Here is a 61076-nt window from a genome sequence, read left to right on the forward strand (position 1 = left end):
TTGTACAAAATACTGTATCCCACAATGCAATGCACTTAACTTAAATTCTGATGAATGAGCCATAAGCAGCAGCCACTAATTTTAACATCTCTTTTTTGACTTGCTTTATCAGACTGACAGAGATGTTCTCACAAAATTGAAAAAGAACTGCTTTTATTTCCAGCTTAACTGTTCAATGCCACTCATATGATGAGGTCATGTGACAACCATGTAGCATAACAATTGTTCAAAATATTCATTATGGAATAATGCCTACTTTTTCATTTACAGTCCTGATTATGTCATCTACTTAAAATATAATTTTTGGCATGTGTCAAGACAGCCAGTTTCAAAATGTACAGATTATAAAGTGTAAACGTATGTCACACTCCATAGGTTTATGTTGTTTCTGATGCATTGACTTTCATGCAAGACATCACCCAGTCCCAGTCTTTCAAGCATGCATGAAAACATGTCATATGTAACCGGTTTTTCTCCTAGACAGTGCTCATGTTGCATGCTTAGAACACTGCTTTCCTTTAGCTCAGGGTGAGTGTGAAAAAAGTATGTGCATGTCTGTCACAATTATTATTTTTTTTTTTCAAAAAGCACAGGAGAGAGTTTTACATAGTCACATTAACAACATTGACAGAGAAAAACATTATTTTAAATGTTATAGATAAATTGCTATTCCATGATGTTTTAGTGCTTTTTTTAACCTAAAAGGTTGAAATATAACTTTCTAAAATGTGATAAATTCAGCTTTAAATTCAGATTATATTATTAATAACCGTACATTGTGTTTATTTTATTTATTAACATAAAAATGTCATCTTTAAAATACAGTATCACATTAATTACACAAATTCTTACCTAAATTATACTATCCAAATACACTATCCAAATTCTTCCAGAACGATTTTATGGTAAAACAATGGTAAAAAATTTTTTTAAATCTCCAATTCACAGAATTCAGAAATGTATAATATATTAAATTTCAATCTCTATGATATGTTTAAATATAATTTATTAAATTATTACATAATTATATATATATATATATATATATATATATATATATATATATATATATATATATATATATATATATATATATAATTTAAAATTTAAATAAATAAATAATTATGTGTTATTTCCATGCTTTGTCCAAGATACTCCACAAAAGATGGAGGATCAAAAAAAAAAAAAAAATCTAGATTGCAATCTATCTTGTGCAGGAAATTAAACAGCAGCAGAGTAATCCATATAACTTTATCACTACACAGACGTTTTGAAATAGCATTTCCTGTATACATGTGTTCAGGAGCATCAACAACTCTAATTTCGTTACAAGAAGAATGATGCTACACTTTTTAATACCACAAATCTGGTGTCAGGAAGGCGACGAGCTGTCCTCGAAACCACGCATGCCCAGCTGAGTCACACGTCCAGGCAGTTAGTGCACGGATATACTTCTCATTTACTTCCATCCATAGCACGGTGACGGGTCTCTAAGCAGCCTGACACAGGAGAGAGAGAGCGACTGGAGGCAGTTTAAGGGAGGGGGGCAGCAGCAGCAGCAGCAGCAGTCGATGCTGGTGACGCAGGAAAAACACCCAACAGCAGACAATAAACCAATGGTCTGATCTCAACACAGGCGTGTTATTTATAATCGGGACAGCCAGGCACATGCACGCGGCTGAGTAATTATTAAACAGCACTTAAATGATCCGATCTGGGGTCGTATGGAGGAAAGATCCCGTTTGATTCTCGGTAAGTGGGTTTGTGTGTGAAGCTAAAGGAAACTAGCCGCTAATAGCAGATGATTTGCAAGTCAGTGCTCACTTAGCTTAGCTCGAACAGCTCAATGAACGAATTAAATACGTCTGGATATTTGTCAACGCTTACATATTCACAATCTCCGCGCACTTGAGAAGTTCAGTCGCTTTGAAGATCAATTCAAGCTAAATAGCATTTGCATTTAACGGCAGCTCTGTTTGAGGAGGTTGATTTGTGGCTAAACAAGTGGTTTTGACGTGGGCAGGTCGGTTGTTTTTGGCACTAGTTGATCTTTTTTTAGCTTTCGGTAGGTTATGAAGTATAATATGGGCTTGTTGGATAATTAAAATGGGTGTTTTGATGTTTTAATAGCTTTAAATTCACTGTCACGAGCTGATTGTGTTTTGGAGTCCAGCTGTTAGCCGTTAGCACGTTAGCCTGTTTCTGCTGCTGTATTTACATTCACTTTCGCTCTTACTTTTGAGTTATAAATTAAGATTGTATATACAAAAATAGTATCATGTAAAGCCTCAGAGCTTTAGAAACATTTTAAGCATGGCTTGTTACACAAATAAACCTGTTGTAACTCTGATTGTGTTTGGAAGAGGAAACGGGCCTAAACTGCCACAGTTTCAAACTAGGCCCAATACATAATGGCTGTGTCTCAAAACCAAGTGTGCTGCCCACCCAGACAATATTTATATTTGGGCATCGTAGGCGCGTTTGCAGCGTTTAAACTGACCGAGGCTGAAAACCTTGTAAGCTCTCTTCCTTGACAGCATTTTTGGGCGTCAAAGGCTGTCTAGGTAACGTTAGCAGCTCAATGTGTTTTAAGAAACGGATAATATCACCTCTTTTATGTTTAATTCAGTATTCTGGAATATGGTGATGATTTCTCATAGGGACAATATTTATTTATATTGACGTTATGGGAAACGCCCATCTTTGGCCATTAGTGACAGTAAGGTTAATTTCCTCCCATTATCTGATCAGGTCAGTCTACGTTTTTATTCTGCTTACCAGTTCTTGGGCATCTGGTGGGTTTATGATGACATGTGAATGATTTTTGTTTTTAAATGTGTTGTTATATATATTTTTTTCTGTGTAGTGTGATGTCATTGATTCAGGGAAATGTTTCTGTATTCAGTATGCATACTAACCTGTCCACAATTACTGCCAAACCTGCAGCTTAGTTTAAAAGTTTAAAACAATCTTACTCGGACTGCTTCTGTGTATTGTCTAGTGATTTGTGTGAATTTCAGTTTTTCTCTTGTATTAGGGAATCTAGACATGTTACTTTTCATTGACAAGACCTTGTTGAACACATTTTCCAACATTGATCAAATTGTTACACTGACACTTTGTGAATTTTTGTATAGTTTCATTTGATATCGCATTTTATTTGTTAAACAGATGGTTAAAGCATTTTTAATACTTTTAAAATCGGTAATGCTGCAATATAGATTTTATTTTTATTTATTTTTTTACAAAATACTAGGATTGCTCTCATTGATCAACAGGTTTATTACGCAAGAGGTTTATTTTCCAAAAATCCACATAACTTTACAGAAATCGGTGCCTGAATGCCATGTCAGCATTTCTTTCTCATGTATGAAATTTGTGTTGGTTTAGCTAATTATTTTTTTTTGTAACCAACAAAATGTTTTGCTCATTACAAATCAAACATTCATTGAATCATTAAGCTAAACTTGCAGCTATTGTGCCTTGTTAGTTTGAGAGCCATTTGGCAATTCGGTGAGTAAAAAAAAAAAAAAAAGTGGTGTTTAGGGTTTATTACATTACACAGACATGCTTCATTTTAAATATTTTTTAAAATCAAAATATTCTTTTGAATTCAGTAGCATGTCCAAGTTAGTTTTATGTTGCCATGACACTTAAAACTTCTTAAACTTCTAAACTAGCCTTTAGATTAGACAGGTTTCAGATTGAAGCAGTGTCTTTTTTGTCACTTGCATGTGGTTGTTAGTGAAATTATGTTATCTCATCAGTGCTGATGTTCTCTACTTCTGCTGCCTTTTCTTTATAACCAGACCTGTTTTTTATGCTATGATTTAATACACTTTGCACCAGCCAGCAGCATCCTCCTGGGGAACATAACATGTACTATAAAATTATCTGGTACTTGTTTTGAACAACAAATCTTGTCATTATTCAGTGATTGTTACACAATATGATATGAGCAACTAGAAGAATCTTAATCAAAACTATCAGCTTTGTAATTTAACATTGTTTCTCACTAGCAGTTCTGTGCTACCATGTATGTGCCCTAAATATGAAATGTCAGATATTCAGTTTCATGATCAAACAAATTTGAAAAAGTATTTTGCATATAGATTTGTAACTATACGACATCTATACAAAAGAGCTTTTAAATTTAGTGTAAGCTTTTTTCCTGAATTTAAAATAGAAATACTATTACAAAAAACACCCTGTTTACTTTATTAGTGGACATACCTGATCTTGTACAAGATTCATCAGTGCATGTTGTTCCAAAGAAAAAGATATCTTTGCGATTTAAAATCATAGTTTAAAAACTTGCTTTTCCCTTTTGGCTGATGTCACATAGGCCTTACTGTGGTGTAACATGAGTAATGAAGACATTGTTTTAGTTCTCTCACCTTTGGTCTAGCTCCGTTCTGATATGCAACACAACTACAGTCCAGTTCAGGATAGATAAAATGAAGTCCCTCCCTTTTTTTTTTTTTAATGGCCACTCAGAAATATGTCAGAAAAGGAAGTTAATTCACTTTTTAGAATTGTTTAATTCACAATTCTTAGCCTGGACATAGAATAAAAATTAATAAAATCTATTTAAATAAATATATATGTATATGTATATGTGTGTGTGTGTGTGTTCAGCTCTAAAATATTTCATGAGCTCTTTGTAAGCACAATCTCCTATAAAATTATTGTAAATATTATGTATCCGGTAATCATGAATTTCTGGCAAGTCATGTGAATTTATTTGTCAAAAGGTGTGGGAACTTCTTTTAAAGATTGATTCATGTTAGTATCTTTGTTATTTTTCAGGTTATGCAATGGTCTCTGCAACATATCCAGTCCCCCAGGTGGTGCTTTCACTTTCAGAAGTGTGCCGGTTCTCCATCGCTCCTGAGGAGAAACTGATTTCTTCTGGTGTGCCAGCGACATAAGCAGACAAGATTGCAAAGATCTGCCCCGTGTCGAGTATGACGGCCACGACCCGTGGCTCCCCTGTGGGAGGGAATGACGGTCAGGGCCAGGCTCCGGATGGCCAGTCCCAGCCACCCTTGCCCCAGAACCAGGTCAGTGCTCCATTTGGAATTCCCCCTTTTCATTCCAATCCCTGTTCGAACACATCTGCCTTTTGCTGTTACCGAAGTAAAAGTGTCACTGAAGAGAATTTATATTTCATCGATAAGGTTTGCAGTCCCTGCGTTGTGCTGCATTATATTCTTCAAACCACATTTGATCCGGTTTGACAGTTGACCGAGTTCCAAAGAAAAAAACATTTGTCGACTCCCATGGATGCAAATGTGTTTCTGTAATTGTGCTCTGCCCTGGAAGGAACAGATGTCAACAGAGGAAAATGTCATTAGGTAACTGTAGGGCGATCCAAAAAAACAACAAAAAAACGCCTCTCCTGTATGAGATATCAGTGTTTTTTCTTTAATTTATTTGCATATGGCATTTACGTAAGAGATAAACATGAGCTTACCTCTGAATTGTTTGTAATAATTAATTGATTTTTTTTTTTTACATTTCCAATATTGTATAAATACCAATCTTGTACACTAGTGAAGAGTTTTAGTTTTAGGTATTAAATTATATCTGTGATATAACCAGTACTTTTTTGGGGTGGTCAGTCTTTTTGATCACAAAGTGTGTACATATTTTCCAGGTTTATATTTTTTTTTAGCATTGTTGATACAATCATTTATAGCTTTCTGCTGCATCATTAATTAGTAATTCAATTAATGATGCAGCAGAAAGCTGTAAATGATTGTATTTATTTATTGCTCATCAGCCTTTTATTATAATTGATTTTAGGTTTACTTGCCGCTAATTGTCACAAAGGGCCTGACCACAGTTTGCGTTTAGTTGTGCATGACTCTTAGGTTGTTCTTCTTTTCTAAGTGGGCAGTACAGAAAGCTGTAAAGTTGACCATACTTTATGCACATAGTCAAAAGTCTTTCTCAGCAAGACATTTAAAAGGTCATAGTTTACCCCAAAATTGGAGATATTTTTAATATTCTCTTATTTTTCATCATCAGATATGGTAAACAGAAACTTAACCTTACATGCTTGATGCAAGAACAAACCTTATCGGTTCTTGTACTTCAGGCAAGCATGTTTCAGTTTCTATTTACCATTTTTGATGTGTTTATATGTAAAATTTACAATAAAAGCCTAAATTAAATATGTTTAACAAATGTAATGATAGTTACATAGAAGACTTGGATTAAACTGCTCAATTCATAACATATTCATATTTGTGATGTCTATATTAACCTTTTGAAGCGTGAAAATTTTGTTTGAGTGGACATTCAATGGATTGAACAAAATTATGAGAGAATATTTTAATTTAGTTTCAGAAGATGAAAAAATTGTTTCTTCTGAGATGTTTATAGCTTTGTCTTACTGAGCTTTTGGATGTCCCAGAAGCAACTGCATCACTTTCTTTATTGTGTTTACAATTGAATAACACTTTAACAATGGTTTAATGCATTTGTGGTCAAAAAACTGAAACCCCAGCATTATGACCAAAGAAAAGGCGAGAGGCTCCCTTTGATTATGTTGCAGAGGGCAATTGTTACATTCTCCAGGGATAGACTGCAGCAGTGTTATCTATTACACCTGCGCTCAACGAGCGCATGTTAAAAGGCAGGAATCAATGAGGATGAGACGCCAGGCAGAGAAAAGCACACCAGTTGGTTAGAAATGTGTAGTGCCTAGACATGAGAAGCAAACTGGCTATGTAGGTCAGCCAAGCAGAAGGAGCCTTTTCCAGCACACCCCCACATTTCCCAAGTTCCGCAGGCTCCATTCAGCTCTACATGCAGAGCTCCAGCCCACATGCATCCAGTGACATGGCACAGGAAACTGACACTGAGCATCTTAAAGCTGCTTTATCTCCCTTATGCTCTCTCTTTCATTTTTTTTTTAATCCATCACATGGAAACATACTTTATGCTTGTTTATTTGAAGGATAGTCCAGTCACTAAGACACCTGAATCATTAAGGTGGTTTACATATTTTGAGTGTGGCTTTCTTGTTTTTTTACTGTTTTTATCATTAAACCACATAGTGTTAACAGGAAAACTTCTATATTTTTTAAAATCTCAAGTATACCAAAAAATAATTTTATTTATGATGTTTGTCTTTCACTTATGTTTAATTTATTTACCTATTTTTTTAAAACCTGATTTTACCCTGTTCTTGCCATTAATAGTTTTTATGCCAACTAGAGCTGCACGATTAATTTCTTGTTGAATCATGCTTCATGCAGTAATGCAACAAGTGAAGTCTTTGGCTATGTTCTGACTGTCAGTCCAGATCTGATTTTTGTGCATATCCATTTGAAATTTGATCAGATTTACCAAATGTGAACGGCCAAAAATCACATGAAATGCGTCGTTTGTTGTTGTTGTTTTTGTGATTTCACGTGGTTTATGTGACTTTCTCACACCACGTAAAACATAAACATTATACAATATAGGAAACATGCTGAAAGTCACTGTAGAAACAAGGTTGTGTTGTTTCAAAGGGCCAGACGAGCAGAATGACAATATAACAGAGACATGTGTTTTGAAACTGGCGAAGACGACAGCACGGAATAAAGGGGGTCATACCAGGCTCCTACGGTTCTGCCGCTGCCTCAGAAGAGACAGTAGTCCAGTGCACGGCAGCTTCACAGTGTCATGTTGTAAATAAGACCACATCTGTGTTGTTGTTTCTGGCGTATGCCTACCAACGCAACATCATTGCCATAGAAACCAATGCAGATATTCTTGAAAACAAAAGAGCGGCATGGACACAGAAATTGGATATAAACAGTTGCGATACATAATGTGGACATCGATAATTTTAGATCGGATTCCAATCGGATATACAGATAATCGGATTTGAAAAGTGTAAATGTAGCCTTTGAGTGAGTCATTGAATCATTCATTCAAACCAATTTAAATAAAACTCTTAATTAGTTAAATATTTTTTAAAGGGGTCATGAACTGCGTTGTTTTATAATGTTTCCTGGGGTGCACTTATAATGTTAGTATGCTTTTTACATCCAAAATTGTCATAATTTATAAATAAAAGGCACTTTTCCTACCCTGATTTTAGCCCTCTGGTTTGAACGCTCTGTTTTAAGGGGCGTGTCTGCTGTGAGACTTCAGTGTAAACGCCCACTGCTGTGATTGGCTAACATCTTTTCATTTAAAATAGCCAAGTATTACTCTCTCTTTTAGTGTGTTTTTTACTATAACAGCCCTCAAGGTTAACTAATCGTGAAAAGTGTTGCATTACATTTAGATCTATGGCATTATATTTAGATTGTGGCATGAAAGGTTGCAGAGATGAACATTGTGTAGCCGATCACAGACATGTTGAGCGCATGAAAGCAGTGATCTCGTCATTGCAACTCAATTTCTGTACACTAACAAATGCTTTCATCTTCAGTAACAGTGCAAACGCGATATAGCTAAGAGATTCGTTGAATAAAACAGGAGTTTTGCACGTCAGAAACGATAAACTCACGCTGTTTGATTGACCGCTCCAGCTTGTGCTGCTCCAGCGATTGCAAAGGGAGCTTTCTTTGATCGCTTTCTTTATATAAATTAATCACCGTTAAATAAGATTATTTTCATCCTACTAAGAGAAACAACGCAAGTTGAGCGTTTAGTCACTGGTTTGATTTACTGATACACAGACAAAGAACATCTGACTGTACATGAATCATTACATATCAGATAAGGCATTAGAATTAACACAGTTACTTACGTGTTGCAGTACTGTCAAGTCCAGGCACTGCACAATATTTTGTAATCCTCAACAGCATGTTTATTGCTTGGTAGCTTGATCTGGTTTAGCACCACGTAGGCCTGTGTTACTTGGGTTACCTATTCTATTGCATGTCATGCGTGAATCGGTGGGCGGGGCTAAACAGGCAGTGATGAAGTAGGCGTTGATCTTCTGCAGAGGCGGTGCTTGCTGCCCTTTGATATCATGGATCCCCACTTTGAAAATCCTGTTGTTTGCTGGGTCTGGTGTCAATAAAAGCCTTTATTGGACTAACAAGGAAGTTTTCAGCTCTAAAACTTACAGGATATTCTTATAGGATGATGACCTCTTATGTCAAAAGCTCAAGGAAAATTTGATTTCTCAGTTCATCACCCCTTTAAATAGACTGCAATGATTAAGATTTTGTCAGAACCTCTAGTAAATTATATGTAATTTTGTTTAGTTGTCTATTCAGATTCATGACCTCTATTTTAAACAAAAAAAAAAATGTGTCCAGAAACAATTTATCCAGAAACGTGCAGCTCTGATGCTAACCATTCCAAAGTTGAGTCGTTTTTTTTTTTTTTTTTTTTTTTTTGAAAATAGAAAATAGTGAAAATAGAAATTTTGTGAAATATTATTTCAATTTTAAAAACATTTATTTTAAGTGTTATGGCAAAGCTGATTTTAAGTAAGCATTGCTTTAGTCTTCAGTGTCACATGATCCTTTAGAAATCATTCTAATATGCTGATTTGGGGCTCTATAAACATTTCTTATTAGTTCAGTATTGAAACAGTTGCTTAATTTTTTGTGGAACCTTTGATACTTTTTTCAGGATACTTTGAATATTAAATTTTGAAACATGAAATGGGGTTTACTTTCACTTTTAATCAATTGTGTGTATTTTTCTTTTATTCATAGTCCATGACTTCCATCAATATGTTGTAACTAAATTTTTTTGACTTTTTATCTGATGTCCAATCAAATCAAGATGGATAAAATCAACAACCCTACATGGTTTTACTAGTAAATACAAAGCATTACAGAAAAGAAATGCTACGAACATGATTTCACGTCATCTATAACATCCTGTGTGGCAAACTTTAATGAGGCCACTTAATAGTGCTCTCCAAGTTGATGACCCAGAATGTTATCTTTGTATTTGAGTCTTGCACTTCCTCAACCTCTGAACTGTTTGCATTGCAGACATCCTCTCCCAACTCATCCAACGAGAACTCCCCAGTGAGCCCACCAGATGAGCAGGGTCAGGGGGACTGTCCCACTCCCCTGGAGGAGGAGGAGCCAGCTTTCCCTCACACTGAACTGGCCAAGCTGGATGACATGATCAACAGGTTACAGCTCTTATTCTAGATTTGGTCAAACTGTGTTTATAATTGAATCAGGAGCACTGGAGATGAACGATAAGTATGTTGATATGAAGGATCTTTATTTAGGCTATTATCCACCGATAGTGAGATTGCACATCTGTGTCTTATCAGTTATGTATCAAGTGGATTAATTATGCTGTTGTTGGTTTTTTTTTTATGTACAGACCTCGCTGGGTCGTTCCAGTTTTGCCAAAGGGTGAATTAGAAGTTCTTCTTGAAGCTGCTATAGATCTTTGTAAAAAAGGTAGAACTTTATTTTTAGCTTTTGTTTGTCATTTGATATTCTTGCTTTATTCACTAATTGTTTTGATGATCATTAACAGTAGCATTATTACCTTTATCTGCATCATCTTAAGCTTTCACTTTTACTCTCAAAGGAATTCTTCAACCTCATTAAATGTCAGCCTCTGATAGGTTTTTCTTTCATTTCTGTCTCCAGGACTTGATGTCAAGTGTGAAGCATGCCAGAGATTTTTCAGAGATGGCTTGACAATATCCTTTACGAAAATACTGACAGATGAGGCTGTTAGTGGATGGAAATTTGAGATCCATGTAAGTCCTGCAACCTACTTAATGGTGGCATTTTCATCATGCCTCCCATTTCAGAAACAAATCTCGTCTTTTTGTTTGCACATTAAAGGGTTTTACTAACTGTTTGGCTGTCAGGTCTGTCCTCTCAAGAATTGATTACTTCTTTGGGTATCTGTGAAGAAACGTAATGTTATTTTGGTTGCCTTCATCTTATTTGGCTGTTTGATTGAAATGCCAAAGCTTTGATCAAAGAGCTCCTTTCAGTAAAACAGAGGCAGTATTAGGACACAGCACTGAGTCATCACTCTCGTATAAGGCTTGTTTTAGTTCTACAGTGGCTGCTCTAGGATCAGCCTCAATGGCACAGCAAATATAGATTTATTTTTATTTTTTTTGAGACTTCCTACTCACTGTAAATCAAAGTGCTTCAGCTACATTTGCGTTTTAGTGTGTTTTAAAGCCAAAACATACTCAACACTTCCAGGAGTACATTTCTGGCCTGACATGTTCTGTCGCATTCTCTCGACAGCGGTGCATCATTAATAACGCCCACCGACTGGTGGAGCTGTGTGTGACCAAGCTTTCTCAGGACTGGTTCCCTCTGCTAGAACTCTTGGCAATGGCCACCAACCCCCACTGTAAGTTCCACATCTACAATGGTACTCGGCCCTCTGAGACGGTGCCTGCTGGGGTTCAGCTAGCTGAGGATGAGCTGTTTGCCCGTCCACCTGACCCTCGCTCTCCCAAGGTGAGAGGCTGTTTGTGCCACTGGAGAAATTTAAGATGAATCTTTTGGACTTTCATGAAAACTTCAGTTTATTGATTTTATTTTTTAATTAGTTTTTTGAAATGGTGAAACTTAAAAAGAAGTGGTGACAAGTCACACAGTACCTGAAATATACACTTTATTTCACATGCATTCTTATACATTTTTAACCTGTATTTTAACTTGATGATAAAAATCCATGGACACTTTATGCATCAACTACCTGTTTATGAATCTGTCTTCAGCTTTAATTTTAAATGTTTCATCTTGTTTTGGCCCTATTTATATGGTCTCTTCAATGACAACTTCCTGTTTATTTGTTTCCTCCAGGGCTGGTTGGTGGATTTAATAAACAAATTCGGCACCTTAAACGGGTTTCAAATTCTGCATGATCGATTCATGAGTGGCCAAGCTCTGAATGTTCAGATCATCGCTGCACTCATTAAGTAAGAACAGTCAAACATATTGGACCAGTTTGCTTGAAAGCTGGAATTTATTTGAGTAAGGTTTGATTACTTGTTTGTTTTGCAGGCCTTTTGGACAGTGCTATGAGTTTCTCACTTTGCACACGGTGAAGAAGTACTTCCTTCCCATCATAGAAATGGTTCCCCAGTTTCTAGAAAACCTCACTGATGAGGAGTTGAAAAAGGAAGCAAAGAACGAAGCCAAAAATGATGCTCTGTCTATGATAATCAAATCTTTGAAGAATCTGGCTTCTCGAGTACCAGGACAAGAGGAAACCGTGAAGAATTTAGAGATATTTAGGTTAAAAATGATTCTTAGGTGAGCTGAACATTGGCTAAAACCAGTTTCAAGACATTAGGCAGTATGTTAAATGATTGTTCTTGATCATTGACCTTTTTTTGTTTCAGGTTATTACAGATTTCTTCTTTTAATGGCAAAATGAATGCACTAAATGAAGTAAACAAGGTGATTTCAAGTGTTTCCTACTACACACATCGTCATGGTAATCCTGAAGAAGAGGAATGGCTGACGGCAGAGCGCATGGCAGTAAGTCACGCTGCAGTACTTAACGATTGAACCAGAGAATGTTATGAGCCTTGTCAGGCAAATTATTTGGTTCTTATCACAGAATATAGTAAGCAAACAAAACTTGTTATTGAGGTATGTAAAGGGCTTAAAGGCAGTCAAAATAAATTTGCGGTTCAAATCTGTATCTTCACATTAGATGAACATGCATTTATTTCCCACAGGAATGGATTCAGCAGAACAACATTTTGTCTATTGTGCTAAGAGACAGCCTTCATCAGCCACAGTATGTGGAGAAACTGGAGAAGATCCTGCGATTTGTCATCAAAGAGAAGGCCCTAACGCTTCAGGACCTGGACAACATCTGGGCCGCTCAGGTGAGAGGCAGTCTCAAGTTCCCGTGTGATTAATGTATATTGTATGATAACGTATATTGTTTAAAATGGTCAATCATAGTATATTTGTCATTCTTACATTCTTCTTAAATTTGCTTTTAAATCCCTTTTTAAAAAATCCCTTAAAATCATTGTTTCCAATTTTAATGCATCAAGTACCTTTTAAGAGCATTACAAAGCCAGAACAAAGCCACACAGTGTCTACAATATTACCAATCAAAACATTAACCCATGAACATAATGAAATTATACAATTTGTTAACACATTACATTTGGCAGCCCTTCTAAAATGTATGCTTTATTAGTAGACTTTGAGGCAAACTGTGGTTATGTGATTGTAATAATGGTATTTATATCCTCAGGCTGGGAAACATGAGGCTATTGTCAAGAACGTTCATGATCTCCTTGCAAAGCTGGCGTGGGATTTCTCACCTGAACAGCTGGACCATCTCTTCGACTGCTTCAAGGTTATTCATAATGAACTGGCGATTGCAATTTTATACATACAAAAAATGTTATTAATCTAGAGACCACGCACTATAGACATTTCATTTGGACTCAGCATTTGTATGTGTGCCTTGCTAGCATTCCCACAGATTACAGAATCTCTGTCCTCAAAGGAATCATTTTTATTTTTGTAGGAGAGCTGGACTAATGCAAGTAAAAAGCAGAGAGAGAAGTTACTGGAATTGATTCGTCGTCTGGCAGAGGACGACAAGGATGGTGTGATGGCTCACAAAGTGCTTAATCTGCTGTGGAATCTGGCCCATAGTGATGATGTTCCTGTGGATATCATGGACCAGGCCCTTAGTGCTCATATCAAGATTTTGGACTATAGCTGCTCCCAGGTACCGTGATCAACCTTTAGTTCAGTTGTTTGCTCTCAAATTAAAACTGGAAAATTGACTGAATTTCTTTCTTCCATGCTAAACAAAACAAGTCATTTTCTAAGATGTTTTGGTCATTTGGAACAAGTGTGAGGGTGAGTAAACTTGAGGATGTTAAATTAAAAACAGTGTTTTTCTTCTTTTGTAGGATAGGGACACACAGAAGATGCAGTGGATAGACAGGTTCATAGAAGAATTAAGAACTAATGACAAATGGGTGATTCCTGCACTGAAGCAAATACGGGAGATCTGTAGCCTCTTTGGAGAAGCCCCCCAGAATTTAAGGTAATGCAACTGGTCTCAACCAACTTTAACCATCAATAGCATTGATACTTGTTTTAGTGCACAAAAATAAGTGGACAAAAAGACATTTTTGGTCTTGTTTGCTCATATTTAATGAGTATTTATATAAAATTCACCCACACATTTTGGGATGAGCATGAAAATGTAGCAAATGTATCGTACACATCCCTGTTGTTTTTCAGAAAGAAAATACCTATTAACTTACTAAAGAGCTTAGAGGGGTAAGTGGACAGTTAATTTTGGGAAATATTATTATTATTTATTATTATTATTATTATTATTATTATTGTTAGTCTAATTTTAAAGCTTAAGTTTGCTTTTGAATTTCAGTAAATCAGTAATCTGCTTGGTGCCTCCTTCACCATCTAATCAAATCACCAATCAGTGTCCATGGATAAGATTCATGTGTATAAAGCTTCTTACAGTAAGAGTGCTGCTGTGTTTGGTATTTGGACAAGGTTTGGATCTAGTGCACTCTTCCTTTGGGATGCTTTAAACATGTGAGTCCATTGGAGAAAATAAAATTGCAGAGGAAGGCTGAACTCACATTTTCCAGTGCTTTCCAACACCTTATGCAATGAGTTTTATGTGACGACAAATTCTTTTTCTGCCTTTGCTTTGATGCCGTCTCGGGATATTGCTTCTCTAATGTAAATTTAAGCTTTCAGTTAGGGACAAGAAAATAGTCTGTTTCTATATACCTAAAAAGCCCGTTGTCATATAGTTTAGGTGAAGAACTTCCAATATAATGGACATATTAAAAATAATTAATGGGAAGGAAAGTTAATTCAGTTATGTTTTTTCTGTAGTAATGTGTTTTTCTTTCTTTCTTTAGTCAAACGCAGCGGAGCCCCCATGTCTTCTATCGACATGACTTAATCAACCAATTGCAGCACAACCATGCACTGGTCACTCTTGTAGCAGAGAACCTGTCTGCATACATGGAGAATATGAGGCAGTTCTCAAAAGGTTTGTGACAATATTAAAGACAGTTACTAATATTCATTAAAAGTAATTTAAAACATTTGTTTTTATTCTGATTTATGCCCACAATGTTAAACATTTTTTGACGCTAACTTTTATGTTTTATCAGAGCACACAGACTTTGATCCTCAGACAGTTAGGCCAGGAAGTCGGTATAGTCATGTTCAGGAGGTCCAGGAACGGCTTAATTTCTTGAGGTATGTATAATTCACAAGCATCCTTCCTATATGCTGCATATATTGCAGAACCCAACTTCAATTCCACCCCTTTCTGTTTTCACATTGTTATTGGACTCCAAGCAGTACTAATTTTCACAGAGTGTCACAGTGTGTACTAGATTAAGCTGTTTATCACTGTAGCTAGGTAATGAAGGTGCCAGATATGGAACAATTTTTTTGTTTTGTTTTTTAACTTCACATTTTTATTTGCTTTTCCATCCCTTTGAATTTATTACCAAAAGTAAATGCCCATAGAAATGTTCTTTGTGTACTAGACCATTGTACTATAAAAAGCAAATTATTTGTCATAAATGGCAAAAGATTTTTGTACACCAGGGAATAGATAGTTTTTTGGTGTGCACCTGTGTTCAGAAAACAGATTTCACACCAATCAAACTTTGTCATCAAATGAATTTGGTCTGCCCCAAAGGGTCTATTATGAAAACGTACAGTTCTTAGACTCTCTAAAGACTCTTAACAAATCACTAAATACCCTCATCCTTCAGGTTCTTACTAAAAGATGGGCAGCTCTGGCTGTGCGCACCTCAGGCTAAGCAGATCTGGAAGTGTCTGGCAGAGAATGCGGTGTTCTTGTGTGATCGGGAGGCCTGCTTCAAATGGTACTCCAAACTCATGGGGGACGAGCCCGACCTTGACCCCGACATCAACAAGGACTTCTTTGAGAACAACGTGCTGCAGCTCGACCCCTCGCTGCTGACAGAGAACGGGATGAAATGCTTTGAACGATTCTTCAAGGCAGTCAACTGCAGGGAGGGCAAACTAGTGGCAAAACGGCGGGCGTACATGATGGATGATTTGGAGCTGATAGGGCTGGATTACCTGTGGAGGGTAAGCTGTTGGATCTTCATGGGTATGTTCAGAGCTGCTTGTTCTGGGATATTACCTGCCTGAAATGTCTTCATCTTTAGTCTGTTGGTTATTTTGAAATATTTCACTGTACTGTAAATGGCAAGAAGCAAAGTTGGAAAAAAGCCCTTAAATGGAACGTTTGGGTTTGTAATCTGTCATCAGATTTTTATATATTATTGTAATATCAACAGGTGATTAATGCTAGTATTTCAAAGCTAAATGAGCCCAAAATGAATTTTAGCCAAACACTAAATGTCTGTCTGAGCTCAAACCATCTCTCGTCCTCTTTTTTTTTTTTTTTTCCCATTGACAGGTTGTGATTCAAGGAAGTGATGATATTGCTAGCCGAGCAATTGACTTGCTTAAAGAGATTTATACAAACCTTGGACCAAAATTACAAGCCAATCAGGTAATAGTTTAGTGGAGATGCATATCACTTGCTGTAATAAATGTTGGGCTGCTCTTGAGCATGTCGCATGACTGTTTGCAGGTAGAGATCCATGAGGATTTTATTCAGTCTTGCTTTGACCGCCTCAAAGCCTCCTATGACACTCTGTGTGTGCTGGATGGAGATAAAGACAGCATTAACTGTGCCAGACAGGAGGCCATCCGCATGGTGAGAGTATTGACTGTGCTCAGGGAGTATATAACTGAGTGTGACAGTGACTACCATGAGGAGAGGACCATCCTGCCCATGTCTAGGTACACCCATTCAACCCCGTCATAAATGAACTCAATTAAATTGTTATTTTTGCTTAGCTGTGATGGCAAGATTCTAACAATCTCTCTCTGTGACTGTTTTCTTTTCCTTAAAGGGCTTTCAGAGGAAAGCATATTACGCTAGTTGTACGTTTCCCAAATCAAGGCCGACAAGTTGATGATCTGGATATTTGGTCACATACCAATGACACAATTGGTTCTGTGCGACGCTGCATTCTGAACCGAATAAAGGCCAACAGCACGCACACCAAAATTGAACTTTTCATCGGGGGAGAGATCATAGACCCAGCAGATGACAGGAAGCTAATTGGGCAGCTAAACCTCAAAGACAAAACTGTAGGCATTTGCTTGGCTGTTTTTATCAATTTACACAATAGGGAATTTCACACACACAACCTTTGCCTTAAGTTTAACAGCATGTGTGGTCATGTGTGAATAGAATTTGTTCTTATGGAGTACTTTTTCTTTCTCTCTCTCTACCAGCTCATCACAGCAAAGCTCACCCAGGTCAGCGCCAATATGCCTTCCAGTCCAGACAGCTCCTCAGACTCCTCCACTGGCTCCCCTGGGAACCATGGCAATCACTATAGTGATGGGCCAAACCCTGAAGTGGAGAGCTGTCTTCCGGGAGTGGTGAGCATCATGCCATTCAGGCACATAATTGAGCTGAATTGTCTATTGTGTTAGGGTAATGTTTACACATTGAAAATGGAGTTCATCTATGGTCAGAAACTGTGTTGACAACTTGTGTATATCTGCCCCTGGTGCTTGTCTGCAGAATATGTGGACTTTACATTCACTTAAGACCAGACAGTGACTTAAATGACTGGTTACTAACAAGGTGCAAAAAGGAACGCGTTTCCTCTTCACACATTTTATCATCCAAAGTATCAAGTTGACTTGGACAGTCAGAAGTTATTAAAATATATATAAAAATAAATGTCATGCAATTCGCATGATATTTCTAAACTAAATGTACAATAACAATACAAAAAAAGTGTAAAAAAAAAAAATCATAACTGGTCGGTGCTCTTTTTTTTTTTTTTTTTTCCTGAGCAAACGGATTGTTTGTCCTGCAACTTTGGACCTTAGAGGCACATATGTCAGAATCCACAATTCAATTCAATCACTTGGTAATTTTTATGTTCTACTTTTATTTTTAACATTTTGAATCTACTTGGCAACAGTGGCTGTTTGATTAAAGTTATGATTAATGTAATTGGAAAAAAATTACACTTAAGCCATTTTGAAGAATTGAATATTGATCAAGCTTTACCCAGCACCAATATCGCAGATCCCTTCTCCCCTGGTCATCATTTATTCCAGTATACGTTATATTAAAGTGTATATTGTAGGGTGTAAACATCCCTTTGCTATGCCCTTGAGCAAGAAACTTAACACCGTTGCTCTAGGGGATTGTCCTTGTAATAGGTGTATTGGAAGTGTTGCAGAAATGGTAATGGTTGCATTCAGTATTTATATTTATCATTGCATTTATTATAACTGTCTTTAATGTTTTGTGTTGGGCAATTTTAATTGTAACCTCTGATTTTTATTGTCTCAGATAATGTCGCTGCACCTGCGCTACATCTCTTTCCTCTGGCAAGTTGCAGACCTGGGCTGTAATCTCAACATGCCTCTCCTACGGGATGGAGCTCGTGTTTTAATGAAGCTCATGCCTCCAGGTGCCTCTATATGCTTCATTAGATGTCTGCTTGAGATGACTAGCTGTACCGATCTGCCGTCTCTATTCATTACTCTTTCTGCTTTCCAGATAACACCACGGTGGAAAACCTGAGAGCCATTTGTCTGGATCATGCCAAACTTGGCGAAAACAGCCTTAGCCCTACGTTGGACTCACGTTTCTTTGGGCCGTCACCATCTCAAGTGCTTTACTTGATAGAGGTTTGTTTGGTTTTTAATATGACAATAGTCACTCTTCCACCATCGGGCCAAACAGTTCTAAGAATGGTAGGGAATAATTCCAGTTATATATCAATCTGGAATTCTCTGATAGAATGGTAGAATGTGTGTAGTGATGCCGCCATTCACTCTTGTCTGTTGTCTGGCTACCTCTTTAGCTGGCCAAGCGTGGTATTTTAGTGAAGTAAACGCGGTCGCTATTTACATCTCATATGTCTGTAAACTCTTGCATCTGTAAACTATTACGAAGAGCTCTGTTATCATCCCCTCAGTGGAAAATGAAACCAAATTCATAGCGGCTGGGTCGGATCGGCACAGAATGGAATAAGGCAAAGAGAACGGTTTGGCCTGACAGTGGAAAAGTGGCTAATATTTTATGAAACTATCCAAGTATAGACACACACTTTCGTTTTAGATTTTCAGATTTTATTTTAATTTTAGTGTAAGTTTTAGTACTTTTGATGCATGCTTTAATTAATTAATTAAATTAAACAAAATTCCAAGGAGTCATCTCAGGACAATCAAATAGCAATAATAAGTTATATAGACACAAGAAGTTGTTGTATGCATATAATACAAATGACACAAAATGTTAGACAAACCCAGTTATACACACCAAGTATACTAAAAAAGAAGGTAACATAAAAGGGGACAAAAAAGTAAGGAAAATAAGATTTTTTTTTTAAATGTATATATTTATTTATTTACTTTTTAATTCAGTTTTAGTAATTTTAGAACTTTTTTCAGTTACTTACCAAGGCACTTTTTTTATCTAATGTTAATATTTTATTTTAACAATAACTGTATTTTATAGTTTTAGTATTAGTTGCAATAACAGCACTGCCCAAAAGCCTTGTTTTTTGTGTGTGTGTATGTGTGTGTGTGTGTGTGTGTGTGTGTGTGTGTGTGGCATCAGTCTTTGATATGCACAATGTCTCTGTGTACCTCAGGTGGTGTACGCCTTGCTCATGCCTGCCAGTGGGACATTGGGCGAGGATGCTAGTGACTTCCAGTACAACTTCTTGAAGAGTGGTGGCCTGCCACTTGTTTTGAGCATGCTCACCAGAAATAACTTCCTGCCAAATGCTGACATGGAGACCCGGCGGGGAGCTTATCTCAACGCACTAAAAATAGCCAAACTGCTGCTTACAGCTGTAGGCTTTGGCCATGTGAAGTCTGTGGCGGAGGCCTGCCAGCCTGTGGTGGAGGGGACTATCCCTGTATCTCCTGTAAGTTGCCCTCTCTTGAGCTCCTAACTGTTCCTTTTAAGGAAGGTGTTGCAGAAGTATAAGCACAATACCTTCAGTGACTATTACTTTACAGAAAAAAGAACAATATTTACACATTAGGTTTCATAAAAAAAAAACCTTTATAATCTTGTTTTAATCTTGCAATTATTATAAGGAACACATGTTAGTATTTGGACTTTAAAACTGTAGGAAACATGAGAGAGAGAGAGAGACTTGGTGTCACAGGGGGAGAGAGTGAACCTGCGGTCACTTGTGCGCTTTGTTTTACTCTTTTGTCCAGTACCACATCTCATAAAAGTGCACTTGGCATGGCCCTAGTATGTAGTTAGGATCAATTATGGGGGAACGGGGCGGTAAAGTTTTACTGCAAAAACAAAATTCTGTTGGAAACACTGCAAGTAAGTGAAGTGTTTCCTACTGAGTGGTGTTGATTCAGTGGATTTTATAGGTTCAGTACTGAGCATTTAGGTTATATCTAGACTATAACCTTTCGGCCTCCCTGACATTCATCAATCATATTAGAAACAGGCTGGCTTGGCCTATGTACGTCCACAAATGTCAAGGGTGTACAGTGTCTTGTGAGGAACACTCACTCCGACTCCAGAAGCATTTACATGAGGGCTTATTATTAACCATGAGAAAGAAGGAAGTCAGGTGTGCTTGAATCATGCAATTTTCTCTTAAACTTCCATAAATTCTTTAGTTGAAGTGTAACCCGCTTTGTATTGTTACAATGTCGGTAGTATATGCAAGTAAACAATGTTTATTTGTTCTCTGTCTTACCTGGACTGAGTAATTCACATTTATTGTTTTGACAGCTAGGGCTTTTGTGAAAACTACAGATTATACTTCCGCATTTTTGTATGACCATCCATGGACAGCCGAATTGACAGAGGGTTATTAACAGTTATTGTAAGGGTAGGTTTATCACTGAAAATTGTATCGTACTACTATATCTACTCTTCAAACAGCATTATGGTAAAAATGGAACACTATGGCAACGGCTTTCTTACCTGTACGCGCCGCCGTTTTGCTTTGGGGGGTTGGGTGGAACTGAAAGAAAGTCAGGTTTTTTTTCTTTCTTTCAGTTTTTCCCCTTCGTTTCATCTAAAACACTGTTTATGGTCATCCAATTTGAAATGTTGACCACAAACACAGGTTTTTCAGATTTTCCGTTGTGGAGTTCTCTCCATATTTACAATTCTTTGCAGCCTTTAGCCACTGCCTACAGCACACTGGATCCTTCACTGGAAACAGAAAGTCACTCCTGCTAAACATTTGCTGTTTGAATTCTTGCATTTGAGAACAATACAAGTCGATACGATTTTGACTAAAAGTTTGCTAAGAAGTGTTTCTTACTAAAGGAAGGTGATATTTGACTCTGCAAAGCATATCCATAGCAGACTGGTGGGAGTGGCATTGGATGGCAGCATGGCCAGTGCATTATGGGTGTTGAAGTTTTCCTATCTATTTGGCAAAAGGAACGACAGCACTTGTTGTTGTTGTTGTCTTTAGTCAGGTAGCACCAATTTTAAACACAAAAATGTGCCTTTCTACTGTATAGGCAGCCAAGTTTTATTGAAAGCCCATTTTTCCAGCGGTGAAGGACCCATTTAAAAAAAACATGATTCGAGATATGAAGTCATTGTTTTAGGACATGAAAATATCTGATGTTCGGTAGAATTTGTTGCATGTAAACATAATGTTACAGAAGTTTTTATTTCTTAAGATGAAATATTAAGCATATTACAAAAACATTGATAGTAATAAGAAGTGTTACTTGAGAACCAAATCATCATATTAAAATATACATATTACACTGAAGACTGGAGTAATGGCTGCTGAAAATTCAGCTTTGACATTACATAAATAAATTAAATTTTAAAATATATTAAAAAAGAACAGTTATTTTAACTTGTAATAATACTTCACAGTAGTACTTTTTTTTTAACTGTATTTTTGATTAAATAAATGCAGTCTTGGTGATTTATAAGTGATTTCTTTAAAAAACAAAACGCCATTCTTTCTTTATTCATTCGTAGATAAACCAGACTACACATGACCAAGCTCTAGTGCTACAGAACGCCCTGCAGAATATCCCCAACCCCTCCGCCGAATGCATGCTGCGGAATGTGGCAATCCGTCTTGCCCAGCAGATCTCAGATGAGGTATGTTATACAACTACACACAACCTTAGCCTGCAGAAACTGGTTTATTTGCATTCCATTCAAATGATTGTTCTCAACTGTCTTGGCAAAAATATCTGTAATGTATTTTATGATCAAAAGGAATCACTGAATAGGCAGATGTACTATTGATCTTTGTTGCATAGTGTTTTGTTAATACCTCTCCTTTTCTTTGAATGTGACAAAAGACATGTACAAGGGAAATGCCTCATGTTTAAGGCTCAGTTGTCATAGTTTGTCTTCCTATTCCTGTACCTAGAACTTCTTCCAGGCCTCCAAGTATATCCCAGATATCTGTGTCATTCGAGCAGTTCAGAAGATAGTCTGGGCTTCTGGCTGCGGCTCTGTTCAGCATGTCTTCAGTTCTAATGAGGAGATCAGCAAGATCTATGAGAAGGTTCTAATTCTTACCTATATTGGAAAAAACCCAATGTGTGATTGACTGATAAGAATCAGACTCAATATTTACACCTGTTATGTGTGATCTCCCGCAGACCAATGCTGGCAATGAGCCGGATGCAGAAGACGAGCAGGTGTGCTGTGAAGCTCTGGAAGTCATGACCCTTTGTTTCGCCCTTATGCCCACTGCACTAGATGCACTTAGCAAAGAAAAGGCCTGGCAAACCTTCATAATAGATCTGCTGCTGCACTGCCAGAGCAAGTGAGTTATCGTAGACATAAGTATGCTTGTTTTAGTATTTTTATTTATATATATATATATATATATATATATATATATATATATATATATATATATATATATATATATATATATATATATATATATATATATATATATATATATATATATTTTTTTTTTTTTTTTTTTTTTAATTTATAAATGCTTATTATTAGTAATGATTAATTAATGCTACTTATTTACGTAATGTCAAGAAAATGAACTATGAAACCAAAGAAGTAAAGTTTGCCAATGCTCAGTGAGGAATTCAGATTTTGAACTTCAAATTAAAATTTTGTAATTTTTGTAACCAGATTTGGAAAATTTTCAAACTGATTTCTGTAATTTTATCAAATATGATAAAGTGAAATATGGTTTATATATGGTTAAATAAAAATATGGTTTAGAGAAAAAACAAATGTTGTAAAATTCATTGCTAATACATACTGATATTTGCTCCTAGGTCCGTTCGTCAAATGTCCCAAGAGCAGTTCTTCCTCATGGCAACCCGATGTTGTATGGGCCATAGGCCTCTTCTGTTCTTCATTACCCTCCTCTTCACAGTTTTAGGTGTAAGTGTCTTGCATAATTCTCTGGGACAAAGCTGGAAGATTAAAATGTTTCCTTGTTTTGCTAATTCAGAACATCTCATGATTTATATTTCTCTGTATCCTTTTTTGTTCCAGAGCACTGCAAAAGAGCGGGCAAAGCACGCTGCTGATTACTTCACTCTTCTAAGGCACTTACTCAACTATGCATATAACAGCAACATTAATCTTCCAAATGCAGAAGTTCTCTTAAACAATGAAATTGATTGGTTAAAGCGAATCCGGGTATGTTCATTTACATAAAACTTCTTTTTGGAATGAAAACAAAGTGAACTTTAGTCAACTGAGTCTTGCCTCTCTTTAATTTTAGGATGAAGTGAAGAGGACTGGGGATCCTGGGGTTGAGGAGACCATTTTGGAAGGTCATATTGGTGTCACAAAAGAGCTACTGGCTTTCCAGACCCCGGAGAAGAAGTTCTACATTGGCTGTGAAAAAGGAGGTGCTAGTCTCATCAAGGTAATCTCCTTGGCCATTTTTACTAAATGACATTTTTACCTGTTTGTGACTGCATTGTCATGTCAAACTAATTGATCTTCCTTTTCTTTATATGAACTCTTATTAGGAGTTAATGGATGACTTCCTGTTCCCAGCATCTAATGTGTACCTGCAATACATGAAGAGTGGAGAATTCCCTACTGAACAGGCCATACCTGTGTGTAGCACCCCAGCCACCATCAATGCTGGCTTTGAACTGCTGGTTGCACTTGCCGTCGGATGTGTGCGAAATCTCAAGCAGATTGTGGACACACTAACTGATATGTACTATTTAGGTGTGTGAGCAAACATTAGAAAGAAGTTTAGCGGATTCTGATTTCTAGAAACAATGCAGTCAACCACATCATATATGCAGTTATTTACTTGTTTTTTTTTATGTACCTTCAGGTTGTGAACCACTTACTGAATGGGAATATTTGCCACCAGTTGGGCCACGACCCACCAAAGGGTTTGTGGGTCTGAAAAATGCAGGTGCAACTTGCTACATGAACTCTGTTATCCAGCAGCTTTACATGATTCCCCCCATCAGGAATGGCATCCTGGCCATCGAAGGCACAGGCAGCGAAGTAGATGATGATATGTCTGGAGACGAGAAGCAAGATAATGAGGTACTGCCTGACATGGTTCATTTCAGCAGTCTCAGTCAAGTTAATGAGAATTTTAGCCCATATGTGAATACTTTGAACAAACTTAGACCCCTAAAATGCAAAACAAATATCTCTAGAGATGGTCAGAGTATGGTTCACAGTTTTCAATTTAATTTCTATTTCAGTAATTGTATGTGCTTTTTTTGTCTTTGAGTTAGCTCATTGAGTTAACGGGTCCTCTAAAGCTTGCAGTGGGATTAGTGGGGGGTAATTGAGAAAGAATAGGAGGAAAGTCAAGTGAGAGGAGGCAATGCCTCCATCACGCTATGATTGGATATAATTGATCATGATTGGATATAATTGGTTCGTGCAATAAATCCCACCTCTTGTTTTCGTGTGTTTTGCGAATCGTTCTGAATGAACAAATTGATGGTGTTAATGGGAAGACTAATTAAAAAGTAAGTAAACAGATATCACCGCTTCAAAATCAAACTTGAAATGGTCTGAAAAGATGATAACTGTGGTTTTCTTTAGTGAGCAATCAGCTTGATGAAATTAAAGGTAATTTTTTGTCTATGACCAGTGTTTAATGAGCTTGATGACTGATGATCAGAAAATAAGTTGACTTATAAAAACAACATCAGTTTAGAAATAAAATATATTTAAATTGTTACTGCCTTTGGTTATTTTGTAAGAAATTAAAAATGTTATACTTAAACATTAATTACACTCTTAATGTAAAAACTGTAAATTGTATTTAGTTTCTTGAAATGCAATATAATATACATAACTGTTTTCAGTGGTGTATAAAGACCTTACATAATGAACCATTATGTTTTTATTACCTTAGAATGAGCCATTTCTATCTAGGTCCCCTTACATGGAAGTCGACATTTTGCGCCGCCATGTTTCTACAATAGCCCTAAATGGACAAACTGCTCTACAGAAACCTCATTGCTTGACTGGACACTCTCTGCTGTCTCAGACAACAACATCTTTGTCCTGTGTCAGCCACGTTAGCTTCTTTATGTGATTCGAAAGGGAGGGGTGAGCGATGGACTGAGCCGTTGGTTTCAATTTGCAACCTCACCGCTAGATGCCGCTAAAATTTACGCACTGAACCTTTATTGTAAGGTTCATTTAACCAGGAAATGTGACATTAAATGTAACTGGGTCATGAATTTACATTTGATTTATGGAGAAAAAAAAAACTTTTCAGAACACTGCATACCACTGGTTTTTCTATTTCACTTTAAATAATCTAAGGGTACGTTTAAATGACAGCGATGTGCTAAAAACGGAAAAGTTTTTCCTTTGTATTTTTTTTTGCATAGAGACAGCACCATTGTCAAAACATTCCCCGTTCACACGGATCCCCAAAAACGACCAAAAAGCTGGATCTGTAAAAATGGCGATGCCGCTTTGTAAAGAAACACTACACACCTATAGATTAAATGTGTAATACGGATGCGCACGTGACCGTTTTCTCAATTTCACATTTTTGTAGTTTACATAGAGATAACGGTATCATTTTCAAGTACTTGCACTTTGAAACCCGTTTTCAAAAGTTTGCGTTTTCAGGCCCCCAAAACGCCATTGTCGTGTAAATGAATGGCCAAAACGCCTAAAAAAAAAAAAATAAATACATTTTTATGTTTTTAGTTGAAAACAGTGTCGTGTAAACAGACTCTTAGTACTTAAACACTTCAACATACTTTAACATAAATCTAATACTTTTTATTTTCATTAATATTGTTAATGGTTTTAGTTGACAATGACAACACTGAACAACAAACATCGCAACAACACTTTTCAAAATTTCATTGCGTTTTTAACCATAGAAATTTTTATGAACCATTAATACCTGTCAAAATGATGGTGAATAAAATTGGGATTCATATTGCCTTGGGAACAGCTCAGGTGGAGGGTTGTGGCTTCTCATTTCCCATTATAATTAAGCTCAGGTGTGTATGCTTTAATAATCCAGAGAGCGCTAACATCTTTCACTTGTTGTTCTGGAAACACACTTTAGTGGACTGCTCCATGAGAGATTATGTCTTCAGGTCCTATTGTATGTTTATGTCATTAAAATTAAATTACATTTGTACTTGTTAATTGTGGAACTGCCCAATGATGATCATCATCCTTTCTCATTACCAACTGACTGACAAATGTAGCCATCTCCTGGGTGTATATGCCATGTGGACATTCCCTGGAGCTGAGGGCATTTTTACAAAAGATGTTTTTAAATCATTATGCAATAGAATTTAGTTCAATTTACTGAAAATCTTGCTTTAATTTTGCAGAGTAATGTGGATCCCCGGGATGAGGTGTTTGGCTATCAGCACCAGTTTGAAGACAAACCTTCTCTCAGTAAGTCAGAGGACAGGAAGGAATACAACATTGGGGTTCTTCGGCAGTTGCAGGTCATCTTTGGACACTTGGCTGCCTCCAGGTTGCAATACTACGTCCCTAGGGGTTTCTGGAAGCAGTTTCGGTAAGCTCTCCCTCTCTTTTATACAACCATCCTTTATTTTAAGACTACAGAGACTAAGACTCATCTCTTTTCTCTACAGGTTGTGGGGTGAGCCAGTCAATCTGAGGGAACAGCATGATGCTCTGGAGTTTTTCAACTCACTGGTGGACAGTTTAGATGAGGCTTTGAAAGCATTGGGTCACCCTGCCATGCTGAGCAAAGTACTGGGTGGCTCTTTTGCTGACCAGAAAATATGTCAGGGCTGTCCTCACAGGTACATCAGAAATCTAATACTGTGATTTGTTACGACTTTTTTTTTTCTTCTTTTTTTCCCCCCTTACTAGATTCTTTGTGTCCCAATGAAACACTCCATACTGTCTTTTCAGATATGAATGTGAGGAATCGTTTACGACGTTGAATGTAGATATCAGAAACCATCAAAATCTCCTTGACTCTATGGAGCAGTATGTGAAAGGAGACTTGCTTGAGGGTGCAAATGCCTACCACTGTGAAAAATGCAACAAGAAGGTGTGTGTTCAGTTTTAAATCATCTTTATGATGTCCTTTATTGTTGATTTTAAGAAAACGCCATATTAAGCTCAAGGTGGTGATGTGTCTTCGTGGCAGGTGGACACAGTGAAGCGTTTACTAATTAAGAAGCTTCCTCCAGTGCTGGCCATCCAGCTAAAACGCTTCGATTATGACTGGGAACGAGAGTGTGCCATTAAGTTCAATGACTACTTTGAGTTCCCACGGGAGTTAGACATGGAGCCCTATACAGTAGCTGGAGTAGCTAAGCTGGAGGGGTCTGATGTGCACCCAGAAAACCAGGTATTACACCAACCAACATGGTCTTTTTTTGGTCTTCAAGCTATGTCTAATTCAAATAAATGTGATTTATGAATTATTTTTTACCTGACTACAGTTTAAGTTGTTCTTTATGGCACCAGGTGATCCAGCAGAATGAGCCTTCAGAGCCGGAACCCCCCTGCAGCTCTCGTTATCGTTTGGTGGGAGTGCTGGTCCACTCAGGCCAGGCTAGTGGAGGCCATTATTACTCCTACATCATTCAGAGGAATGGCAGTGGTGGTGAGGGAGAAAGGAACCGTTGGTACAAGTTCGACGACGGTGATGTCACAGAGTGCAAAATGGACGATGACGAGGAGATGAAGAACCAGTGCTTTGGTGGAGAGTACATGGGTGAGGTCTTTGACCACATGATGAAACGCATGTCCTACAGGCGACAGAAGCGCTGGTGGAATGCCTACATCCTTTTTTATGAGCGAATGGACACATTAGACAAGGACAGTGAGCTGGTTAAATACATCACTGAGCTCACAGTGACCAGCAAACCTCACCAAGTGAAGATGCCCTCTGCTATCGAACGCAGTGTGCGCAAACAGAATGTGCAGTTTATGCACAACCGTATGCAGTACAGCTTGGAGTACTTCCAGTTCATCAGGAAACTGCTGACCTGTAACAGTGTGTACTTGAACTCACCGCCAGGTAAATCCAGCCATCGACCTTGCTCTGTTCTCTTCTGTTGTAGATGAAATTAGGGGTGTCACTTTAGCAATTTAATGCTTTCAAAGAAAAGAAAAAATCTTATTTTCCCAAGACTTTTGAACGATAGTGTATGTATGTGCTAGGGATGGGCAAATTTTCAAAATCATATTGTATTTGATATAATATTTTGCTCATAAAAAAAAGCAATATTCAAATATTTGTTTATTTAAATTACATTTAACGATAAAGATGTTTTTTTTTAAAAGAAGTTTTTGATGATGCCCACATGAAACTATATGCTGTATAGCCTCTATGTAATTTTGACAATTTGGGTTTTGAAGTACAGTATAGCAGCAGCTCTTCAAATGTGTTTTTTTTTTTTTTTTTCTCATTAAAATGCAGTTTTCTCTGTTGTACATTTCTCTGACATATACAACAGTCTCCCATTGTTGCTTGTGCAGAATATTTGAGAGTTAAGGCTACACTGCAAGATGTGATTTATTTTGAGCAGACACAAAAAACAATGCTGCATAAAAGTCAAAACTAAATTATGCCTGCTCTGAAACTCCTGTATCGAAGTATACACTTGTAATCACAGTGCAAATACACTTATGCCACTCTGAGCAGCATTAAACAGTCTGTGTAAAGTCTGTGGCACCTAAATGCCACTTACAGAAGCATGTTTGTGCTTCCACTTCAATGCAGTGTAAATTTGGCATTAGATTCAGTATTTTGTTCTCATCCATCTGTATTTGAATTTTGTGGCTTTTAGGTCAAGACCACCTTTTGCCTGAAGCAGAAGAAATGGCTATGATTAGTATACAGCTTGCTGCTAGATTTCTCTTCAGTACTGGATTCCACACCAAGAAAGTAGTTCGTGGCCCTGCTAGTGATTGGTAAGCGTGTGTGTGTGTGTGTGTGTGTGTGTGTGTGTGTGTGTGTGTGTGTGTGTGTGTGTGTGTGTGTGTGTGTGTGTGTTTGTATCAGGCACATTTGCAAGTGTTCTTCAACAGTTTGTTGATCCTTGTTTTTCTGGTTTCAGGTATGATGCACTGTGCATCTTGCTGCGACACAGTAAGAATGTGCGTTACTGGTTTGCACACAACGTCCTCTTTGCATATCCAAACCGCTTCTCGGAGTACCTGCTTGAGTGCCCCAGTGCAGAGGTTCGTGGGGCTTTTTCCAAACTCATCGTATTCATTGCACATTTCTCATTGCAAGATGGACCCTGCCCGTCACCCATTGCCTCACCTGGACCTTCAAGTCAGGTATGTCTTTTCAGTCTAGTTAGCATATTTCAGTCTATACAGGCATCCTGCATTCATGGAAAATCTGGAAATATTTGCTGTGCATGGAACTCAGTCCATAGGTTTTTTACATTTACGTTTTTTTTTTCCCCCTTTTGTCTCAGGCCTGTGATAATTTGAGTCTAAGTGAGCACTTATTCCGTGCTGTACTTAATCTGCTGAGAAGGGAAGTGTCTGAGCATGGCCGTCACCTGCAGCAGTACTTCAACCTTTTCGTCATGTATGCCAACCTTGGTAAGGACCAATAGCCAGCCTTAAGGTCTTCATCCATGCAGACTTAAATGCTACAGTGCTCTCCTGTCTCACTCCTCATTTCATTCACTTAGGCTTGGCAGAGAAGACACAGCTGTTAAAGCTTGGGGTACCAGCCACCTTCATGCTTGTGGCCCTCGATGAGGGTCCGGGCCCTCCAATTAAGTACCAGTATGCTGAGCTGGGAAAGCTCTATTCTGTCGTGTCACAGCTGGTTCGCTGCTGTGATGTGACATCACGTATGCAGTCATCAATTAACGGTGAGAAGTTCTATACCTTGCTGCCAAATGTTTGTAATCTGATAAAATGATCTGTAGGCTTTCACGTGTAGTTTCGGTACCCATTGCCCAATGAAGATGCACATCCTTGCTCAGGACTTCCTGTCTGACACAAAGCCATCTCCAGGCATGAGTGCCAGGTTGGCATTGCTTGGAGCTGAGGGCATTTACAGAGAATCAAGCAGATCTGCACCATTATTTGTCTTTTATTGTCATGCCAATATCAAATACATGGTTTTGCCACCATTTAGAGTAGTTTAATCTGTTGACACTGATTTAAGTATTTGCATGCACAAAGAACATTTTTCTCCAATTCTGCCCAGACCACCAGCCAGGATATGAGCTGACATTTCCACATCTTAATATTTTTAGGTAACCCTCCCTTGCCGAACCCATATGGAGACCCCAATATCACTGCTCCCATCATGCCTCTGCAGCAGCTGGTTGTGGACATTCTGTTTGTGCGCACCAGTTATGTAAAGAAGATTATTGAGGACTGCAGTAACTCAGAGGACACTATCAAACTGCTAAGATTCTGCTGTTGGGAGAACCCTCAGTTTTCTTCCACTGTGCTTAGTGAACTACTGTGGCAGGTGAGTGAGATCAGCAACTCACAAGCAAGCAAGGTATAATAGCTGTTTTAGTGAATTAGTTCATCAATTCAATACTCATGTTTTGATAAGTGTTGAAAGCATGCCTTAGTTATTTTACTGGTTTTTATGGTTTTACCTTTGTTAGCCTTTTGAGTTGAGTAGATTCAAAATGTTTGTTTTGAAGATGCTAATTAACGTCAATGTGTTTTTTGTGTAGGTGGCATATTCATACACGTATGAGTTAAGGCCTTACCTGGACTTGCTTCTCCAGATCTTGTTTATTGAGGACTCATGGCAGACTCACAGGTCAGTCTGCTTTCCACTGTTATTTCATATTTAGCAGTTGCCTTTTATATAAATCAACTTACAAGAAAATTGGGTTTTCTATGCAATATGGAAAAAGTATAGAATTTGATTTTGGTCATTTCAAGGTCTATTAAGTATGGAGGAGGAGGGAAGAGTATGGAAAAATGTGTTTCCAGTCTATTGCCCCCTTTCTGTTTTCTACAATATAACATTATTTCCAAATAAATAAATATCATACAAGATGAGTGTTTTTCATACATGGTCAGAATATAACATGCATGTTAACAGTTGGATTTATCTTAAAGGAGAACAACTGCTCACTCTCTTAAGCATAGCCAATTTATTTACTAAAGTTTCGGCTAGTAGCCTAGCTTATGCTAGTAGCGTAAATCCAAGTTAACAGTTGGATTTCAACCATTTATCAGATGTCATATATGGTCCAAAATATCTACAGAAGTCTTTCAACCTTTAAAGTCCTTCAATAGGCATCTTGACCTTTTGACATCCATGGGTTAATGAAATTCAGCACATCATAATCACATTATAATGTCTTTCCCTGCTCTTTTTCTTTATGGTTTGTTAGGATCCACAATGTGCTGAAGGGAATCCCTGATGATCGTGATGGGCTTTTTGACACCATTCAGCGCTCCAAAAACCACTACCAAAAGAGAGCTTATCAGTGTATCAAATGCATGGTGGCTCTTTTTAGCAACTGCTCAGTGGCCTATCAGATTCTGCAGGTGAGAACAACAGCATAAGAATAAAAGACTGTGTACTTGGATGGGTTTCTTTTATGGTTTTGAACATGCAAAAACTGCTTGTTTTGCCTGTTCCAGAGTAATGGTGATCTAAAGAGGAAGTGGACATGGGCAGTGGAGTGGCTCGGTGACGAGCTGGAACGAAGACCGTACACTGGCAATACCCAGTACACGTATAACAACTGGTCCCCTCCTGTCCAGAGCAATGAGACTTCCAACGGATACTTCCTGGAGCGCTCCCACAGTGCTCGTATGACTTTAGCCAAGGCCTGCGAATTGTGCCCAGAGGAGGTATGTGTTGGCTCATGCCACCCCTCATTGCCTGAAAAATTAGTGCCAGTATATTTAGTTTTTTTTAGTTAGTCTGACTTTTTAATATTTACATTTGTATACATTTTTTCATGGTTGCCTTATACAGAACCCCTTTCAGTAAATACTGATTTTGTTGGTTTATAATGGGGAGAGTTTAATAATTCAAACTTTTTTCTTCCAAAATCAGCACTGAAATAACACCATGACTGTATAATGATGGGCTGGCACACATCAAACATTTAACTTTTGGAAAGTAATTGTGTAAAGGATTTTGAAGAGTTTTTGCTAATCTATAAATGTTTTGAGTGCTAAATAGCCATGTTTAACTATAGGTAGGGCTTTGAGTTTTCGACATTTTTATTTCCAGTTTTTTTGTTGTTGGTTTTTTATGCAAATTTATGCATAAATTTAAGTTTCATTATATTTACGCTTGATTTCATGATAGACATTTTTTTATTTTATTTTATTTTTTTTTTTTTAAGAATTTCTATTAATTTGCAGAACTAAAGCACTTGCTTTATCAAATCCAGTTTAATGATGAATAGCAAATTACCACAAATGTTAAATGTATACAGCTAGAGATGCATAATTTGTTGGAACAGTATGCAATATTAACTGCCATTTCAAAATAGTGTCACTTAACGAAGCACGAGGTGGTATCTGAAGAGGACGCTGGCCGGAACCCGTCCTCGACACAGCAGCTTTTGCCAGGGGAAGTGACAGGCCAACAACAGCACACCGTAAGACTCGTATGGCCCGGCCACACTGGTGCCATCTGCGTAACTTTTTGATGTTCACAGGGCGTGATGTAAACACAACCATCTTCCACCTCCCTCAAAAACAACTCTAAATCAACTGTTATTTCGTCCTCATCTCAGTGTGTCCAAACTGTTTCTTTCTACCCAACTAGAAGTCTTAATGTGGTAACTAAGTGTTCGAAAACTCTAAGCCTTGGCTATAGTGTGTACAGATGAGTTGGAGATGATGTTTGTGTCTGGTGCTGTTTTTCTTTTTGTTTGAGTCTTTTGGGGATGTGATATTGTTCTGGTCATCTATCTGAAAACATGGTTAGTTTTATATCCCATTATGAAGATTAACTCTCATGGGGGAAGGACGCAATGTTCAAGAGAAGCTTTTGTCACACCGTCTAATCAGTTTATCCATGTGCAAATTCCTGTGTCATCAGAAGCTTCCTTTTAGTTTGGAAAACAATTTTAGTAAAATTGAAGTTTAGGAGAGTTTGGTATATGTTGTCATCCATATATGGTGTTCTCTCATCTGTCATTGAATTTAAGTATGTCATAGTAGTGGAATCCCCAGAGTAATTTGCCTTGTCTAAATCAAACCTATAAGCCCTGAGCCTTCATATTATAATTGGCTTTGCATCCCTGGTTAGTATTAAAGAAACAAACCTTTTTATATTTAATTAAAACAGTGTATCCTAGTGCATAATTTCATTTTTGATGGTTGTTTTAGGAGCCCGATGAGCAGGAGGCCCTTGAAGAGCAGGACCCTTCTCCTCCAGAGGACACTGCTCTGTACCCTCACTCTCCAGGCTCAAAGTTTCAACAGGTACTGAGCTTTAGTCACACTAATCTCTTACTAGTCATCTTTTAAACTTTGTATATGTAATGTATGTGAATTGAAAGGACTATTTTGAAGGCTTTCATAAGCTTTCTTCAATGTAAACCTATGTTGTGATTTTAATAGTACCTCACATCAAGGCGCACAACACCCCTCTTGATTTGAAAGCTTGTTTTTGGATTTAATATTAGATGGCTAAGTTTATGGTCCATAAGATGTTTAGTCTGTTCATCAAGGCTGCATTTATTTGATCAGATACAGTAATTGTGAAATTATTACAACTTTTTATTTTTATTTTTTATAAATATAACTCTTGCCCTGTCAGCATGTTTTTTTTTTTTTGTTTGTTTTTTTGTTTTTTTATAAAGTTGCCAGACAGTGCCAACATTTGATGATTTTCACAAAATTTCATAGCCTCCAGAATGTTGTTGTATGAATATCTAAACAGTTAATATATATTTAAATGTAATTTTATTCTTGTGATGGCAAAGCTGAATTTTAAGCAGCCATTACTCCAGTGTCACATGATCATTCAGAAATCATTCTAATATGCTGATTTGGTGCTCCTGAAACATTTGTTGAAAACAAAAGTTCAAAAGAACAGCATTTATGAAAGAAATCTTTTGTAACAAATGTCTCTTTAGATCAATTTAATGCATCCTTTCTGACAAGCACTGCTTATGTAGGAAAGAAAGTAGAATCACCAATGTGTGGAAACTTGCTAGAATCATTCCTTTTATCAAAATTAAAAATGTTCCTGCAGCTCACAAGTAGAGAGTGATGCTGACAGCTCTGAGGCCATTCTTAAGGTCTATTCTTAGGACGGCAGTGTACTGATGAATGTCGCATTTAAAGTCACTTTTGAATAAGTGTTAATATATATAATGTCATATACAAATCTAAGTAAAACATGAGTATAAATTTTAACTCTCTGATAGTCGTGCACTCATTTGATTTATTCTGGTGTCTCTTCAGCAGAACAACCTCCCGCATACGCAGCCGTACACTGGGCCCGCAGCACAGCACGTCAACAACCCTCAGCGTCCAGGCCCACGAGCACAAGAGAACTGGGAGCCCCCTGAGGAGGTGCCGCCCAGCCAGACTAAAGACTAACAATATGTTGTCACACTGTCCTCCATCTGAATTCTCCAGTGAGATACTCAAATCCAGAGCAAGGCCAGGCCCCACCATGCTGCTCCACTCCAGAGCCCGTGTAACCAGAACATTCAGCTTCCCTCAATTTCTAACCCTGGAGTGGAGTCTCTTCACCGTCTGCTCTGCAGTATTAACTGTCAAAAGTGTAACTTGCAGTGGACTGTGCATATTGTTTGTAATAATAAAACGGGCCTGACGCACTTGTCTCATGACAGAGGTGTACATACTATGTTAATGTTTTGACTGTTCAAAAGCAACAGCTTGTGTGATGCTGTTGGGAGACTGCAGATTTATGAAAATGGAAAAACAAAAAAAAATGCAAATACAACGGTGAAAGACAAAAAAAAAAAAAATCCCTGTTTTATCCCATGCTCAGTAGTAAGGTTTGGGCCGTTTGGGTCATTCTGCTTTTGATCATACATTATATTCATGTCAAAGCTTAACCGGCTATGGCACCTCGTGAGCAAGAGTTGGCCATAGTTTGTGAACGATGGGACGGTTGGGTGATGATCTTGACGTTTAGTTGATGTGAATGGGGTGATGATGCAATTTTAATCTGGAAATTCCTATTGCCTTTTTTTCTTTTTTCTTTTTCTCTGGTAATAATTCAATAATTTGAAATCTCCAGCTGACGCGCTGTAACATCTTAGCATGGCTTCACATCAAACTAGTATAGCCGAAGGGCAATTCTGTGATTTTTCTTTCTCCACAGTAATTTGGAAGATCCCTTTTGTTTGTCCCCTTGTCCATATGCTCTTCTAGATTTGATGTTTTCGAAGCAATGTAAGAAATAAGTGGCTTTACAATTGCACACGTTTCCTTGGATAAATACTTGGCTGTCGCTTTTTTTGGTGGGATAAACACTTAGATTTTGATGATAGGAATTTTAGAAAGAGAAAATATACGCAACAGTTAATGCCAGGGTGCCTGGAACATTAGTGGACAGAACTCGTTTCGCTTATTTGTCTTGAACCTTGCGTCAGACAAAAGACCTGGCAATTTAGTCGGTCGCCTAAATTTATGATCCCTGTTCACATTCGTGTAATCGAATATAGGCTCTGTCTGGGGATTCTTCATTTAAGGAGAGTGAACGTAAAAGCAGGGTTGTACCATAAAATAACTGCTGGTTAGTCATGTTGCAACTTCAGTTAGTAAAGTCTCTTGGATTAAAGGAGTAAACATCAGTAGATACTGTATGTATTTAATTGGTAACTTGAATGCTTTTTTTTTTTTCTTGGATTTTGTTGGAAAATACCAAATACTCCTGCAAATGAAAATATTCTGCCCATCATATATTTAAATATTTTGCTGTTTTATTTTATAGAATTTATTTTGTTGTATTTCACTAAAAGAAAAATAGAATTTGATTTAAGAGGAACATTTTTGTCCTTGTGTTATTTTTAAAGATTATTGACTGTACAGAGTTCTTCGCCCTGTTTTTTGCCGACTTTTGTTTTGGCCATGATGTGACGTTGAATTCTGAAGCCACAGTCACAATGTTGACTTTCACTTTATGAGGTTTTTGTGCACAGAAATATTAGAAAAAAAAGCATTGCGCCCTTCAAGAATAAAGAAAAGAAATCGGGAAAATGTCTCTGTTATTGTGAAGATTCAGACCTGCATGATGTTTTATGTATTTGTATAAATTCACAAATTTGTCACTGTCGAGTACACCGACCAAATTTAATTGTGTTGGTGGGTCAACTATTACTTTCTTAAAATGCCTTTATAATAATCCATAGAATAATTGAGACTTTTTAGGCTTTTATTATTAATTTTCAGCCTCTGATCAGAAAAGGCATCCAGAACGATGCATTAAAACCCACAAACTTTCTTTAGAATGCAGCAATTCTGGGTATATTGGGAAGGATTATGGCAAAGTCTGCCCTGAGAACCCTCTTAAATTGCACATCCAATTTTAGATAGGTTGCAGCCAACAGCCACTCTTAACCAGTTTTAATAACCCACAAGGCCAATCTCAATACATACAGGATGAAAACTTTTTCTGCATCAAGTGAGGCTGGAAACTAATGAGCTCAGAACTTTGGATTGCTTGGAGAAACAGCACTGGCAATCTTCATGCCCAGGCATGGATGTGGCTCTCAGAAGATAATGTTAAAATGTAATCTTATAAATTAAACTTACTGTGATGACTTTTTACTTGCCCTGTATTGAAGATGCTTAGTTTATGTTTTGTGCTCGATCTACAGCACCTAGGTGTGATTTGATCATTTCCCATGCCATTGGTCAAAAAAAAGATATTTAAACATTTATGATTGCAAATAGCAAACATACTTTGTCAATTCATTTAAAAAAACAAATGCTTCCTAGCTGATCGGAGAATAACTAAAATAACTATATATAAAAATACGTAGTTAAATCTTTTCCAGGTCTGTATGCAATTTTAAAACTCATATTTCCAGGTCTTTCATGACACTTTATAATAAAACCCTGGACCTAATAAAAAAAAAAAAAAAAAACTACACTTGTTAGAATCTAGTGTAGTATAACAAGTTAAATCACATAAGTGCATCTATAAGTTTGACTTAAACTATAAAAAATAAAATCAGCTTAATTCATTAACCTGTAAAATATTTCATAACTATCAGGGTTCGTACACATTTTTACCAATAAAATTCCATGACTTTTCCATAACTTTAAGTAAAATTTCATGACCTAATGTTTCATGAAATGTCTATGTATACATGTTAAATAAGAAGAAAATCCATGTTACACCCAACATATTTTTACTAAACTAAATGACAAACTTTGTAGTGTACAGTAGAATATGAAATATTTATTTAAATAACGCTTGCACACAGAACGCGTCTTTGCGTCTAAAAACGTGAGACGCGGCGCTCAGGAGTGGTTTTTAAAAAAGCGCAGCATAGAACGCGAGAGTCTCGAGACGCGCCTTTGAGACGTGATAAAATAACGACAATAACGGAAATAATAGAAATAGGCAAACTGCAGAATTTACAGATACAAGTTTTGACATGGAAAAAAAGAAAATAAGATAATAATGAGCGCCTCCTCCACCATGTTGCCATTATATAAAACAGTTGTCATGCCAACTCGCAACGCTTGCCCCGCCTCCGAGTTCTTCTGATTGGTCCACTGTTTTGGCACTGACATTGATAAGCGGCGCTGCGTGTAAAAGTTGAAATTCTTTTAACTTGACACGGCGTCTTAAAAACGCGGAGCTCATGCGAGAGGCGCAACAATGTTAAACTAAAAAATAAATAAAAGTGTCCAGCAGCACTGTCCTGCACAGTACCTCTGCAGTTAGGGTTTCGTTTCTGGATACAGCACTCAAAATGGTCCCTTGTTTTACAGTGGATGAGAGGGAAGCACCGCAGCTGGGAGCGGGTGTCACGTCAGTCGCACGGATGAAAAAGCCAGCGATTGGGTTGGAAGCAGTCGAGCACGCAGCTGCATACTTTTCATCATGAAGCCATACATTTTTAAATCTGCATTTCCCTGGCATTGCTACACAATACTAACATTAGCTGAAACTGCGTTACCCCATGGTTACCCCACGCAGAGAACGTCACGTGACGGATAGTGCGAACGTTAACTATTGTAATTTAACTAATATTATCAACTATATTCGAATATACGGAGATTGTGAAACAAATTTCCATGACTTTTCCAAAACTTTGTGGGTTAATAAATTTTTCCAAAACTTTTCCAGGCCTGGAAATTGCCATTTTAAAATTCCATGACTTTTCCAGGTTTTTCATGACCGTACGAACCCTGAACTATGTAGGTACTATGTAGCATTCTAATATGTATATTTGACAACACTAGTTGTGTTTCTGCAGAGATAGTAAGTGATAACTGACAAAGACACCAACAGGCAAGTGGAATTTGTTGGGACACATTTTATTATGAAGATACACATTAGTTCTCTTTGTCCTGGACGGTCTTTGTTCCACGCAGTCTGCCAGTACGACGGGCAGCGATGAGACCGACCTTGCGTCCAGCGGGCGCGTCCCTCCTGATTGTTGAGGGCTTGCCAATATGCTGATGGTTACCACCACCGAAGGGATGCTCAACAGGCTGGAGAAAGAAAAGGCACAAATCAGATTTATAACCACCATTAAGGGAACGAATCAGACTCTGAAATCCATAAATTGCAGAAAAATAAATTTGCTTACATTCATAGCCACACCACGGACACGAGGCCAGCAGTTCCTCTTGGCCTTGTACTTGTGGTATGCACGTCCTGCCTTCAGGATGGGTTTGTCAATACGACCACCACCAGCAACAACACCTTTAACATATGACAGTAAACTTCAGTTTATGCTGAATTCAGTCTCAAAGACTTTAAAGCCAAAATAAATACACAAATACCCCTTACACATTTGCTATAGAAGGGATTCACAAACTTTTTTTTTTTTTTTTTAAGTGATGTAAAATACCCCCTGAGATTTAGTGTTATGCAGTTCTCAGTTCTGATGTTTTTTAATGATTTATTCCAACTTTACATTGTCATTCAAGTATTAGTTCACCTTGTGAACCCCCAGAGGTTCTCTCAGAAACCCCAGTTTGGGAAACCTGTGCTACAGAATGTAATATACTAAAATTATAGATCCATACGGTCACAAAACATTTCACTGGCAAGCCCCATTAAAAAAAGTTCTGTAATTTATACATTTGGCAGACACTTATGTTTTATAACAGAATAATAGGAAAAACACAAGCCTAAGTATTTTAGAAAATGAAAATTAATCAGTAATCTTAATTATATCCATGGATGGATATAATTAAGATGGAGCAGGGATCAATACCACTCCAAAAGATATATTCATATCAGCCAAAATTTAACTCAAATCATAATATTTGCTTACCAACAACAGCTCTGTTTGCAGATGAGATGACCTTTTTGGATCCAGATGGAAGCTTGACTCTCGATTTCTTGGTCTCGGGGTTGTGGGAGATGACTGTGGCGTAGTTTCCGGATGCGCGAGCGAGCTTGCCCCGGTCTCCGGGCTTCTCTTCCAGACAGCAGACAATGGTACCCTCAGGCATGGTGCCAACGGGCAGCACATTGCCAATGTTCAGCTGGGCTATAACAGTTCAAGCACAGAGACTTTGATCAACAGGTGAACATAAGATTGGATGTTTGCTTGCCCTGCTCTCGGTTTAATTTTCATTACCTTTCTTGCCGCAGTAGATGAACTGCCCAGTGTGGATGCCTTCAGCTGCAATGAACAGTTCTGTCCTCTTCTTGAAGCGGTATGGGTCACGGAACACCACCTTAGCCAGAGGAGCTCCACGGCCAGGGTCGTGAATAATGTCCTAGAGGAGAAAGCATTTTTATTTTTTTGGTAATCCTTCCTTTTAAATGATACGTGAGTGGCCTTTTCACGATTTCAACGTTTAGTCCACAATTTACCTTCACAATCCCCTTGATGTAGCCATGGCGTTCAGCAAAGTCAATATGACGGAGTTTAGCAGCACCTTTTCTGTGCTTGACATGGGCTTTGAAGACGGAGCCCGCACCTTTTCTCTGTCCCCTGATCACACGTCCCATTGCGGCCTGTAGAAACAAGCAATTACACATTTAATAAGACATTTCAATGCCATATTTACATTGAGGGTGTCATTCTGCATTTGGTCACCTTTCACATTTATTATTATACAGAGGAAGCTGCACTTAAAGTAAATGGCAACTGAGACTGTCAGCAAGTCACACAGGTTGGGAATAACATGAGAATGAGTAAACAATATAATTTTACTCATAAAAGCATTTACATATTGTGTAAATATGCATTGAACAAAATGGCTAAATAGCTTTCTATTGTCCAAAAGTATGCTATTGACTGTACTATGCTGTATTTTGTTTAATTAAACGGTCTTTTTTGTACAGAAGGCTCACTCTCGTTAGTGTCCTTATTTAACTAACGTTAGCCCTCCAACAGTGACAGCCGCTATAATGAATTCATGCGACTCGCGAGTAGTTAGCAGTGAACCGTATCCCACACTAACGAAACGTACGGTTAAAAACAACACATAATAGCGTTTAAGCTGGTCAATAGATTAACTAGACTCGTACAATAAGCAGAAACTCCTCCGAGTCGTTTCAGAAGAACCGGTGCTCTAGGCCACAACATGACCAGAGACATCATCACTTCAATGATAAATATCACACTCAATTTCAACATTCTAAGACACAAAAACGCAAAGATGAGTCCTTAACTAATGTGTTGACATTATACAGCTTGTTATATGCGTGGATGGTGAACTTTAAACAGTGATTACAATCAGATTGAGCAGAGAGACAGAAGATTGTTTCTCATACCTAAACTCCGTTGACGGAAAGAGGAAGCAAAAGGGAGTGATGGGGATTTTCTTCCGGAGAAATGGGGGGGAGCTGGGGGTCAAGTGCCCGGATGTGTGTTCAGTACGCGGTTCGCCCTCTAGAGGCTGAACTTGGAACAGTTTAAAAGAAAGCATATGAGTGTTTCACACTACAGGAGTGGTTCTCAACTGGTTTGACCATGATGGGACCCACATTTTTTCCATGGTCATTTTTTAAGAGAAGCAGAAAGAACTGTTAACTGTTGCTTTTTATTTTAAATTTATTTCACAATAATGGTTGACACAAACACAAGTACTGTCCCACTTACAATTTATGTGTATGTTAAGTTAACATACACGTAAATTGTAAGAATATGACTAATACTGATGAATAAACAGTATAAGGTAAGGATATTAAATGGCAGTCCCAAGCTTATTTTTGTTAATACAATAAAGTTAGGAAGTTAGTATGAGCCACAACAGTCAAGTGGTATTTTGTGTTTACAGAAACAACAGTTACCATGGCAAATACACAATAGCCTGCTAACATGAACTGTTAATGAAACATATCCTCCTGAGACACAGAAAAAGGTTTTTTGAATTTAGTATTTTTTCATGTCATTACATTGTTTAGAGCATAAGAAACAAATGGGGGAAAAAAAACAATTTAGAAACATTATATTTTATTCATATGTTATGGTATGTCCTCTGTAGTGGACACCTGTGGCCAGTTGCATAAACTTAGTCACTATATTAAGACTGTGTCTTAAGAACTAGTTTGACCAACTTGCAGTTAACCAAGGGGTAATCAATGTTATTTTTCCAATTCAACTTATACCAATCTACCTTTTTATGTAGCCTTATGGACTTTAAAAAATTAGGACCACTCTTCAAGAAAACATTAGTGTCTTAACTTTTAAGACTAGTCTAAGCGGTTTATGCAACCGGCCCCAGGACTAAGTTAAATAAAATGACATGAAATGACATGTATAGGCAAAAATCAATTTTTAGGCTTCAGGATTGTTTTGCACCAAACTTTGTATAAAGATGATTCTCAACTATGATAAACCAAAAATTGATAAACCATTTTACTTTATGCAATATTTGGGTATAATAGCCATGGGTTTTCCCATTCAATACATGTATCTATAGCCTACACTGTATCTAATTTGCATATTAATGTGTTCTTGGAGCAACATGCAATGAAAAGAAGCGTAATAATGGGAGTAATAATTGGCAACATTTTCATAATAATATCTAATAATTAATAGGAATATTGATATAAAATTTATTTCCCTAAATGCCTGATAAACATGATTTAAGTCCTGTTGTCCTCTACAGTGGTCATGTATGAAATCAATGTCCTTTTTCGTAACAGAAAGTCATATTTTGATTGGAAACCCCATAACATTTTTCTGAGATGTTGATTTATAACAAACAATTTGAAAATTAATCCGATTTTACAAAATTACAAAATATTATCATATTTCCATAAGAGTGCTAATTTTCATTTTCAGTCATATTTAATGACTAAGAAGTTGTTGTTTCATGGCAAAACCTCTAAAAATGTGGTATCTCTGCAAAGCCCTGAATTTGCTCTTTACAAGACATCCAGATTTAAAACTGTGACATGTATGATGTCAGAGAAAATCACTAAAATACAATGTCCACTATAGAGGACAAAAGTCTATTCCTGGGTCGCAGGAGGATATGGAAGCTGCTCCTGATGAACAGAATGAACATCATACCTACATGCTAAATTCTTCCCAGCTAACTCACAACGTACAATTTATTGGTACTTTTTTGGTAATTTCATGACTTATTAATTGACAATGTTCATAATTTACACAAATTCAGAATTTGGCTGATTGACATTTTGTCCCACAAGGCTTTTTGCAAGTATGGCAGAAAATGGTGAAAGATAAAACATGTTAATTTTTATCCAAAAAGCCCCCCTAGAACTTTCTACAGTCGCCTTGCACACTGAGTGAGTAGAATAATACTCCTGAACACACTGACAAATTATGCATTATAAAATCTATTTTTGTTTTTGTTGCATGTAGCAGATTTGTGTCAAATTATATAAACAGGGAATGAAAGCCAATAAGGCCTTACATATTTATATAGGAACACTTTCTATAAAATAGTTCTCTCGGTAGATTTGAGTTTCACAGTATATGAATCATTCATCATCACTATCATTTTCATTGATGTCGTCATCATCCTCTGTGTTGACTGAGAGCACATGGTACTAGATAATATTCACCTCTAAATTATTTACAATTTCTATAGTTTATAAATACAAATATTAGGAAAAAATTCCATATTATTTTCAATCTATTCAATTGTTTAACTGTAGAGCAAAGATTTTTAATATCCAATGCATGGATGCAAATCGGTTAAAAAAGTGGGAGCTGATCAAACTTGACTGCTACCCCCCCCCCCACACACACCTTTGTTCAAGGGCTTATTATGTTCATCAAATGTCTGTGAAATTTCTGTTAATGTCTCAGTTGTTGAATCTTTTTATGTTATATATTTATGCCTTATGAAATTTGCTGGAAATAAACTCAATTGAATGTGAGAGTTAGTATACAGAATTTCATAGATAGCCTTTTATGTATCACAGAAGTGGCAGAAGTTGAAGAAACACCCATTAAAAGTATTGGTAACACTTTACAATAAGGTTCATTAGTTAAACATTAATGTATTAACTAACATGGACTAACCATGAGCAATACATTTGTTCCTGTATTTGTTAATCTTCGTTAACATTAGTTAGTAAAAATGGTTGTTCATTGTTTGTTCATGGTAGTTCATAGTGCATTAACTAATGTTAACAAGATTTTAATAACGTATTAGTAAATGTTGAAATTAACATTAACAAAGATTAATCAATGCTGTAGAAGTGCAGTTCATTATTAGTTCATGTTAACTAATGTAGTTCCTAACTAATGAACCTTATTGTAAAGTGTTACCAAAGTATTTATATATTCTGTATATGCATTGGACAAACAGGCTAAAATGGTTGTCTATTATTTAAAACTATGCTATTGTATATTGTGTTCAGTTTTGTTTCATTAAACACATAAATTCTGTTACCTTAATAATGTAAAACATAGCATTTTATGTATCCTAAATACATAATGTTCCTCACATTTTACATAATTTGAAAACAATTGAAGATGACCTGTTGACGAGATATATTTACCTTGATCTATATATAGAATGCATTTGAAAAGTAGCAGAAATGAATAATAAATGCGTGATAAATAAGTTAATAAAAACTGGGACATAAAAGTGTCAGCCAGAAGTAGAAAAACTCATAAAGGATTTATATATTGTTGAATGAGAATATTAATTATTCATTTACATTTTTAAAACAAAAGTACAAAGTAATAATACAGAAGTACAAAGATTATCAAAGCTCACAACACTTAAAAAAAAATAATATTTTTTCCCCCTTTTTTTCCACATTCCTTGCCAAGAGACGGCTAACATCTCGCGATATTTCGGGCGCTGTGACGTCTTTCCTCCGTTCGCTGATCCAATGGCATTTAGCCTGAAGCCAACAGCTACAGCACACACTGGGCTGCCATCAGCACAGCGGGCAGAAGACGGAGCCGTCCTAAAAGAAACTTAAATTTCGTTTTTTTGCCAATACAAGGTCTGAGGGAGGATAACTTACACTTAAACATTTCCTTCTCTTTTCCCCACGGCGGTATTGGCACAAAAAGCCCTTGGAAAAGGACAGGACTACAAAAGAACAAGTGACGTCGTAATAAAAGGAGACTTGGCTGAAATCCTTTAGACAACAAAGAAACGGCTTCTCGGAAATAAAGGAGTAATCCTCACTTATTCTCTTTAGTTATGAGTCATGTGGTCGTCGACGGTTCACACGGTCTAGAGCAGCAGGTACGTTGGTCTGTGAATATGTGTTTAAATACGTGAGCTTTGTAATCGCTTTGATCGGTTGGCTTTGACACGCAGGCTACGTCTCAAAACCTAGTGAGCTGCCTTCATAGACAGCACTCAGAGCACTGCGCTGCCTCAAAAATGCTGTCAAAGAAGGCACTTCAGTAGGTGTTGAGTCACAGCCGCAATTCCTCGTGTTATAATATTTCCTTTCGTTAAAGTTATACAATTTACGATATATATAGACACAGTCATTTCTCATGTCCACATTTAGAGTTTAAAATGTTGTTTTATACACAGCCGACGCCTTTTCCTGTTTATCTGTTTAGTTTTTTTCCGCGTCTCGGTAACCGGCATACCAGAATCGAGATCAGTATTCAACTTTTCCCGTCATTGTAACACCAAATAGAGTTTCTATCGGGTTATGTAAACAGTTCGTCGTCTTGCAAGTACAGTTAAAAACGCATAGCGTCGAAATTTGTCGGACATTTGAGTCTGCGGCCTGTAGTACTATGCAACCACTAAATTGGTTAAGATTTAATTTTTTTTTTTACATTGAACAGGCTGATGACGGATTATACATGTTTATCAATGTCTTGATCATCCACTATAACCAATTCGAAGTGTATCTCTCCTGGTGTTATGATCATAGGCTTTAGGCTTGACTAGGGCCATGACGGCTTGCCAAACATTTGTGGCAGGCGCTTTTGAAATTTGATTAACGTTAACTAATTTAATCTCAGCGGGTACATTTGTGGCCGAAAATTAGTTTAAAGCGTCTAAAAAAGAGATTTGTAGGATTTTTATACAGTTGACAACTATAAATGACCTCGCATACTGTCTTGATTTCATGTGAAATTTTTACATGATTACATGGCTGATGTAAACAGTCACGTGACCAGAGCTAATTACGCTTTACCCCTCTGAACGATGACGTTTGTGACACAGCTCTTAAGCACGAATGTAGAACATGTATAGTGTAGAGCAGTGGTCTCAAACTCAGTTCCTGGAGGGCCACATCTCTGCACAGTTTAGCTCCAACTCACACCATTGTGGAAGTCTCTACTAATCCTGAAGACCTTGATTAGCTGGATCAGTTGTGTTTGATTAGGGTTGGAGCAAAACTGTGCAGAGCTGCGGCCCTCCAGGAATTGAGTTCGAGACCACTGGTATAGAGACAGTGTGGTACAATATAATTTTCTTTTTTGTTCAGATTGCTCCATCTCAATGCATGCACACTTACAAGGCATGTCAGTGGTCACAACTGTCATCACTTACTCCACCCAATTTTTGTTCTAAACTTATTTGACTTTCTTGTGGAACACAAAAGGACATGTTAGACGGAGGATGTTTTATTTTCATTGCATGGAAAAAATATGCACTGAAAATGAAAGGTGATTGAGGACTTGTCCTTTTGTGTTCCATGGAGGAAAAAAAAATCACACTGGTTGTCAACCTAGACAATTCCATGTTACCAGATGTTACCAGACTGGATGAACTTATGCTCAGAAATGATTTCTGTTTATACTGGTTGGCATGACCCTCTCCTCTTTGTCTTTCAGCTTGCTGTCTTAGACTTGAACTCAGCTGATGGACAGGGTGTTGGCACTGGTCGTAAGTTTTATTTCATTCAGTGCTTTTAAGACATTTAGATAAAATGCCCATGGAAAGCACAAACAGCCTTCTCATTATTGAAATTCCCCCTAGTGTTCCTGAACTTTAATTTTAAATGCACTCAATGTAGTGTTTAAAAAAAAAAAAAAAATCAAATTAATAAATAAGTGAATGTCTTTCGTCTTTCAGGGCGTTACATTCCTCCTCATTTGAGAAACAAAGACGTATCACAAAATGGTATGTTATTCTGGTTTACTTTACAAACCATGGATTGTTTTACTAAATGAGAAGTTTGCAGATGCAAAGTTTTGAATTGAGTTTTGGCCTTTGAGTTGCTTTTTATTATAATTTTATTTGATGGGTGCTTTTGTTTTTCTTAAATTTCTATTGATTTGCAATTGCTGTCATGTGAAAATACTTGACAGACAAAAGCACTTCATGGCTTGTCAGCTAGGGATGCTCTGATCGATCGGCCGCAGATCGTTATTGGCCAATAATCACATTCTATGACTGGATTGGGAGTCACTAAAATTGGGCCGGTCTCACAAACCAATCGCAGTTTGATGAGGTAAACCCGTAAATAGTTGCCGCCGACATGCATGTAAACATTATACCACATTCTGCTTTGTAACTTCACGAAACATTAGTAAACCATAGTAAATCACACATCTTTATTTAGAGCTGAAATTTCATCCAATGGAATCTCGATCTCGGGTATGGTGGATGGGGACGATGTGTCGAGACCAATCGGACATCTGGAGCACGCTTGTATTTGATCGATTGACAGGTCTTGATTTACAGTGTGTCACAGAATAGGAGCGCACCGTTCAAACAGTGCTGACAAATAAACCAAACTTGATTTTATTTTGTGTCATATATACTTTATAATTGTCAATGTCAAGCATGAATAATAAAATAAATCAATAAATTCCATCACTTTTTTGGGGGTTTTCTCAGCTGTGTTGTAACATCAGAACCTCCAAACATGATCAAATTATTTTCAAAATTTAAAAGAAGGAGATCATGTACTTGATGATACCTCGTTTTTTGTAAAGTTACTAAAAGTAAGCCATTACTTTAAGTATGCCACTTGAAATCACATAAAATGATCAAAAATGCTCTCAGGGTCAGTCTAAATGTTTAATCTTTTCTTCGTTAGTCTGTTTGGGCAGCAAAAATCCTGATCAGAGCATCCCTAGTTAACTATAATATCTTTTGGGACTCTATTCAAAAAGTGTTTTGAGCCTTTCTTTCACATCATTAAATCATTTCAGTGTATCATTTTCTCATTTCAATTTACATGAGCCATTCTCCATTTCATCACTTTAAACAGTGATCTGTAGATCCTCTTAGATCTTAAAATCAATGCTTTATAATCGGTTGAGTTTCTTTCTACACTTTGACTTCATTCTTGTTTTTTCACAGCAGGAAATGCTTATTCCTCTGGTAGACAGAGCGGTTATTCAGTGGCACCAGTACAGAGCTGTAAGTCTTGGTCAGGTTCTGCTGAAGGTGCTTTGCTTCCAAGATGCATGAAAATTTAATTCCATGCCTTCAGAGCCAGTACTTTGAGGCCAGACATTTAAAGCCAGTTCTCAGAGTGTTGAGTTAACCTCACACTTTTTGAAACTGAAGGAGCCATTTTTGAGTCTGAAAAGCTTTGATAGCTTTGTCTGACTGCTCCCTGTGATTATTCAGCAGCTGCGGTTGCTTGCATTCCTCTCCTTTCTTCTGTTCAAATGACTCTCTAAATGTGAACGAATAGGAAAGCGGCTTGTATATGCGATGGCATGCGCACACACACTCCTTTTGAATGCTTTTAAATATTTCGGCATCTTGTGAGTGACAATGTGAAACTGTTCCTCAAGTTTCTCCCAAACAGTATCCTCAGAGTTGGCACCCTGAGGGAAACCAAAGATACAGGCATAACTGTCCAACTGGATGGAATGACTTTAGGACCGGTAACTATTCAAAACAACCTGATTTGCTCTTGCGTTCCTCCCTTTGTGAAGGAATGGTTGTCTTTTAAGTGCCCTGTGCCTCTGCTCAGGTTCCCAGAGATATCCGTCCCAGGAGCTCTCATTTTATCACAACTACACTAGTGGCTGGCCGGACAGATGTGGTATATCTCTATGCATGTGACTTGTGCATTGTCCCTCTGTTCTGCTCTCTGCCCTCTGTGACATCACTGCCTTTTAACTAGACCCTGAGACTGAAATTTGTGGTCTTTTCTTGAGATGCATTCTGATGCTACATGTCAATAGCATGCCTAATCGTGTGGCCATTCTTTTAAATACTAAGTGATGCTCATGTTAACATCTAACTAAACCACAACATAATTTGTTCACTCCAATTAGCTCGAGATCAACTGATCTGAGCTTTGACATGTTTCACTGCTGCCACGTCAATTGTTTGGTTTCATACTTGCCAAGAAACACCATGTTCTACTCTGATCCCCCCCTAAGTTTACATTTATCGGAAGACTATGTAGGTGAATGTTTATTTTACTTGAGGGGTTTCTTTGCTGTTTACTTTGCCTTCTATTGCACTCATTGCCTGACAAAAAGGGTATTTTGATGATTCCTCATCATATGTTTGACAATATTGCTTGGCTTTCTGATTAGCAAGTAGGTCAGCAGTGATTGTAGTCGTGGAAAGCTTTGTAAAGTAAATTTTGAATGATGTTTGGTTGTGTGGTATAACCACATCTGAGGCAGTAGTTAGAAATGCAAATTATTTATTTTGGCCTGTTTTTGTAGACTGGAGTAATGAAGAGTGTATATGCATATGCATGTGTGCAGTCCTGGCTAATTTCTGTGTGTGTCACTTGCAGCCTCTCCTGCGCGTACCGAGAGCAGTGTAGCCACCGACGGAAATGAGGACGCAACCAGTGTTATCAGCTGGGCTGATCGCTGTGGTAAATTAGAGCAATGGACGGTGGCATGGCTTGGTCTGCTTTTGCCGGTTTTTGGACAGAAATTGATCACCCATTTGTGTGGTGATTCATCTGTATAAGCTCTAGCACTTGTTAGATTTTTCTTTTTGTGTGTGTGTTCACACCCTCGTTTGTTAAAGAACATTGCATTATAATAGGTCACATTATGTGATTTTTGGAGTGTGTGTGCTCTTTGTTCCTTAAGCTTTTTTTTTTTTTTCTCAGAATGGAATAGCTGGGTGAGTCACTAGGACGACCAAACAGGTTGATTTGTATGGTTTTGTAAACACCAGGAGTGCCAGTTCTGCCCAAAGATACATATTGTGCTCTGTGTTCTTGATCTGCTTTTTTGAGAAGTGCCATGATCCTGTTTATCTGGTTCACTCAACTGACTTGAATTGTAGGAGCAAATTGCTTACTGGCTTTTTCACATCTGCCACTCACTCACCATCACTGAAACCAGTCTTGGCTTTGAGCTAAGCTATAAATTAGAGCCATTTCCTCAATCTTGATGTCCTCTACCTGCCTGTCATTTTTTGGAAGATTCTCCAGGATGGGACGTCGGTCGTAGCAATGGTTTCGTCAATGGGTATCATGATGGTCGTATGAATGGGACTGCAAACTTTGGCCGTGGACCTCCTCGCAATGACAGAGGAGGACGTGGTAGCTTTCGTGGAAGCAGGAACGGAGGTTCCTTCAACCAGCCAATGCATAATGCAGGTGAGTTTTATAAGTCTTGTAAATGATAAAATGTATATTAAGGGTACTTTTACACGACAACTATGTACTAAAAGCTGAAAAGTTATTCCTTTGCATTTTTTGCGTACAGACGACAACATTGTCAAAACGATCCCTGTTCACACGAATCCGTGAAAACGACTTAACACTGTTACGCAGGAACGTTTTCTGTTTTTAGTTGAAAACTGTAAATGTCCCCTTGCGAGTTGTGTATACATTTTTATTGTCTAACCTGATTAAATTGTAGGTTATGGCACTTATGAGAACAAAGATGGAGGCTGGAACTCAGTGGTGAACAGAGATGCCTACACTAGCTTTGGTGGGCGTTCTGACAGAGGGAAGTCTGCGTTCTTCAATGACAGGGGAGCTGGCTCAAGAGGAAGGTGAGGAAGGGTGCAGTGGTTGTATTGTAACAAGGTTGTTTTAGATACAATTCTTGACACCAATTTCAGTATCTCAGCAAAAACTAAATACTAGCCTAATTAATGCAAGTTAAAAAGTTCTCAAATTCCTAACAGTTTGTTTACTTAAGACATAAAGGACTGTGTTTGAAGATACTTGCCAAGATAGACATTTTGTTGTGTTTTTGTGTGCATTTGAACATTTAAGCTCAAAAAGGTGCCAAAAAATAACCTAATTTAGCTTTGTGATAATCCCGAATCCTCTACTGGTTTATTGTCTGTTTTATCAGCCATCATTTCTACAAAGGTCGCCATAAATTGCCGTACCCATGCTACAGATGTGAATGATGCCTCAAGTTGTGTGGCTTGAGTTGCACTACTATTAATTAGCTATTACTTTAATAAACAATAGAATTATAAAATAAGCTTTTTAATGCAGTGTGCTCAGAAGAAATTTAGTGTATTTATGCTGTGCTGCAGTGTTTTTAATTAATTTTTTTTCTTGGCAGATATGAGCGTGGAGGCTTTGGAGGAGGAACGGGAGGGAACAGTCGTTGGGTTGAAGAGTCCAGAGATGAAGAGGACTGGTCAAAGCCAATGCCCCCTAATGAGCGTCTAGAAAAGTAAGTGGCCCACTGCTAATCTCACTGTGCCTTGTCTCCTGAGTCCATCTGTCGTTGTGATTAGGCCATTGTTTTCTCTTCTGTCTCTCTTGAACGACAGTGAGCTGTTCTCTGGCAGCAACACGGGGATTAACTTTGAGAAGTATGATGACATTCCTGTGGAGGCCACTGGAACAAACTCTCCTGGGCATATTGAGAGTGTAAGCCTAATGATTATAGTGTCTTGTAGAATCAAGTGTCAAAGCACAACCAATGAGGTGCAAGACTGGCAGATGAAATTTTTGGATAATTTCTGTTTATCTTTTCAGTTCCATGATGTGGACATGGGCGAGATCATTATGGGCAACATCAACTTAAGCCGCTATACACGCCCTACTCCTGTTCAGAAGTATGCAATCCCCATCATCAAGGCCAAGAGGGACCTGATGGCCTGTGCACAAACAGGTGGGTCATTAGACAGTGGACCACCGTGAAAGTCTATTAGAGGAAAATGGTTTAAAATTGCATCCCAGTTGAACTGTAACAGCAGACTACATTTGCAATTATGTGATAAAGTAAAACTACAGGACATTGCTTAACGCTTTTTTTTTTTTTTTTTTTTTTTTTTTTTTTTTTTTTTTGCACTGTTGGACAATGCAAATAGCTTTAGCTGGACTTTCTAAATATGGCAAAGACTGCTGATACTGCATTTTGAGTCATTTACATAATGTAAACATTGACCCATTGTTTAAGTGAATACTTTTCTGGTTGACTTGAGTAAAATGGTTAATTGTGAGAGGCCAAATTCATGCCATTGAATGAATAATTAAATGTTTTTAAAAAGTTTAGTGACACATCCTTGAATGCAACTGTATGCAGAGTCCAAAATGTGCCAAATGCAGTTATGCACCGTTGGCCGGTGACTTTATTAGGAAATGCAACATAAACATTTTATTCTTGAATAGTGAGAATGGTAATCTGTAAATCACATCATTAGACATTTGTATTGCTTTGATTTGAGTCACTCACATGTCAACTTTCTCATCTTCTAAAACTTTTACCTAACAACACTTGCTTTCATGTGGTACCTTTACGCGAGGGTTAAGGCACGCTCATACTACATGACTTTTGGCTGAATTTTGTGGTTGCAAAAAGATTTCCAAGGTCCGCGACAACCCCTGGATCGCGGCCAAATCGGTTGTTGCTTCTTGCGGTTCCCAATGCTCATTAAGTATGAGCAGATCAGCAACATGATCTGAGCCTGTCTCAAGCAGTCACAGACTGCAGTATTTTCACACCTGTTTGATATTATTGCCATGGGATCTTGTAGTGTGTGCAAAGCAATGAAAAGGTGGAACTAATCCAAAACTTTTTTTTTTTTTTTTTTTGCTGTTGGTCGGGACTACCTTTTGACCAAATGTTTTGTAGTTTATGCACATCGTCAGCATTGTGTAGCATGCACGCTGCTATGACAAGATGACAACAGATGACAAGAAACCTTGTTTAGTGTGAGCATCACAGCAGAGTCCTGTAGTGTGAGCTTGCCCTTAGATGAGCACTGGGCTTTGTCAGAATAAACTGCAGTGTTGTGTAAAGTGTGGCTTTAGTTGCCCTATCAGGATGAAACTGCAGTGTGCAGCTGTTTGAGAGTGTGCTTAGTGTGTGTGTGTGTACTCCGTTCACTCAGGCTCGGGGAAGACTGCAGCCTTCTTGCTTCCTGTTCTCAGTCAGATCTACACTGATGGACCTGGAGAGGCACTGCAGGCCACCAAAGCCAGTGCCCAGGTTATTATACAGATCAATTTAATGTCTCTTTATTGGCTTAAAGTTGTGCAAAGAGTCTTGTGAGGAGATGGAAGTTCTGCTTCTGGGACTAATACATTTTGTTTTGGTCTTAAGCAGGAGAATGGAAAGTACGTCCGTCGTAAGCAGTTTCCCATCTCTCTAGTCCTGGCTCCAACCAGAGAACTTGCTCTTCAGATTTATGATGAGGCCAGAAAGGTATATCTTACTGAAGAACTAATTACAGTTTTGCAGCAGTTGGTTCAATTGAAATCTTGTCTCACAACAAATTTTGTTCTCCTCTTCTGCAGTTCGCTTATCGCTCCAGAGTGCGCCCGTGTGTAGTATACGGAGGCGCAGATATAGGCCAGCAGATCCGTGATTTGGAAAGAGGCTGTCACCTGCTAGTGGCCACACCTGGTCGTCTGGTAGACATGATGGAGCGAGGCAAGATTGGCCTGGACTACTGCAAGTAAGTGCAGCACAGAAAAGATCTAAGCTGATGGCAGAATCATTGTAGGTTGTTTTTAACCTCCAATTCATCTTGGTTCTGAAATGACTTTATATGTTTTGTGTAGATATCTGGTGTTGGATGAGGCAGACAGAATGCTTGATATGGGTTTCGAACCCCAGATCAGACGTATTGTGGAGCAGGACACCATGCCTCCAAAAGGTGCTCGTCAGACCATGATGTTCAGTGCCACCTTCCCGAAAGAGATCCAGGTATGCATGCATTTAATTTGAGGCTCATTAGCAAGACTCAGTATGAACCTCTATTAATAAGGAACTCTTTGCATCTGTACTTTTTATTTATTTATTTATTATTTATTTATTTTTTTTATTTATAGATTCTGGCCCGTGACTTTCTGGAGGAGTACATCTTCCTGGCTGTGGGCCGCGTGGGCTCCACTTCAGAGAACATCACCCAGAAGGTGGTTTGGGTGGAAGAGAATGACAAGCGCTCCTTCCTCCTTGACCTGCTCAATGCCACAGGTCAGATGCCTTTCCTTGTCCACTGTCTTACTTTAGCTGCGTTTTCATTACTCTTCAAACTGAAAATATGCCAAATGGAAACACAAATCTTCAAGCTCGCATGCGGTGGTTTTTCAGGCAATTCGAAAAAGGAATATTTCTCAGAACTGCAATAGAAAGTTATTTCGCATTTACAGGTCATCTGACGTATGTAAAAGTTGATCATTCTTTAAACATGGCATAGTATGTTTGGACAAGACAGAGTTCTTTATTAAACTCATAAAAGACAAATGCCACAATTTATCAAGACCTCAAAGCAGATAGGAGGGAGAAACACTCAAACACCTCATTCTGGCCTTTCCCAAATATAAGGGGCTTTCCTTGCTATTTGTGCTTGGAAAACATGCCTGTGTCTCCTCTGATTAAAAAATAATGGCTAGTGTAGTGGCTGCAATATACTATAGACACCCAAAAATAAATTGTCACGTGTGAATTAGTTGCTCACCCTCATGTCGTTCCACACCCGTAAGACCTCCGTTCATCTTCGGAACACAAATTAAGATATTTTTGATAAAATCTGATGGCTCAGTGAGGCCTGCATTGCCAGCAAGACAATTTATACTTTCAATGCCCAGAAAACTACTAAAGATTTAAAACAATTCATGTGACTTTAGTGGTTCAACCTTAAAGTTATGAAGCAACGAGAATATTTTTTTTGTGCACCAAAAAAACAAATAACAACTTTATTCAACAATATCTATTGATGGGCGCTTTCAAAACACTGCTTAATGAAGCTTTGAAGCTTTACGAATCATTTGTTTCGAATCAGTGGTTCGGAGCGTGTATCAAACGGGTATCTAACTGCTAAAGTCACGTGATTTCAGTAAAGGCTTCTTTATGCCGTAATTGTTTTGAAATTTCAATGGTTCACCACTGGGGGGTGGGGGGGGTGTGCCTTTGGCAGTTTTTTTAATTAATTAATAAAAATTTTTTGCACACAAAAAATATTCTCGTCACTTCATAACATTAAGGTTGAACCACTGTAGTCACATGAACCGTTTTAAATACGTCTTTAGTACCTTTCTGGGCATCTGAAAGTGTAAATTAACTTGCTGACAATGCAGGCCTCACTGAGCCATCAGATTTTATCAAAAATACCTTAATTTGTGTTCCGAAGATGAACGAAGGTCTTAAGGGTGTGGAACGACATAAGGGAGAGAAATTACTGACAGAATTTTCATTTTGGGTGAACTAACCCTTTAAACCTACCATGATTTTTGGAAAGACTTATCACGAGAGGAAAATTACACTTTAGTCGCATAACATCAGTTAATGGACACGCCATCATTTCGTAATAGTACATTCAGAAAATATCGCAAAAGTTGTGTAAATTTGTAATGGAAACCCGGCTAATGTCAACGGGTCCTTGTTGTAAGAATAATAGACTTGGTCAAGCTCTGTGTGAACAGATGGTATACGTGGGTGTACAAATTTTATTGTGTTGTAGCAGAACATTTTTAAAAATAATATTGTTAATAGAGTGGAATAGGAGAGTCGGGTAAGAATTTTTTCCCTCCATGGCTCATGCCGCAGAAGAGATTAAGATTGTACTTTAGGTTTTTCCGTTAAGCAAATAAATGTGTAGATACAGTGACTGGCTCTTTGAAGCTCTCGCGTATATCCATAGCAACACAGTACTGAGTCACTGGTGCTTTTACATTTAGAAGTCTTGTCGGTCATTGTTACCATGCCAACATTATCTAAGCAAGGACTGTAGCAGAAGGCTTCTGTTAGTATCTTAAAGGGCAGGAAAGAGTCACGTAGTGGATTTTTTTTTTTTTTTTTTTTTTTTTTTTTTTAATATAGTGTGCTCTTCAATTTCATCCTCTTACGTGCAAATTGGAGTCATGCCAAAACTTGACTCTAGTAGAGATGCAAACTGGCTGATATTGAATTAAATTCAGAATTACGGTTACAAATGCACAAATACACTTCTGCATTTGGCAGATGCTTTTATCCAAAGTGACTAATACTGTCTGCTTGCAGGCAAGGATTCTCTCACACTGGTGTTTGTGGAGACTAAGAAGGGTGCAGACGCTCTTGAAGACTTCCTCTACCGCGAGGGCTATGCCTGCACCAGTATCCATGGCGACCGCTCTCAGCGTGATCGTGAGGAAGCGCTCCAGCAGTTCCGTTCTGGACGCTGCCCTATCATGGTTGCCACTGCTGTGAGTAGAGTCTGTGAGCTCACTGTGGTTTGCCTTGTGCTTGTTTGACTGATTGTGTTTTTGTCTCGATAGGTGGCTGCACGTGGCTTGGACATCTCCAATGTGAAACACGTGATCAATTTTGACTTGCCCAGTGACATTGAGGAATATGTCCACCGCATTGGTCGTACAGGCCGTGTGGGAAACCTTGGTGAGTTTGCCGTTTATAGAAATAACTTGGAGGCATCTTATTTTTGCCAGAACATCTGTTTGAATTATTGATATGTCTTCAGGGCTGGCCACATCCTTCTACAATGATAAGAACAGCAACATCACTAAAGATCTGCTGGACATCCTGGTGGAGGCCAAACAGGAGGTGCCCTCCTGGCTTGAGAACCTAGCCTATGAGCACCAGCACAAGAGCACCAACCGTGGACGACCCAAAAGGTAGGGAAACCTCCTACTCTCCAAATCTCCAAACTGGATTTGTATATTTTCCAGGCTCATGACATGTTACTCCTCTTCAGGTTCTCTGGTGGCTTTGGGGCCAGGGATTACCGCCAGATGGCTGGGGGTGGGAACACTTTTGGCAACCGTGGCGCTCGCAATGCTGGTGGCCATGGAGGGAACAGAGGTTTTGGAGGCAATAAGGGTTAGTTTCATTTTAAACCCCATTTTTTGATTTGTCGAGTTAACATTTTAAGGTTCAGTTAGTTAGGCCATTCCTAATGCTTGAATTAATGTTAACAATTAAATCTTTTTTACAGCATTTATTTATTTATTTATTTATTTATTTATTTTTTTTTTTTTAAGGTTATTTACGTCTCTATTTATTAAATTATTGTAAAAGTGAATTATTTTATTTATCACTGTTCATTAATGCATGTCTTTGCATAATACATTAACATTTATTATTTATAAATAGATAAACTAACGAAAAACAATTTTTACAGTTTTTACTAATGTAAAGTGTACATATTTTTTTTATATCATTGAATTATTGAAATCAGTCCTGACATCAGAGTCTCTTTTAGGTGGCTTTGGGAGTTTCGGCGGTGACAGCTACGGGGGCAACTATGGAAACTATGGAGGAAACTATGCCCAGGTGGACTGGTGGGGCAACTAAAAAAATGTTTGCCAAGCTAGAGCTGAACGGAAACCACATGTTATCATAGCCAGACTCTACCCTCGTGTAGCTTTATGAACTCGGTACATTACACGCTGTGATTCTCTGCCCACATTCTAAAGGGAGCTGATCTGTGGCAAAACCGGAGCAGAATATCAAGGATGCTCACTTGTGTATTTGATCTATTACAGCACCTAGGTTTTTGACTTTTTTTCTTTGTTTAAAAAAAAAAAAGAGGATCATTTGTATGTGAATGTACTGTGCCTTTTTGAATATAGACAGGAATTTAGTTTTGTTCATTTCGAGTGAACTTGGCCAAGAGCTTAATTTGTTTAGTTTTTTTGCTGTAAAGGCGTTTGAAAGCTTGTACTTTGGCAAATACTCAAACCTTGGCAAATACTGGGATAATGTGACTCGATGAGTTGCTGTTCCATTTGAACTTCAAATTATCACCGATATCATGAAGCCAACAATACAAGCCACAAAGCAAAGCACCATCACAGGCACTTTGCAGACGTCTGAAACGCTCTGTGAAGCAACTGTGTCACAAGGGACAAATCGGTCTGACTTAGTTTTGTTTTGCTCACTCTATCCTGGAGAGACACCTATTTAGGAATATGGTTGTCTTAAAAAGGCCATTCCAGTTGTGATATTCATGATGAAATATTGCAAACACTCAGTGTTTGAAAATTCAAAATGCTGGAACTTCTTAATCCACTTGTTTTAATTGACTTGACAGTGTTATGGCAGCTAGTAAGAACCACATGCTAGCCACTGTAAGTGGGCAGCATTTTTTGTTAACTTTTTTTTTTTTTTTTTTTTTTTTTTTTTTCCTTCGACGAAACAACATTTTAGAGAAGCAGATGTGATTTTATTGAAAAACTCTAAGGTTTTTTGGTAAAATGTTTCTTTACAAATGTCAGCAAAACAAAAAATGCCTGCCATCCTGAAAGTGAAGTTCAAATGGCTACAAATGGACCACAGAACCAAAGCGGCCGTGCCTTTGGAACATGACCGCTTTGGTCATATACGCATGCTAGTGTTTTGTTTTTTGGTCAAGAAGAGAAGACTAATGAATTGTTGCAGGCTTTCTTTTAATACAAACGTCCTCTCTTTTCAAGCTGCGCAGCAGGCATGGCTCCCTTTTCTGTAGGTAGAGGCAGCGTGAGAGTTCATTTTGAGGCATTGGCGGATCCGAACCAGGAGTTTGTTTGCGTTGGGCCTGACGCGAGTGCAGTTAGACAGGCCACCATTTTAGCTTGTGTCTGGTCCCGCTGTTCTTTGCGGGAGCTGGACACCAGGTATACGAATGCTGTCAGCTCCTAAAATTCATCTGGTTAGATGTGAACTAAACCACTGGCTGAGGAGCCAGTTTTCTGCTTCTTTTCTTGGAAAGGAAGGAAGCGGTCGAGCGGAGGAGAAATAAGGCATTTATCGCAAGTGCAATAGATATTCTTCTCAAGTGAGTTGTGCCTTGACTTATTTTTTTATTATTATTTTTTTTTTTAACTGATGAATTCAAGCAGATGCACTGACAGTATTGAGAACTTCAAGTTGAATGGTGCTACTTTAGTTAGGTCTAGGCCCGTGTACGTTGTGCCCATCAAGTTTTACAAAGTTCTTTTATTGCACATTTCGAGTTTTATACACGTGTCTTGAGTGCATGTCCTCAAGCTTCCAAATATTGTGTCAGGAGACTGGAGAGACGCAGCTTGTTTACAAAAGGGGAAGGGTTCTCACTATTTACCAGGATTTATTTGGGACCAGGGCGATCAGCAGTGGGGAATTTAGCTATTTGCACACAGATTTCTAGATTCTACTTTTGCTGCTAGTTTTGTGTAATTTATTAAGCATTTTTTGAGAAATATTTATTTTTATAAGCCTCAAAGTGATTCTTTGAAAGTTTCAAGTAACTTGACCAAAAGACAATACCTAAACACTGGCACTTGAATGTTGAATGTCACCTGTATGCGTGAAAAATTTCTATATTTCGGGGTAGCGTGAGCTTTTTAATGTTTCAGACATAATGGACTCGGTCAGTTTCCACAGCTGTTAAAGGCCTAACGGCACATTGTCGCTATGGAATTACCAATTGGCTTTCAAAATTGGAAACAGGGAAAAAACATGCCAAGGTTTGGAATCAAAAGTCATTAAAAAAGTTTAAAAAAAAAGAAAGAAAAAAAGTATCAGTGCAAAAAGTGTCCAGATTCTCCAAATGTGTGCTTTTTTTCTGTCCAACAGATTGACATTTGTTCTGTTGACGTTTTGTTTCTGTCAATGTCTGGCACATGGCAACTTTCAACACGTGGTTGATCTCTATTGTATTTACATATACGGTGACTCTGGTATTAGTCCACTCAGGAGAAGCTGCAAGTGTCCACGCTAGCAATAAGTCTTAATGTGTATCGGAAACACTGAAATCACACCCCTTGCCCTTCATTCAGATGGAAATAGGAGAATAGTTTGCTCCCTGAGAGGACACCAGAGCTCCTTAGATTTAGTATTTGCTTTATGTCATAGCTTCTAGGCTCTGCACTGCATGAGACAACTCGGCTGTGCGTTTATTGTATGATTTTACCAAAATAAAAGTTTCTGATGCAAATTCCTTACAAATCAAGCATGGTTTCTTAGGTGTTTGATGTAGCTGAAATTTGGTCAAACATTGTAACGGCTGTTCTTAATTTGAACTCAGTGGAGTTATTTGACATTTAGTTGATGCCAGTTTGTTTACAAATAGAAAATTTCCTTCTTTACTTAGTGTCCCTTGTCTTATTTCCTCTACTTTCAATGGGTGATGCTCCATGTGGCTGGTACCTGATGATTCAAGTGTTCAAGCTTTATGACCCTCTGCCTGAAATTCAGTTTTTAAGGGGCGGCTTTTCTAAGGCTTGTCAGTAAACGGGCGCTGTTACGATTGGCTAATATCGTTGCAAAGGAAACCGTATCAGTGGCCACTCATTATTGTACGTGACCCTGACAGCAACATCGTGTCGGCCCAGATCTGGCCCGCATCTGGTCCGCGTGTAATCCACATGTACCAGATGTGGGCCGGATCTGGGCCGCACTATGTTGCTGTCTGGGGAGTGTCTGTAAACCACGATTTTATGTGGATCATGTTTTCAAAACAAAGCATTATGAAATTTATTAACTTGCGGTTTGTGATGCAGCTGCTGTCAGACCCAATATTGGCTGTTTCATCTTTCAACAAAAGTTTATTTGCAAACTCTCCATTACATTGTGCCTCGTTTACAAAATAAATGCTTCGAACAAACACATAATCCTCCGACGTGATCCGGGTTGCCATTAAAATAAACCATCTACTTGTTTTCGACACTAGGAACATTCTGAAGTCTGTACAGGAATGCAAACAACCTATTTAAAGGGTTAGTTCATGCTTGAATGGATGATTTC

The 61076-nt window shown here is 37.9% G+C and overlaps 3 protein-coding genes across 24 annotated transcripts; 2 read left to right on the forward strand and 1 right to left on the reverse strand.

Moving 5' to 3' along the window:
- Positions 1-1391: 1391 nt before the first annotated feature.
- usp9 (ubiquitin specific peptidase 9) lies at positions 1392-36657 on the forward strand. Of its 7 annotated transcripts, none has more exons than XM_048193947.1 (48): positions 1393-1752; positions 4810-5063; positions 9966-10111; positions 10312-10391; positions 10587-10699; positions 11208-11426; positions 11775-11890; positions 11976-12227; positions 12317-12455; positions 12659-12811; positions 13192-13296; positions 13471-13677; positions 13865-14001; positions 14202-14240; positions 14855-14988; positions 15113-15200; positions 15728-16070; positions 16405-16500; positions 16582-16793; positions 16907-17147; positions 17295-17444; positions 18376-18496; positions 18586-18716; positions 19685-19963; positions 22027-22152; positions 22430-22567; positions 22665-22831; positions 23313-23421; positions 23536-23682; positions 23768-23914; positions 24021-24228; positions 24341-24561; positions 26847-27037; positions 27117-27290; positions 27403-27544; positions 27644-27847; positions 27967-28522; positions 29295-29418; positions 29565-29790; positions 29934-30063; positions 30156-30341; positions 30732-30952; positions 31170-31258; positions 31842-31998; positions 32095-32307; positions 32961-33068; positions 33805-33900; positions 34888-36657. In XM_048193947.1, exons 2-48 carry the CDS (start codon positions 4968-4970, stop codon positions 35023-35025), a joined length of 7815 nt encoding a protein of 2604 aa, XP_048049904.1. In that variant the 5' UTR covers positions 1393-1752; positions 4810-4967; the 3' UTR covers positions 35026-36657. The 7 variants fall into 7 exon arrangements, with proteins under 7 accessions (XP_048049908.1, XP_048049904.1, XP_048049905.1 ...); XM_048193948.1 differs by having other exon boundaries at positions 34891-36657; XM_048193951.1 differs by lacking the exon at positions 32961-33068 and having other exon boundaries at positions 1392-1752; positions 34891-36657.
- A 2279-nt stretch (positions 36658-38936) lies between these two features.
- Positions 38937-41512, reverse strand: rpl8 (ribosomal protein L8). Of its 2 annotated transcripts, XM_048193956.1 has the most exons (6): positions 41375-41512; positions 40469-40612; positions 40230-40371; positions 39921-40139; positions 39228-39343; positions 38937-39129 (listed from the first exon to the last, which is right to left on the reverse strand). In XM_048193956.1, the coding sequence occupies exons 2-6, from the start codon at positions 40604-40606 to the stop codon at positions 38971-38973; spliced, it is 774 nt and encodes a 257-aa protein (XP_048049913.1). In that variant the 5' UTR covers positions 40607-40612; positions 41375-41512; the 3' UTR covers positions 38937-38970. The 2 variants fall into 2 exon arrangements, with proteins under 2 accessions (XP_048049913.1, XP_048049912.1); XM_048193955.1 differs by lacking the exon at positions 41375-41512 and having other exon boundaries at positions 40469-40646.
- A 3409-nt stretch (positions 41513-44921) lies between these two features.
- Positions 44922-60418, forward strand: ddx3xa (DEAD-box helicase 3 X-linked a). Of its 15 annotated transcripts, none has more exons than XM_048193959.1 (22): positions 44922-45288; positions 46851-46902; positions 47092-47139; positions 48331-48387; positions 48771-48863; positions 48953-49024; positions 49736-49819; positions 50381-50557; positions 50823-50958; positions 51486-51599; positions 51700-51799; positions 51908-52043; positions 53266-53363; positions 53478-53579; positions 53672-53832; positions 53939-54083; positions 54209-54353; positions 56379-56560; positions 56633-56750; positions 56833-56986; positions 57067-57191; positions 57574-60418. In XM_048193959.1, the coding sequence occupies exons 1-22, from the start codon at positions 45244-45246 to the stop codon at positions 57663-57665; spliced, it is 2436 nt and encodes an 811-aa protein (XP_048049916.1). In that variant the 5' UTR covers positions 44922-45243; the 3' UTR covers positions 57666-60418. The 15 variants fall into 15 exon arrangements, with proteins under 15 accessions (XP_048049916.1, XP_048049914.1, XP_048049915.1 ...); XM_048193957.1 differs by having other exon boundaries at positions 44923-45288; positions 48328-48387; XM_048193958.1 differs by having other exon boundaries at positions 44923-45288; positions 48328-48387; positions 53481-53579.
- Positions 60419-61076: the final 658 nt, after the last annotated feature.

This window comes from Megalobrama amblycephala, linkage group LG6 (assembly GCF_018812025.1).
Source record: "Megalobrama amblycephala isolate DHTTF-2021 linkage group LG6, ASM1881202v1, whole genome shotgun sequence".
Lineage (NCBI taxonomy): Eukaryota > Metazoa > Chordata > Actinopteri > Cypriniformes > Xenocyprididae > Megalobrama > Megalobrama amblycephala.

Coding starts and splice junctions, on each gene's coding strand:
- ddx3xa (XM_048193957.1), top strand. CDS start 45,244: ATGAGTCATGTGGTCGTCGACGGTTCACACGGTCTAGAGCAGCAG. Junction 49,820..50,380: donor CAGCTGGGCTGATCGCTGTG/GTAAATTAGAGC, acceptor ATTTTTTGGAAG/ATTCTCCAGGATGGGACGTC. Junction 53,833..53,938: donor ATTGGCCTGGACTACTGCAA/GTAAGTGCAGCA, acceptor TGTTTTGTGTAG/ATATCTGGTGTTGGATGAGG.
- usp9 (XM_048193947.1), top strand. CDS start 4,968: ATGACGGCCACGACCCGTGGCTCCCCTGTGGGAGGGAATGACGGTCAG. Junction 11,427..11,774: donor CTGACCCTCGCTCTCCCAAG/GTGAGAGGCTGT, acceptor TGTTTCCTCCAG/GGCTGGTTGGTGGATTTAAT. Junction 30,342..30,731: donor TATGCAGTCATCAATTAACG/GTGAGAAGTTCT, acceptor TAATATTTTTAG/GTAACCCTCCCTTGCCGAAC.
- rpl8 (XM_048193955.1), bottom strand. CDS start 40,636: ATGTGTAATTGCTTGTTTCTACAGGCCGCAATGGGACGTGTGATCAGG. Junction 40,372..40,468: donor ACATCAAGGGGATTGTGAAG/GTAAATTGTGGA, acceptor TTTCTCCTCTAG/GACATTATTCACGACCCTGG. Junction 40,140..40,229: donor CATCTACTGCGGCAAGAAAG/GTAATGAAAATT, acceptor GAACTGTTATAG/CCCAGCTGAACATTGGCAAT.